Here is a 72089-nt window from a genome sequence, read left to right as displayed (position 1 = left end):
TGGCGTTGAGGAGGTTATCAACTGTAAAGTAGAACAAAGCATACAAGATATTATGACGATGCGTCACTCGAACGGATAGCTCAGTTTGAAGAGTACTCGCACGGAGCGCGAGAGGTAGTGGGTTCGAGCCCCGCATCGTTCATAAAATATTCTTATTCAAATTTTATTTGTGTATTTAAATAGAATATATTAAATACATAGTTAGTATAAATTTAGGCTCGTTTGGTCGTGTAAGTGTGGATGGGTAAAAGTGGATTGACAAGATTTTATCAACAGCAATTTTAATTTTACAACGCTTTAAAATCCAATATTATCAAGCAATTCGTCTGACATTTAGCAAGAACGTATATAAAATACAATAAATATTATAAATTATTATGATGTCTTTCCAATATTTTACATTATTAATTATTTGTTTATTTGCTTGTTCGGAAAACAATCGTGCTAGCTCTCATGCAATGAAATAGAGCAATCAGCGAGCTCTAAGACGTTTTCACTTCAAAAAGCCCCTCAAGATTGATGAGAGGTCTCACAGTGTTTGATAACTAGGTATCTGACCGAGTGGAATGCAAACTTGGTCGAATTCAGTAGTAGAATTATCTGAAAACTGCTCGATTCCTTAACGTTGCGAAGAAACAATGCGGCTCCTACTGCATTTATCAGGAGGCGATATCAGCTGTTTGACCTGATCTCTGTTGCCAAAATAGCATTTCATTATTCAAGTAAAAATATCGTCCACAAGCAACTTTTTGCACGTATAATTAACCGTGGAATGAGCTTCCAAGCGCGGTATTCCCAGATCGATATAATACAACATGAAGCAAGAGATCGCAACTCTCTCTTGCAAGAGAATATGGGTAGCGGTGATCACTTAGCATAAGGTGACCAGTAAGCTAGTTTGTCCCCTCTCAACAGCAATTAGGCTTAATGCGTCCCCAGCATAACACTACACGCTACGACTACAATCTGAAAACCTTTCAAATGGTAACGCTTGAATCTGATGTGTACATTTACAATCAATTTTCCTCCAAACTTTCATAGGAAATTCTTCATGAGTGTTCCCTTCATCTGGGAAGGAAAAAAGTTGAACAATCGCGATAAATATCACAGACATCATAAAATATCGTCAAAAGTGTGTGTAAAACACATAGAGAGAGAAACATCGATATAAGAGTGAAAACATAAAAATAACTTAAAAAATAATAAAAATACTATATTATTTCTAAATTAAGAAACAAATACACATTAATTATGTAGCCAAGTAGCGAGTCGACAGTCGTACAAATGTTTCAAATCAAAAAGAACGTACCCCACCTAAACAGCCAGCTGCACTTTATTGCTGCAGAAGAGTTTGGCTGGCCATGGTCATTGTACCATCGAGTCCATCAAAAATCTATAAAATTGATATAGCCTAATTTTAAGCTATTCATAGCACGTTTATATAACCGCCTTTTATTCACACTTCCACACTCCTACTGTTGGAGACCACCACCTTCCACCTTCCTATCTTAGTGACAGAAAGTTTCAAGTCAAGCTCCGTGACGCAAGATCTTCCCTTTTTAGCTGCAGGGCCAGAGTACCTCAAGGCTCCGTAATTGGTCCAGTCCTTTACAACATCTTTACTGGTGACCTACCCCATTCACCAGAAACAGCTGTAGCAACCTTTGCCGATGATCGGCTTTCCTCAGTTGTAATAGTGATCCCAATGAAGCTTGATGCCTTACTTCTCTGGAACTTATAATTCTCTAAAAGTTTTTGGCTCACAGGTACCGTTTATCCGGTCGCTTCCTTTTTTCTTTTGCTCGGATTTCTCGTGGCTGTTATTAATAACAAGTTCATATAATCGCCTTTTTTCACACTTGTGTTTGAATTTGTTGAGCTCGCAGGTTCCGCTTATCCCACAGTTCCATTTTTCCTTAGCTGGGATATGTGGTGGCTATTATGAATAACACGTTCATAATATAATCGCCTGTTTTCCACATTAATCAAGAAATTGTTTGCCTCGCAGGATCCACTTATCCGACAGCTTCTATTTTGTATGTACTCATGAGTTCAGTAGGTTAGTTGTCAAGCTTGTTCGAGATTCTATTTTATTTTTACCAAGGTAGGGAAACTAATAAAGTAGATTTAATGTCACACTGTTATCACATTTTATGTTCTCTTTGTGTCACTAATAAAAAAAATAACCAAACCAATAAATATTAAATCAGCTTCATCCTTAGCTATAGACAAATAATTTAATAGCAATAAAATGGAAACAATAATATCGCCATCGAACTAATGCCATGTCAACGTTAAAGGTCGCTAGAATAAATTTGTTAATGAGCATACAATTTGGCTGATTTATTGGATTTTTTTGAAGAACACACGATCCTGTGAAGGCTAACTGGCTAACAAAGTTCAAAACACATCAAAACCAAGCATTATAAACATAGATCTATATAAGACTATTATGAATATTTATTGTGCCATTGATTATATTTTAATAAAATTTATATCGATAAACTCTGTTCCACTTTTTTTAGCATTCAAATGTGCGTTATTTATCTATTGCTTTGCTTTGAGCGTATTATAAATTGCATTTATTATAAACTTATCATCTTTGGTTTTGTGGCAATCTGTATTGATCTATACAAAAACATTTATAATGTGGTTTTGAGGACTTCGTATCCGTATATTGGGTTTCATTTAAGAAAAAGAAATATTGATTTTTAACTATTTATTTAAATCTGTACATATCACTTAAATGCAGAACGGATTTTAACTAGATGATAACTTTTAACAATTTAACCAGATTAAATAACAACTAGTTCAGTTTGTAGTCTATGGCGTGGGTGGTGAGATTCTTAAGGCGTTTATGAATTAGTTCTGGGCGATGGCGCTGGCAGCTGCGATGGGAGCAGCCTGGATGTACTTAGCAGTGTAGGCCAAAGCACGGGCGATTTGAGCTGGGATTTCTGGTGGCTGGGGGATAGCGTTGCCCTGAAAACATAAAACCAATTTAGTGCACAAATAATAGAATTGCCAGATGCATTTTATGATATATATACAACACTAGAGGAACCATAGAATATTTGTGTGCTTAAATTTAATTCAGGTCAAAACTATCAAGGTGTTGCGTACATCAGCTCTTAAATATATAAATTTATGTATTTTTTTGCAAGATGGACTGACGATCTGGTCAAGATCGCCGGAATATGTTGGATGAGGGCAGCGCAGGCCCGATCGTCATGAAAATCTTTGGGGGAGGCCTTTGTCAAGCAGTGGACGTCTTGCAGATGCTGATGATGATGTAGTTTTTAATAATTGCTACTTACTGATGGCTGGTAACCGTTCTCGTCAGCGACGTAGTTCATGGTGATGACTTCTCCTTCGGGAGAGGTCCATGAGAAGGAACCTTGGATGACATCAGGGGAGACTGGTGGGTTTCCACCGAAGGTACGTGGGACACCTTGAGCTTGAGCGGCGATACCGTTGTTGGTTTCGTAGCTGTAAACATTCGATGGATTTTAAATCAGATATTAATATCTGGAATATTAAGGAACGGATGAAATTATTTGAGGGCAATTTATACTTACAAGTAGTTGAAGGTACCATCAGCTTCAATTTGGTTTCCGGATCTGATAGTCTCGGCGGAGCGGGCGTCGGCGGACACTCTTGCGACTGGCACAACTGGGACCTGGACTGGGACTGGGGTGGGCTTAGGGGTAACAACTGGGACGATTGAGGCCAGTGGGGCGACTGTGGTCACCTTAACTTGTGGGACTTCAGTGACGGTCACGGATGGGCGGGGAGCGTAGGTGGTTGATGACCAAGGCTTGTAGGTAGGGTAGGCTGGGGTAGGGTTGTATCTGTTGTAGGGGTTGTATTGTTGGTTGTACTGTTGGTTGTACCGGTTGTACTGGTTGTATGGCCTGTATTGGTTGTATTGGTTGTACTTGTACTGTTCCCCTTGAGGGTTGTACTGCCCGTTGTTGAACTGGGCGTTGGCAACAGCCAGTACGCAAGCTAATACGACCACCTGTTCAATAAACAAATAATTAATAATTTGTTAACACTTTTAGTATTATCACAAATATATACGATATATTTACTTACAGCGAATCTCATTTTTATTTTTATTGATTGCCTAGCTTGGATGAACTAGTTCGAATGCTATTGAAAAATCCGCGCGCTCTTTTATATGGCTCACAGAACCACCCACTTTAGGCGGCGAATTGCAATAATATTCAAATTAATAGTTGCCAGTTTGAGGAATCGTTTTTTTAACACAAAGGTAACACTGGTTTTTAGTCGTTTGAATCACAAATTTGAAGGTTTTGGTATGGGGTTGCTTCTTAATAATTAATATTATAATATTTCCGTAAGTTAATTTTAGATTTTTCCGTAATAATTTAGTTTTTCAATTCATAAGTAGATTAATTAATGAATGATTAAAGTTTAAAACGTATCTAGAGTAACAAAAACATATTGGAATAATTATGGATATCGTTTATGAGTACCTAGTAAAGATAACATTTTTAACTATTGTAATATGACTTATTAACTAACAGCATAACATTCCCGATATTCTAACTTTGTAAATAAGTCTTTTATGAATATTTCACTGTACATTATTAATGAATTAAATTATTTATTTTGAGTTGGTATTTCTCAAAAATATATTTATATTGTTTGTGAGTTAAAAAGGATATTTGTAAGTGTTTGAACCGATAGGAAAATAATTAATTCTTACATTAGATATTGATATTATTTTAATCTAATTGAACACCTTACGATGAAGGGTATAATTAAATTAAATATAAAAATGAATTAAATAGACATAAAGGCTTAAAGACATTTATTTTCTCAAAATTGATTTCTTTAGAATTCATTTTTATGTCATTTCTAATACTACTACCGCCTCGAAAACAAATGGCGCTCTTAGAGAGAAGAAGTTAGTGACAATTTTTGTGCACGTATATTAAATTTTCATAAATTTACTGACACTGAACAGTCATAATATTTATTTCTTTAAATTTTTCTTTGAGTGACTGTCTATACCCAAGCTAATATATAGCATGCACAACTCTCTTTTGCAGAGCAAACACTATATCAATGTCAGCAGCATATGGTATTAAGGTGTGGGGTCCCACATCCTAATACCATATAATTTAATTTAAGGGTATAAGAATGAAGGGCTATATTAAAATTTTTCATACATTAATTCTGCTTTTGTTAATAAAAATCAGCACCGTTGATATATAAGATTGATGAATTTTCATAACTCAAATACTTTTACCAGAGGCTCCTTTGCACAGGATGCTGGCTAGATTATGGGTACCACAACGGCGCCTATTTCTGCCGTGAAGCAGTAATGAGTAAGCATTACTCTGTTTCGGTCTGAAGGGTGCCGTAGCTAGAAAAATTACTGGGCAAATGAGACTTAACATCTTATGTCTCAAGGTGACGAGCGCAGTTGTAGTGCCGCTCAGTATTTTTGGGGTTTTTCAAGAATGCTGAGCGGCACTGCATTGTAATGGTTTCAATTAAAATCAGCTGACGTCCTGCTCGTCTCGTCCCTTATTTTCATCTTTTAAAGTAAGTTTTACAAGATTTTTTTTTCATCAAAAAAAATCTTGTAAAACTTTTCAATGTGTATTCATTTCATATTATATTTATTGAAATTATATTATATTTTCTTTAAATATATGTTTAACCTGTTTGTGTATTTATTTTAGAAGAAGAAGTCGTAATTTCAGAAATAAATACTCAATGAGTAAGTACTCAAGTTTGTACTTTTGATCTGACCCTGATTTAAAGTTAATGTTTAATTTTCTTGAAACATTATGAAAAATTTCAAGATATATTAGATGTTTTGTCTCTCAAAGCATCAAATAAGCATCAAACAATCTCTTTATTCTTATATTTAATCGCTATCTATGGACTCCAAAGTGATTCAGGCTTGCTACATTGCTGTTTACGTAATGACAATAGTAACTGTTATTGTAACGAATCGGCACTGTAAAAGTTACTAATTACTAATATAATAGTTACTAAAAAACCATAGATAATACGAAAAAGCATTTTAACTCGGCTGTTACAGACACGTTCAATGGGCTCATGCATTTTGACAGCTTGTCGTTGTTTGAAGTTTATTGAGGTTAATTTTACTTTATTGAATCTGTAAAAAAGCTAAACGTAATAAAACACCATACTTCAATATTATCATTTGTATGCCTGGCAGTAAGGTTTCCAGGACAATACGACATAACTACTTTCTTAAAAACCGCGTACTCTTTTTTCGAATAGCGGCAACGCTCCTGTGAGTCCTCTTGGGAGAATGTGGACTGCTGTGATCACTTAACATCAGGTAAACCGTACACTGGTTTGTCCTCAAAAAAAACCTTCAAACATGCATTATCAAAACAAAGCATTGGAAAATTTGCTCTACAATATTAGCCAAACAATCTTACTAACTAAGTCTCGAAATGTCTGGGTATGAAAAAGGTAAGGTTTAAATTCGAAATTTGTGTTTTTAAAAACAAACCCAAATTTTGCGGGTCTGCGGTTAAAAGTGCAATTAAAACTAACTTCTCGTTATTTTTATTAGAATTTTTTATTTTGTCGCATACCTAGTCCTGCCTTATTTTGACATAGACAGATATATTTGTGTCGATTACAAAAGAGACAGAATTTTTTTATAGCTAGTGAAGTTATAGCGATGCTGGAAGAGGGGCGTAGGCAATGTTATATCTCACAGCGGTTAAACGTGATTTGTCAACTATCCAAAGAACTTGAACTCGATACCAAGAGACAGATTTCTTTCAGAGAAGTCAAGGTTCTGGGAGGAAACAATGCACACAACCACGAGACGACCGTTTAATAGTGACCCAGGCTCAGAGGAACTACAGGTACAGTAATATAGACCTCAAAAGAAGAAGAAGAGGTAAAAGAAGCATTAGTTAGTCTATGGACTGTGGAAAGGAGGCTTTTAGCAACTGATATTCACAGTCGACGACAGTGCGGGTCGCCTAGTTACTCCGTGAGCACCAGATTGCTCTAATGAGGTTTGGAATTGCCTGTCTGGGACACTAGGTAACTCGAGTAGCATACTCTGCTCCGATGTGGTTTGAATTTGTCTGAATATTGAGGATCGACATCAGCAAGTGTAACGATGACCAGGGTATCGCTATGCCGACATGAGTTTTGAAGAAATTACCTCTTACGTTGGAGTATCCTTTATGATTTGGGCGAGCGTAACTTCCAGCTATCACACCGAGATAGTTTTCATTGAAAATGACTCACTAAATATGCTAAGGTCAACAGAAATCCTAATTAAACATGTACAATCTGAAATCACTGTAATTTGTGAATATGCCATTTACATGGATGATGATACTCGGGTCCACCGCTCTGGCGACGTAGATGCCTTAATTCGTCGTTTGGCTTTGCCAGCATGAAGCCAAACCTTATTGAGTACGGGTGGGACAAAGCGGTTTTTACAGGCAAGTACGATCTGTTCAACTACTACCACAAAATATTAGGGAGCTAAAACGTGTGACCTCGGCTGAGTGGGAACAAATTCAACAAGACACCATGAAAAGCATTTTGGAAAGCATGACAAATTAATTAAATGCCTAATCCCTGCAAGTGGAGGTCATACTGGTTAGTATTTTTTTAATGTCTTTTTTATTAGAACAGTATAAAATACCCATAGTCTTAATTTTCTTATACCCAATAAAATGAAAATTTTAACAAGACTCTCTCTTAACATTGACTAAAACACTGTTTCCAGGGTTTAAGTGTTAAAACTATAAAGTATCAAGTAAACTATAAATATCTAATTGATAATAAGAAATTTCTAGTCATTTATATTACTGCAATACTAAAATTATTAATACAATCCATAGAAAAAGCCAATGACTGTAAACTGCACTTTTTTTTGCAAAGGAGTGTATATTTAGAATAAACAAATTAATATATTTTACACTTTTTAAACAATTTATAATATCATTAACATCATTATATTCAATACTTACACAAAATGATGTAAATAGGGTAATGGTTACTAAAATAATATTAACTAACAACAATTTTGATGGAAAGTTAAATCCTGTGAGACCTTAAAGAAATTTATGACATTGCGGTCATTCGCAATGCAAAGGAATGCCCATTTGCCACCTAGGTTTTTCTCATGCGTCAAAATGAAATTGATTTACGGCCGTTCCCAATATACTATCTACAGATAGAGATAAATTACTACCTTCTACTATCAGTAATTAGCTGTCAATAATCTGAAGCTGTCCCAATATACCCGATAAGTCATTCTTATCGCCTTATATTGGGACGCGTGAATTGCAAATTCCATACAAACATCCATCGCTGGTAAGCTATACGTCCTCCCATTGACAGATAGTGTGGACAGAAAAATCAACGATAGTTACGATTTTTATCTCAAGTAGGCCACAACCGGAGATAGACGGAATATTGGGAACGGCCGTTAGTAATTAACATGCAAATTTTTTTCATGTTGTTCGTTTTATGTATTAATATAAATATATAATAATACGGACCCGACAGACGTTGTCCTGTCTTAAATTTGAAAATATTAAACTATTTTGAATAAGTCCTCTATTGAGTTCTCTGTTGTCCTCTTTCTTTTGCCCAATTTCACCCGCAGAGGTCTCAAGTTTTACACTAAAAGAAACCTCATTTATCAAATCATCGCTCTTCAATATCATCTTACTTAAAGCCTCGCCTAGTATTAGAATACTTGGTCTCGTCATCTCGAGCGATTGCCAATTCTGCGATCATCTGGAGAGTAAAGCCAAATTGGTTTCGAAGAAGCTGGACGTCATAAATAAAGCCTACTTCAAGTCGGCCCACATTCTAGAGCTCTATAAAACGCAGGTCCTGCCACATATGAAGTATTGCTGTCATCTCTGGTCTGGCGCAGCCTAGTATCAGCTCCAACCATTTGACCGCGTGCAACGCAGAGCTGCTCGAATTATCGGGGACCCACTGCTATGTGAACGGCTCGATCACTTGGCGTTGCGTAGAGACTTCGCTTCATTGTGTGTCTTCTATCGCATTTATCACGGAGAGTGTTCCGAAGAGCTGTTTCACCTGATTCCTGCCGACGAATTGCACCTTCGCGGATTGGCGGTCCTCCACAGTGCAGTTTTCAAGGAACATTCTTCCACATACCACAAAGCTGTTGATTGAGCTTCCTTTTGCGATGTTTCTGGGTTCAAGGCCGGCAATGCTCCTATGATTTCTCTGGTGCTGCAAGAGAATGTGGGGGTGGTATTTACTTAACACCAGGTTGGATTAAGTGATGGGAATGATCAGTACGGTATTTAATTCCGAGCATTTTCATATTTATTCACCTTTTAAGCCTTCTCTGGACTTCCACTAGTAATCCAAGACCAAAATTAGCCAAACGGTCCAGCCGTTCTCGAGTTTTAGCGAGACTAACGAACAGCAATTCATTTTTACTTGAAGTGAATACTTCTTTAGCGGCCTTGAGCACTATTCTTGGGATGGGTATAAAATGTTAAAGCCACGTCAGGACACGTGAACGTTGAAGTTATGGATGTAAGTTGATTTTTCTGAGATATAAACATTTAAATGTAAAATAATTGTAATAGTTCTGAAGTGTTTTTATGATTATAATGTTATTATGATATTTTTTTTATGAAATATAAATTGTAATTTTTGTGTACGATATTGCAATGAATGAATATTGTAGTTTACCATATAAATGCTAGTACTTTTATACTGATGAATACAGCAGTTCGTGCGAACCATTGCAAAATATCCAAAAATGCCCAATGTTATTAAGTTTTCACCTTTGCCGGCCTGCCAATTTTTTTTAATCAGAAGGCTGTATGTACCAGCAGTATTAAAATATATAAATCTAGTCTTATTTGTGCTAAATTAAAGTGAATACAGTTTATTAATTATAATATCAATTTATAGTGTACAATCTGTTTCCTATTTTATTCAGTATTTTTTTCCTTCTCAAATATGATCAACTGATGGTTAGAAAAAATTGTGTTTGAATGCGTTTATAAATGAAAAATTTATTTTAATCCCAGAGTTCATGATAATTTACATTATTTACTGCTTACGGAAATCATATAATATTGATCGAGTTATCATCTGATGGACCATTAATTCAAACAAAACACCTTTAACAGGACACAGTCTTGACACACCATTATTCTCGAATTTTAAATATTAAACATTAAACATATGACCTTTGTATTTAAATGTGCCATTACTAGGCGTGAGCTGAAAATATTTGCTTTTTTTTAAGCGGCTAAGAAGTGTTGATACTGATATTATGCATTTTAACAATGTAATTTGTTGTAAATTAACTTGTTAGTAAGGTTACAAATATGTTTGTAACTTATAAGCATCTTCGAAACCAGTGAGAGGCTCCTTTGCATAGAATACCGGCTAGATTATGGGTTACCAAAACGACGCCTATTTCTGCCGTGAAGAAGTAATGTGTAAGCATTACTGTGTTTCAGTCTGAAGGGTGCCGTAGCTAATGAAATTACTGGGAAAATGAGACTTAACATCCTGTCTCAAGGTGACGAGCGCAGTTGTAGTGACGCTCACAGTTTTTGGGTTTTTCAAGAATCTGTGCGTATCTTTCGGCGCTGCGTTGTAATGCGCAGGGCGTACCAATTACTATCAGCTGAACGTCCTGCTTGTCTTGCCCTTATTGTCATAAAAAAAGCATGCTAATAATATTTTTTTAATAAAGTTATAATATCGATTCGTATGTATGCACTCGTTAGTTCATTATATGTTGACATTACTTTTAGACTTCTTAAATTAAATATATTACTAATTGTTAGGTTTTTGTTTTGTAAACTATAAGTATTGAATAATAGGTATATATTGTAGTAGACCGCGAGTTTTCAAAAATCAGGATTTAGTTTTTTCTTACTTTTTATTAATATACCATGGATTATTCTTCATAGTTCGTTGCAAATTGTTTGCTAGTATGAGATCATATACACATTGGAATTGTTGAAATATACAATTGATAGCTATTCCATTAGTTTCTTCTATAAGCTCATGAGGCGGTCGTGGTGGTGAAAAAGTTTTGTTGGTAAAATGCTCCTTACAATTTTTCTCCATCTCACTTTGTAAGACAGCACTATGATCTGGTCGGTAAATCGCATGGGTGAAGTTGTGTGCGCTTTAGTGCCTTCTACCACAGTACAAGTAATAGAGCAGAAGCGTAACTCAGCGGTCTCCTTCAAATTTAAACATACGTCTGGGCGAAGCGCTAGGGTTGGTACATACAAAAAGATTGACGACGTGGACGACACAGCGCAGTGGGAGGCTCCTTTGCACAGAATGCCGGCTAGATTATGGGTACCACACGGCGCCTATTTCTGCCGTGAAGCAGTAATGTGTCAGCATTACTGTGTTTCGGTCTGAAGGGCGTCGTAGCTAGTGAAATTACTGGGCAAATGAGACTTAACACCATATGTACAATAAAGTCGCCATTTTAAAGTGCGTTGGTTCGGGCGCTCCAGTATGTCGTTATACTTTTCCATTGCTGTATTGTGCTTTACCCTGGATGACAAGGCGTACGGATTGGCTAACTCACTACTATACGAGTCGAAAAAAGTTGGGTATCCATACCTGCACTATATCAGATAAACGCTGTTTAGTATATAGTTCCTGGTGTATCGAAAAGTTTACCAGTGGGAGGCTCCTTTACACGGGATGCCGGCTAGATTATGGGTACCACAACGGCGCCTATTTCTGCCGTGAAGCAGTAATGTGTAAGCATTACTGTGTTTCGGTCTGAAGGGTGCCGTAGTTATTAAAATTACTGGGAAAACGAGACTTAACATCTTATGTCTCAAGGAGACGAGCGCGATTATAAAGCGTCTCAGAATTTTCTGATATTTCAAGAATCCTGAGTGGCACTGCATTCTAATGGGCACGGAGTATCAATTACCATCAGCTGAACGTCCTGCTCGTTTTGTCCCTTATTGTCATAAACAAAAAAGTATAAACAGAAATTGTTCTTTTGTTCTTTTCAACAATTATCTTTACTTGCTCTTTAATAACATATCACGTGAATAATCACAAAATAGCGACATATGGACTCAAATACTGTCCTTAAGGCTGTTATCCGCGTTATCGCGGTCGATACACTCTTGACAGAGTGGTCATAATTGCCAAGAAGTTTCAATATTGGCAGATGAAATGCGCCCCACAATTTCTCGCAATCTTTCTGTTAGGGGTCATTCGAGTGCACTCTTGCACGGGGCCGCCCACAACAGACTTTATCTGATCAGTCCATCGCATAGGTGATCTTCCTCTCGGTCTCCGTCGAATACCTTCTGTTTTACCACGACGACGACAAGGCGTTCTATGGACTGACTGCTACGTCTCGATACAAAGAAGGTGAGTATGCGGGATTGCACTTTGGAAGAAAAACGCTTTTAATTTTAAGTTCCTGGAGCATCGAATCGTTCGTACGAAGCACAAAGCACTTTCAGAACTGGCTGGATTCCAAATGGGGCTGATTCAATGATACAAAAACAGCCTCTATATCCATCCGTATCATAGCCCAAATGAGTTTCATATAGAAAGAGCAAATGGGCTTAAACCTCACGTGATATTTAGTGGTGAGACAAACACCCATAGACATTCGCAGCACCATGAGATGCGTTTGCCTTACTTCCGTACTTACTTCGTACCACTTCGAGAAAACTGTAGCCTGAAAACTGAGAAAATCACTATTATGAGCAAAAAGGTGATATTTTTTTTAAGAAAATAAGGGACGAGACGAGCAGGACGTTCAGCTGATGGTAATTGGTACGTCTTGCCCAGTACAATGCACTGCCGCTCAGGATTCTAGACAAACCCCAAAAATTCTGAGAGGCACTAAAACTGCAGTAAACTCTCATTTGCCAGTAATTTTACTAGCTTCAGACCGAAACACAGTAATGCTTACACATTACTGCTTCACGGCAGAAATAGGCAAGGTTGTGGTACCCATTACCTAGCCGGGATCCTGTGCAAAGGGGCCTCCCACTGGTATGTTAAATATATATATATATGTTTGTGAACGTATATTAAATTTTCATAAATGTACTGACAATGAACAGTCAATTATTATTATTTCTTTAAATTTTTCTTTGAATGACTGTCAGCAAATTGTTACAGCAAAACCAAGTATTAATTAAACGTATAGTAAAAATACAAATGTAAAAACTAAATATAAATTCACAATCTCTATTCCTGAATTTTGGACAAAATCTCATAATTTGCTACCAATTTTGCTGGTTGGCCGACTGGTGATCACTTTTAAGCGAATAATCATGAAAATAAATATTGGTGTTCAATTTTAATCGAATGATCATAAAAAATTAAAAAATTACTTTAATTTTATTCCTAAATATTCTTTATATGAGTTGTTTTAGTTCCATCTAAATGGCAAGTATCTAAAGAAAAAAGTATAAAACATAGTTTTTATCTCCAACAGTGCCTTGTAAAATAATAATCTTCACATTACATTTTTTCATATAATAATAAATCTTAATGATAGTAAATAACTACCACCCATTCGAAAAAGATGCCTCAGACCTGAGAAGAACGGTCGCAAGAAACTCAGCGGACTTCTTTTTTTATATAGTATGGTTACAATGTTAAATGTTTTAAACATTTTCTGGGATCTTTTTGTAAAAGCATACACATACGCCCCACAAAAGACCTAGTTTGAGATCTATAAAGCTATATATATTGCTTAGTTTTACTTGAGTAAGAATTAGCTGAGTGTGATAAAACGCGAACTTGAATTTTGCATTGGGCTGTCTTAGATTAAGCTTTCTATAATTTCAGCTGTAAAATGACTATAAAAACGATATAAATCCTTCAACATAAGTAAAGTCTGAGCAAAGTCTAAGTACACTCTAAATCTCAGTCTTACTAACGCGAATTTACCGAATGGTACATAAACATAAACTTATAATGAAGTTTATGTTCCTGGTGTTAACATTATGGTTACGACAGTTTCTAGCAAATTCACTTATGTAACTATACATACATAACATTATCAAGGATATATTGAGAGGCAACAGTTAAGATATTTTTTTCTTTAAATTTTCCTCTCAATGATTCTTTAGGACCTATGTTATAAATGTCGCGAATAGTCCTCTTCTGCAGCACAAGGTTTTGATATTGACAACATTGCCCCGAATAAATTTCCGTCAGTAGATGTTTTCAGCTGAAAATCTTATATTGACTCCAACAACGTAAATCGGACTTTGATACCACCTAAAGTTTTTGTGAACACATGTGATAAATTGCATTTCTGCGCCAGTCTTAACCATGATCTTTAAAAAGACGCAGTCATTTCATCAAACACACGTTAGTCTCGAGATCTGTGTGCAAATTTAATTAAATTGCTAATGACTGATTAATAGCAGATTAGGTAACTAATCAATTTATTTCAGTTTATTTCAACTTGATTTAAGATTAACCCAATTGATGTTATTATTACTAGCTACATGATTTTTTTCTGATAGTATCTATCAAAATGTAAAGAAATCTTCATTCATTTAAACCATCGAACTACATTGATTTATTCAAGCATGTATCACTCAGGAAATATTTTTTAATTTATCATTAAGACAAACGTTATGTCTTGTTCTTGTAATGTTATCAGATATATAATATAATTACTACATAATATTGTAAGACCTCCGCCGCGGTTGTCTGTCTGTCTCTTTGCGATAAACTCAAAAACTACTGTACCAATTTTCTTGCTGTTTTCACCAATGCACAGCCTGGTTCCAGAGAAAGGTTTTAGTTATTTGTTAAGTGTTTGTGTATATTTTTGTATACATTAATGATATTTGTTGGAGTTGTCGGAAAAAATAAGCTATCTGGTCTTGGTCGCTTTGTAAATTAGCACTAATTGGCGTAAGACATTTATATATGCCTGGCAATGGCTGAGTTTGAAGTAAAAACTTCTTTTGACACGTTGGTCACTTATTTACGTATAGATTTTAGCTGGAAGGCAAAGCCAAATTGGCATCGAGGAAGCTGAGCATCATAAATAGAAAAGTGCTTGAGTCTTGCGCAAGATTTTAGCGAGTCAACATATCCTGAGGATGCCTCGTGTAGAGGCGTAACACGTGTCGAGTTGTTTAAGGACAAATAATGGTGGAATTAACACTAAAGAAAACTCAAAACATTTAGATAATTATGGATTTCCGCAAAGTAACGCATACTTCAATAAATTTTCATAAATAGAGCACGCAATACTTCAAGCCGTCCCACATTCTAGCGCTGTACAAAGCGCAGGTCCGGCCTCATATGGAGTATTGCTGTCATCTCTGGTCTGCTGCACTATAGTATCAGCTCGATCCATTTGACCACGTGCAGAGCTATTCAAATCGTTGGGGATCCAGTGCTCTGTCAACGGCAAGCTTACATGGCTTTGTGTAGAGACGTCGCTCTATTGTGTGCCTTCTACCGCAACTATCACGGGTTCCGAAGAGCTGTTTAACCTAATTCCAACTTCGTATGATACGCCACAAATTATAATATCACCATCACCATCTTAATATGTGGCGTTCCTCCACGGTGTTGTTTTTAAGTATCTTTCTTACACGTACAACGAACCTATGTGGAATGCGCTTCCTTATACTGTGTTTCCGGGACGGTACGACATGGTAACCTTTAATAAAGACTTGTACATTTTTCTTAAGTTTGGGGAGCCAATTGCCTTAAGGAATCAAGTGAAGCTAGGTTGGTCGCACAAGATCGCCATAGTTTTACTTCAGAATTAGAAGCATTTTTAAATTATTATAAACATAATACAATTTTCTTAAGAAAACTAACTTAACTATGTCATGTTAAATAGTATTGGTGTACAATTAATGGATTTTCCTAGTTTTTATCTAGATTGAATGATAACCATGGCTCCAACTGTATAAGTTAAGGGTATTTTGGTGACTGTCTATAAAAAATAGGAATGTAAAGAAAAAAATAATATTCTTCTAATCTTATATATAAAATTCTCGTCTCATGGTGTTAAACTTTGAACTCCTCCGAAACGGCTTGACGGATTCTCATGAAATTTTGAGTCCATATTGGGTAGGTCTGAGAATCGGACAACATCTATTTTTTATCCCCCTAAACGTTAAGGGTGGTCCCCACGAAATTGTTTTTTTAAATATGTTTGATTAGGAGTCAGCATTAAAAAATACATACAACTTAAAATTTTCACCCATCTACGATCAACAGTTACTTTTGTATCACGATTTTAATCTCGGCAATACAACGTTTGCTGGGTCAGCTAGTATTCTATAAACATATAATTATTTTTTGTAAAATTAAAAGCTTTATGTAAACCGTCAAGAAATGATTTCAATTATGCGCAATTTTGACGATTTCTCGGGATAGCGGCCTTAAATGACAGCAACGCGCCTGTTATTTCTCTTGTGTTGCAGGAATGTATGAGTGGCGGTGATAACTCGACATCATGTAACCCATGCATTAGTTTTTCCTCCTCTTATATAAAAAAACATCACGCCCAAGGACTTACAATATACTAACAAATAAACCCTGCGAGTGACAAAGTCGATGTCAAATAAACTTTATTCAGTTAAGCTTAAAAGCTTTTTAATTATAAATATTTCATTTAAATTAATTAATCTACCATAACATTTACCAGTGGGAGGCTCTTTTGCACTGGATGCCGGTTAGATTATGGGTACCACAACGGCGCCTATTTCTGCTTTGAAGCAGTTATGAGTAAGCAATACTGTGTTTCGGTCTGAAGGGCGCCGTAGCTAGTGAAATTACTGGCCAAATGAGACTTAACATTTTATGTCTCAAGGTGACGAGCGCAATTGTAGTGCCGCTGAGAATTTTTGGGCTTTTCAAGAATCCTGAGCGGCACTGCATTGTAATGGGCAGGGCGTACCAATTACCGTCCCTTATTGTCATAAAAAAAGCATGTTAATTTTTTTTTTAATATAACTCGTGACTTAACTACACCGAAACTAAAACAATGGTTATAATTTCGATTCGTGTCTTTTTCTCAGTGTTTTGAATATTAAACTATCAAATCATATCAAAATCAAATTATTCATGTAGTTCACTGAAATGACACTTATGAATGTCAAAAAAAGTATTTTTTTCTTATTGTATCTACTTCCTAAAGGGTTGAGCTAATGAGAAGAAGTAGCAAGAACCTCATTGCCACTCTTTTAAATAATGATTTACATTTCCATCGTTTTACAAATAATTTCAATTACAATATAATATGTAAAGTGATTCAACAAACATACTTAAATGTCAAACAGTCAGTGTCTTACACGAGTAAGTCAAAAAAGTAAATGAAAATTAATACAAAACAAAAGATATTGCGTATAGTATCTGTATCATCCACATACACCGTAAGCAAATAAAGGTATTTTGCGAGCATTTAATTAGCGATTATATAAAAAAAATATAATAACTTTTAAGAATCTGAAGCAGAGCTTGCCGTTACAGGATCAGCCTGCTACAAGTTCGTTCACGTTCATGACGCATGGGCCAGCTATCGCCTCCCTCGACCATATTTTAGGGAAGGGGATGAACCGTCCCATGTGGCCACCCATCGGATACTTCCAAGGGAACGCTGCTTGCACCTCTCTCCCCTTAAGAGTGGTCACCTCCGATGAAGACAAAGCGGGCGCATGCAAAAAGACACGTAGACTCTTGTGAGTCCCGTATAATCAACGCAGCCGGCTGCGTGGGTATGCCTGAGCATCCAACGCCCACCATTTTTTTCCTGGAGGGGAGGCCTTTCGCCTTTGGCTAGGTGGAAAAAAAAACAACTGGCACACTGTGATAAATCTACATTGGTCACACTCTTACAGGTCTTCATCTATGTCTACCAGTGGCTCTTTTGCACAGGAGGCCGGCTAGATTATGGGTACCACAACACAGTGCAGCAGTAATGTGTAGACATTACTGTGTTTCGGTCTGAAGGGCGCCGTAGCTAGTGAAATTACTGGGCAAATGAGACGTAGCATCTTATGTCTCAAGGTGACGAGCGCAGTTGTAGTGCCGATCAAAATTTTTGGGGTTTTTCAAGAAATGAATTGTAATGGGCAGGGCGCATTAATTACCATCAGCTGTACGTCCTGCTCGTCTCATCCCTTATTTTCATAAAAAAAATCTATAATATATTCTAACTCTATTAAAACTCATCTCATTGTAATGAAATGAAATTATTTATTTGTATGAATCGTGGTAACATAGTTCTTAACTATTGATAGGTGTACAGCACAATTAGCCAATATATCGGCATACAAATATTTGATTGTCAATATTGGAATTTTGATATTTTTACGTCATTAATATACATTACATAGATATATTTCAATAATATAATATATATAATTCAATAATATAATAGATATAATTCAATATATATATCATGCAATCTCGCTTTATCGTAAATTTCGTGGATGTCGTTCTGCAGGCATATCTCATAGTATTACTAAAAAACATGTAAATTTCAGTTTGTTCAAAAGAAAGAACAAATAAAGTTGACTATAAAACCATAAACACTCTTAAACAAAACAAATTGTTTTCCTTGACAACCCTCGTTTATTCCAAAATATAACTGTTTTTCAACTTTTGTCGAAAGAAAGGTCTGTGTAAAATAAAATCAAAAATCAAATCATTTGCACTTATTCTAATAGATTGTTTCACTAGCTTTCAGATAAATTTACTGAAATCACCGTAACTATAAGAATTCTTTTGCTACACGTAAAACAATATGCATAGATACGTACTCGCTCGCGCGTTTATACCGCGCGCTAAATAAGCGACTTTTAACAATTAGAGAGCCCGTAACACAAAAGGTTAAAAATAAGTTACTTTTATCAATTATCATGACACCCTAAAACTTCAAGGAATTAATTTATTGGTATGGTTTTGATCAATTTAAAAACACCAATTGAAAATGTAAATTAGGCATTTAAGTTTTCACCTGTTTAACAAAAACATACTCCTCATGAGTCCGTATTTAAAATATTTCAATTTATATTCATGTTTAGATGTAGATGTCCATATAAGTAGAGCGCCCAGTGTCAAGTTTAAGTCATCTAATTTATTTTTAAATGTCTTCAGTCGAGGTCATAAACTTTAAACCACATTTTTGTGATCCACGATTTATGTCGTCGGAAGCAATAATATAAATTAATACCTATTTTTAATCTATAAAACACAAATAAACACACTTATACTTTGTATTAATTTCGTATGCGTTTGAATTATAAAACTTAACTAAATTAAAGAACTTGACAGTATGAGGCTCCTTTGCACAGGATGCCGGCCAGATTATGGGTACCATAACGGCGCCTTTTTCTGCCGTGAAGCAGTAATGAGTAAGCATTACTGTGTTTCGGTCTGAAGGGCGCCGTAGCTAGTGAAATTACTGGGCAAATGAGACTTAACATCTTATGTCTCAAGGTGACGAGTACAGTTGTAGTGCCCCTTAGAATTTTTGGGGTTCTGTTGTTTCACAGCAGAACTGTCAAACCATGCGTCAATAAATTCTGTCATATAAAATATGGGTCCCAAATCGAAATAAAAATTATCCTATCTCTCAAGTTGCACTAAACTGTACTCCATGAAGTAATCCCAATTAAAATTCGTTCATTAGTTAAGGAGTTCACTGGAAACAAACATCAGGACACTGGATTTATATATATTAAGATTTTACTTTGCTAGTATTAAGACTAACGACATAAATATAAAAACGTACATTTCAAAGAACTTTATCAAATCACTAATCTGAAAGTTGAAGAGACTTTAACATGACCCAACCTTAAAATACGGCGTAATAGTAATAAATTTTGCTATAATTTAAAACAAAATGTATCATAAAGATAAGGTAGAGCACACAAAAAAATTTGAAGAAAATATCAACTAGTTTTGGTAGTGAGTCATCAAATACCGACTGTAATATTACACTTAATACATATCGCCGTATAGCATCCGTTTCGCTTAGTGGCTTTATTGGATTTTATAGAGATTTATGAATTCGCCACAGACGATATAATAATATCGATTTAAATTATAATTAGATGATATACCGTCGTGTCTCTTTTTTTGGGAGTTTTGATGGAATCACCGCGCTTGCAGGCGGGTTTGCGATTGCAGTGGTGATATCTCGGGAGGATGCTACTGCCCATCCTCCGTTCTATGTATCCCTTAATCGCCTCTTATGACGCCTACGAGGGGAGATGGGGTGGTGCTATTCTGGTGCGACGCCAGACGCACACGGCCTGATGAGAAAGCTCATGGTCACTCAGAGGGCAATGGAGAGGGCTATACTCTGAGTTTCCGAGAAACAGAAATGAGGACACCCGTTGGAGAAACATAGCCCAAATGATTGCGAAAGTGAAGTGGCAGTGGGCAGGGCACATAGTTCGACGGACAGATGACCGTTGAGGTAGAAAAGTCCTCGAATGCCGACCACGTACCGGTACCGTAAAATATAAATTGTGTCGTTTTGAGTTCTTCGAGCTCAAAGAGTTAGCTGTTCTAGCTCTTCGAGCTCAAAAGTCTGGTAACAGTTTAATAAAAACTATTTTTTAAATTTTCAAACGGCTATAACTTTTGAATTAATGAACCGATTTTCACATGGTTGACGGCATTCGATGCAGTTTTTTTGAGTCCTATACAGAATTGTCAGAATTGAGTGTCAGCCATGGTAGGATTGTAACTACATACAAGCTATAGGTGAGATGTGCTTGAGTCGTACGCGCGATGTCAGAAGGCGAGAGCGGGGCCGCGGCGGGAGACACCGATTCCAAAAATAACAATAATCATATATTATATTGTTTTGGAATAATGTTTTTGAAGTAGGTTGTTTTTATGTTCATTTTTTATTATGTGAAACTGACAACAATGCTGTGCCATTCAGGATTACATAAAAAAGGTTTTTTTTTATGGAAGTGAGGGCAAACGAGCGAACGGCTCACCTGATGTTACGTGATCACCAGAGGAATCACAGGAGCGTTGCCGGTATTATTATATACATAGTATACTTATAGCTCCTGAGGGACATTCGTTGACGATGACGCAAGTTCCATCATTTTAGTTCACCCAAAAAGTGACTTTTCGCTTGAAACATATTTTTCTCGCTTCCTTCAAATTTAAATATTTTTATTTAAAATAGGATTTAAAATCACTTATTAAAAGTCAAAAACCCATTCAAAAATTTATGCCTCAGACATGAGAAGAACGGGCGCATAAAACTCAGCGGGCTTCTTTTTTTATAAAAATATTGTTACAATGTAAATCGTACAAAGTGGCATCATTAAGAAAGTCATTTATGTTATAGTAACCTTTACCACACAAACGTTTTTCGACAATTCTTCTGAATTTAAACATTGTCTGGAATCTTGTTGTAAAATCATATACATCGCCCGACTAAAGGCTTACTAACTCGACTTAACCGAGTATAAAAAATATAAACTTATAATGCCTACTGCATTAAAAGTTTATGTGTGCTCCTGGTGTTCATAAACTCTTTTTCTCTTGAAGGAGGAAAGTAGTCCGAATTACGACCTCATATTTTTATATTAGATACATATTCCATTGATGTAACAGTTGGAAATGATCACCAATTAAAAAGTTCACCGGATGATGACCTCATAGTCATGCTGTGACCTTTTTGTACAATTATTTCCTAACTGCGGCAGTGTATCTGCTTATAAATTAATATGATATTAATTTTTCCATTTCAACATAGTCAATTAATTACTCAGACATTTAATAAAGATATTGTATTTTATTATTATATACTGTTGATAGTAAAATTAATAGTTCTGCAGAATCTATGTTATTTTACTTAAGTTTAACTTAAATTCTATTTAAGATATCGTAGCTTTTGCTTAGGTTTTGAGGATAAAACAAATAACATAACATAATTTAATTTAATTACACAATCAAATAAAACACTTTTTAAAGGATTAAAATGAGTGTAATTGTAACTGTTTTTACATTAGATTTTTGTGCATAAAAGTTAAATTATTATTTTAGGTAACCCGACGTTTTAAGATATTTTCAGATCTCGTATTTAGGGGGACTGCAGATGAAATGAGTCAAAGATAGTATTTCCGATAAACAGATGGTTTTCGGCAAAATTTACTGACAGTGTCCTCTTCTTTTTTGGTATGTGTAGTTGTGGGTTAATTTAGAGATTATTGGATCGTACGTGTTAGATAATTTTATACCGTCTTCTCTATTGAAATTTAGGTGTTTTTTTAATTTCAATGGCTTCACCTACCAGTCTTGGAAGAAATCTATTCTTTACAAAAATAAAAATATAACTTTTACGCAAAAATGTAATGTTAAAACACAATTACAATTACACGTGTTTTAATCCTTTAAAAGTGTTTTATTTAAAATAACTCTTGTTAAACGGTTTACACATATTCATCATACTATTAAAAAATTAATAATTTTAGGTATTTCGTTGTTAATAATTAATTAGAAAAAATAAGTCAGGCGTTGCACAAAATGCTTAATATACCCCTTACGGACTTTCAATTTTATTTTTTATGGAAAACGAGAATTAACGAGCATACGGTTTACCTGGTGCTTAGTACTCACCGCTGCCCCGATTCTCTTGCAACATTAGAGGAATCACAGGAGCATTGCCGGCCTTTAAGGAAAGGGTACGTGCTTTTTTGAATGTTATTCCACAGCTTTGTAGTCTGTGGAAGAAACTTCCTTGAAAACGCAAAGTGGAAGACCGCACATATCCAGATGGTGGGGATGATATCCTAATTTGTGGTGTGTCGTGCTAAGGTCAAATTCGGCGGCAGGAATCAGGTTGAACAGCTCTTCGGAACACTCCCCGTGATAAATGCGGTAGAAGACACACAATGAAGCGACGTCTCTACGCAACGCCAAGTGATCCAGCCGTTCACAGAGTACTGGGTCCCCGACAATTCGAGCTGCTCTGCGTTGCACGCGGTCAAATGGATCGAGCTGATACTGGGGTGCGCCAGACCAGAGATGACAGCAATACTCCATGTGAGGCCGGACCTGCGCTTTGTAGAGCGCTAGAATGTGGGCCGGCTTGAAGTATTGCCGTGCTCTATTTATGACGCCCAGTTTCTTTGAAGCCAGTTTGGCTTTGCCCTCCAGATGGCCACGGAATTGGCAATTGCTCGAGATTTCGAGACCCAGTATTCCGATACTAGGCGAGGCTTTAAGGGAAGTGTTCTCGAAGAGCGGTGATACGGCAAATGGGGTTTTTTTAGTGGTAAACGCGCAAACTTGAGTCTTCTGGGGGTTAAATTGGACAAGGTTCAACTTACCCCATTCCGCGACCTTCTCGAGAGAGGACTCGATAGAAGACACAAGTTTCTCCCGGCACTGGTCGACGTTTTCCCGAGAGAGACTTGCAAGGCCCGTGTATACGGCATCACCAGTGCTGTCGTCTGCATAGCAATGCATGTTGGCGGTGTCCAACATATCATTGATATGCAGAAGAAACAACGTGGGAGATAGCACACAGCCTTGGGGCACTCCAGCGTTCACGGGCTTGGGATTCGAGCAAAAACCGTCCATAACGACCTGTATGCTGCGCCCAGTGAGGAAGCTGGAGGTCTACTTGCATAAGCTCTCGGGAAGCCCAAATGATGGAAGTTTTGCGAGGAGCGCCTTGTGCCATACACGATCAAAGGCCTTCGCTATATCCAGACCAACTGCCAGGCCTTCCCCCTTGCTTTCTATAGCCGCCGCCCATCTATGTGTTAGGTATACCAGAAGATCGCCAGTCGACCGACCATGGCGATAGCCGTACTGCCAGTCGTTGATCAACTGGTGACCCTCAAGGTATACCAAGAGCTGGCGGTTAATTATGCTCTCCATGATTTTGGAGAGTAGGGAGGTAATAGCAATAGGCCTGTAGTTTGCCGGATCCGAACTGTCTCCTTTTTTTGGGATCGGATGGACAAGGGCTGACTTCCATGAATCAGGGACTACGCCTTTTGAATAAGAGTGCCAGAATAAACGCGTTAGCACCGGCGTCAACTCAGGGGCACACATTCTAAGCACGACTGGAGAAATGCCATCCGGCCCGCTCGACTTCCTGACGTCCAACGAAAACAGAGCTCGCCTAACAGTTTTCTGTCGGAACTGTACTTCAGGCATGGAGCTCTGACACCACGGGATGGTCGGCGGTGTTTTTCCGTTGTCGTCAAGAGTCGAGTTGGAGGCAAAAATAGTGCACAGGAGATCGGCTTTCTCTTTTGCCGTATGGGCCAGGGTGTCATTTCTCCTGTGCAACGGCGGCATGGACGGCTGGTTGAAGTTACCAAGAGCAGCTTTCGACAACGACCAGAACTTGCGTGTTCCGGTCGGGTAACTGGAAAGCTGCTCGCCAATTTTGATGACGTGCTTCGATTTCGCACGGGCGATTTGTCGCTTAAAAAATCTGGAGGCACGGTTATATTTCCACTTCTGAACTTTGCAGTTCGGATCCTTTGAGCCCAGCGCCACAACCCAAGTTCGATACGCCTGTTTTTTGCAGTCAGATGCTGCTTTAACTGACGCATCGAATCAGGGCTGTGATCTGCCACCGATCGGTACTACAGAGCTTGGTATAAAAATATCCATGCCCTGCAGTATCACATCGGCTACTGCAACGGCGCAGGCACTAGGATCATCCGAAGGGAAACAAACCCTGCCCCAAGGGTAGGATGCAAAAAAGGAACGCATCCTATCCCAATCTGCTGACTTGTAGTGCCAAACGCGGCGGGTCGCTGGTGGTCTGCGACGTTGGCGTCGGATAGGCACTACACTCCTGACCAGGCAATGGTCGGACGTTCCCAGAGGGGCGTCGACAGAGACCTGGTAACCATCGGGATGTGTAGTCAGCAGAAGATCTAATAAGGACGGCATGTGGCTATCCACATCCGGGAGCCGCGTCGGCGACTCAACCAATTGGGACAGACCATACGCCAATGCAAAACTATGCACAGATCGCCCTGCGAGTCTGTGGTACGTGATCCAAGCCATTCGGCATTGTGCCCGTTGAAATCACCCAACACTACGATTTCAGCGGAGGGGATCTGAGCAAGCACGTCATCAAATGCCGCTTGAACGCAGCCCATGAGGTGATCCGTTTCTGCGTTACCACTATGGGACCTGTAGACACACGCATAGATGCGGACGCGGTCCTCTAAATCTACGCGGAGCCAGAGAGTAGACAGGCCCCTACCCTCAAAATTGCCGAGACGGCGACAGCAGATATCCTCCCTAACGTACACACATACCCGGCATGAGGCATGAAATTATACTCAATTTTGTACCCGGGGTACGTTAAATATGACGTATCGCTAGGTCGAGATATCTGCGTCTCCGTGAGGAAACACAAGGCCGGCTGCGCCGTCTCAAGGTGGTGGTGGACGGCGTTTAAGTTGGAGTGAATTCCCCGGATGTTACAAAAGTCCACATTAAGTGTGGAGCGGGGTGCCGTGGTGTTGCTGCCCTGTTTGTCCTGTGACATACGCGGTACTGTGCCCTCCCCAGAATACGAGCGCGAATGCTCGGGGAGGGATTCTCCGGCTCTACAAGAGCCGGTACCCTCCTGGGGTTAATTTCTTTTTTAGGACCGCTCTCATATTTTGTTGGGGGGGGGGGGGGAAGGACGGGGGGAATAGCCTCCGGTCCTCGACACTAACCTATGCGAAACATAGCGGCACTAGGCCGCTACTTCACGCCGGTATTCTGTGCGAGTGTGGTAAGTAACCCGGACGAGTCTGGCCCGATTGTGCTGACGTCATAAGACAGCAGCGTGACTCTCCCACTTTCAAAAAGCCCGTAGTCGCCTCTTACGACACCCTTGCACCTGGGACTACCCTATTCTTTTTACGCCCCGGGGCAGCACAGCGCAGAAAAAGCACAGGGCAGCTCAAGAAAGACACCATTGGAAACGGTTGGAGACTACAAAAAATAAACAAGATGCAACTAGGTACATGAATAGTTATTTTTTTTTTAATTTATGTTTCTTTTATAGTTATCTTATGACATGACTCGTCATGCTCACTGAATGGCATTGCTTGCAGCGGCGTCCTGTAACGGGTCGTGTCCTTCCCTTAAATATATTCGTAGGGAACGATGGCTAGTCCATGCGTCTACTCGTGAACGGGTGCTGCTTGTTGTGCCAGTTCGACCTGTTATAGTTAATAAATCTTTGCATTTGTTGGATGCAATTACTAATTGTGTCAGTAATCACGAGTATCATGTTCACAAAGAATCCTTATGTTTGTGTAAACAATGAATTCAAGATCTATATATTGATACATCCAATATACAATAATTTCTATTTATACAGTTAATTCTTTATTACTTTTCATGAATTAATTCCTATTATTTAAATACGACACATAAATTGGTTGCAGCACCTTACTAACTAATTTGTTATGTATGTTACAGCCATTGTAAAATACTCTATTTGATTAAAAAGAGCGGCAGTTGAGTTTCTTGTATGTTCTTCGCATCAGCTCAACTTTTTACGAACATAATATGGTGAATTCAGTAATATAAAAGAAATATTTGTAGTGACGATTCAAAAGCGCTTAGTTTAAGCCTAATTTAATAAAGTTTATTTGACTTTGACTATGGAAGTAGAATTGTTATTAACCTAAGTTGTTCTGAATGAAGATGGTACTGAAGGTAAATAACTATTTGCATAATATAGTAAAAAGATTGACGGGTCACCAGATGGTAATAAGATCATCGCAGCTCATACTATCTTGTGACACGAGATCGTTGTCGAATTTATAAAGCGTCTAATAGACGATCGTTCCCTGACATCTTGATGCGTGGAGGACGAGAATCGAACCGCGAGGTTCGTGGTGAGAGTCAACGTTTCAACCTATTGCGAATATGACGGTTTGTTGCTTTGATCTTACCGACTGACTTTTTTTAGTACAATAAGGGACGAGACGAGTAGGAGGTTCAGCGGATGGTAGTTGTAACACCCTGCCCATTACAATACATGCTCAGGATTCTTGAAAAAATTAAAAAATTCTGTCTGGCCCTACAACTGCGCTCGTCACCTTGAGACATAAGACGTTAAGTCTTGTTTGCCCAGTAATTTCACTAGCTGCGGCGCGGTTCTGACCAAAATATAGTAATGGTTGCAAATTTTTTGCTTCACGGCAGAAATAGGCACCGTTGTGGTACCCATAATCTAGCCGGCATCCTGTGCAAAGGAGCCTCCCACTAGTAAAGAAGTTTACACTTTCGTGAGACATTATCAACCATGTATTTTTCCTTCAGCTCAAATCATTTTGATCGGGTGGAACGCAGAGATTCAATGATTCAGTAGGTACTCTATGAACGGCTAGATAAATTAGATTTGCGTTAAGACGTCGCTTAGTTGTGTGTCTTCAACCGCATTTATCACGGTGAGTGTTTGCAGTTTCACAGTTTCCAAAGCGAAAGTATACCATACAGATACCACTACAGGTTCCTTACTGAAGATGGCTTCAGAGGAGACACAAGCATCAGCTGCCAATGGTGAAATAAGAGTACAAGGCTTCTTCGAATACGTCGGTGATGATGAACGTAAAACGACTTCCACACGTCAGGGGCTCCTTTACTTTAAATACAGTGTACATAAAAATAATCCTTATTTAAATTGATATTTTTACTATCTGACTAAGCAATTGTTTCGTAATATTAACAATTGATGCAATCAGTCAACTTATCTGATTCAGTGGTAAGATCTCATGATCTTATATTTAGTAGAGTTCAAAATTTGAGCATAATATAATGGACATCGATCTAAGAGATGTACTACCATTCGTTGAGGTGGACTTTCAAGTTACCTAATCAACTGCAGTGGCGAGAAGTAATTTTAACAGCTGTCATGAATTGATAGTTTCGAGATAGGACTCTATCTCGAAACTATCAATTTAATCCAATATTAGAAGGATATCAACATCCTTAGTCAAAGTCAAAGTCAAAAAAATCTTTATTCACTGTAAAACTTTATAAGTTATTTAGTGCAAGTCAGGATGAAGTACAAAAGTTACAATAGCATTCAAATGAGTATAACAATATTCATTAACAAAATTTAGAACATTAATTCCAACTATCTTTATCATTCAAATAATCTTTCACATTATAATAGGCCATAGATGTTAATTTATTTTTTACGACAAATTTAAATTTTTAATAGCTAATATTTTAATTTCATTTGGAAGTTAATCATAAAATATAACTTATATCTGCAACTCTATCTTAACATCTTCAGCGAGTCCTTGCAATTTCTCTTTGAATTTAGATCTAAACAGCGTGAATGAAAATGAACACATCGGTAGAGCTAATTAACCATAATCATAAAAAAGTAAATAAAAAGCTTAATTAAAAAAAATTATAATTTTTCAAACAAATATATAATACACCTACTGTTTCCCGCGAATTCGTCCGTATCTACCAGTGTAAGTCCGTATTTACCAGTAGGTGTTCCAAATATGCTGCCACATGCATTTATACAAAACAATCTGTAACTCTCATCATTGGTAAGAAACTCTTTCGTTCGATCGTTATTTCTCTGACACACACAGGGCCAGGTGGAGGGGAAAAGAGTGAGACGACGCTCACCCACGCGATTGATTGATAGGTCTTATCAAAGCAGTGACACAGACAACTTTAGTGCAATGCAGCAAACTGCCAAAGGTGGTGGTAGAGGTGGTTCGCGAGGGAGGCAGTTCGACCCAAAACTAAAGAGACGAACGGCGACTAATGTTGCATTATTTTAGCGACCACGACCGCTTTGACAAGAGTGACCGATTGAGGAGTTCCGAAATTATGTTATTATGTTTAATTTGGCCATTGACGCGCCTCGCTGTATACCAGAAGATTGTATAGGTTTTTACACTATCTTTAAGACTTTGCAAGCATAGACAAAATACACTTAATTACGGACGGATAGGTTGTAGGACCCTCTAAAATTTATAGAATACGGGCCTCAGTTTTGTGACAGCAAAAAAAAAAATAAACTGCTTAACATGCGGTTACAAAAAGTGTACACCGATAACTACAAAACAAATATAAATGCAATTTATAATAATTAGCAAAAAAGATTAAATACTTTTATAAACGACTTCAAAAAAGGAGGAGGTTCCCAATTGGACGGTATTATTTCAAATCACTATTACCTCAGAACTCTCAACTGAGTGAACCGTGAAAAGCTGGTGCTTCCTTAAAAAGCGGTGTTAGTAGAAGTTAAAAGTCGGTGTCAGCCAAGGTAGGTTTGTAACTACATACATAGTTGTAGGTGAGAAGTGCTTGTGTCGCACGCGCGACGTGAGGAGGCGAATGGCGAGCGATGCCGCGGCTTGAGGACACCGATTCCAAAAATAACAATAATCGTAACTGGAATTAGATTAATTTATTAGATTTATTAAGATTGAATAATTGCATATTTTTAATGCATTTTATCTCTTTTGTTTTGGAATAGTATCTTAGAATTCGGTTGTTTTTTTTTTGTTTAATTTTTCTATTATTTTATGGTTAACATTTTCAACGGTTAATTAATAAAAATGACACATCATAAACACCTTGGTCCACAACAGTAGAAATAAATCGATTGTCTCATTCACACCCAATATTCACTATGAAATGTCGTGGTTATGTAAATTTTTATTATGCTCGTCCCACTATACTTATCACGTTGACATTTAACGTTTTGTTTTGTGGGCTTAGAGGCCATTGTCATAAAGATAAAATGTTGCTACCTTAAAAACGAATAATTATTTAAAAGACGATTTTCACTCATGGGAGGCTCATTAGAACAGGATGCCGGCTAGATTATGGGTTTCACAACGGCGCCTATTTCTGCCGTGAACAGTAATGTGTAAGCATTATTGTGTTTCGGTCCGAAGGGCGCCGATGTTAGTGAAATTACTGGAAAAATGAGACTTATCTAGACTATCTTATGTCTCATGGTGATAAGTGAAGTTGTAGTGCCACTCAGAATTATTGGATTTTTATAGGAATCCAGAGCGGCACTGCATTGTAATGATCAGGGCTTATCTAGCCGTAGCTAGTGAAACTACTGGGCAAATGAGACTTAACATCTTATGTCTCAAGGTGAAGAGTTCAGTTGTAGTGCCCTTCGGAATTATTGAGTTTTTCACATCATTGTAACGGGTAAGGCGTATCAATTACCATCTGCTGAACGTCCAGTCGTCTCGTCCTTCAATGTCATAAATAAAAGATTGACTTCAAACGAATTTTTTCGTTGTATGATTTATTCAGTCGTCATTAAGGACAATTTTCGATTCGTATAACAAAACATCAATAAATAATTGTTTCAAGGTAAATGAGCTCCTGACGGATGGAAGCCGTTTTCATCAGCTGTGTAGTCGACCCTGTATGTACGTCCATCATCACCGACGTACTCGTAGAAGCCTTGTACTCTTGTTCCACCATTGGTAGCTGATGCAACACTGCCTGTCTCCTCTGCAGCAATGCCATTTTCAGTTAGGAACCTGTAGTGGTATCCATTTTCGCTTGAGTCGCTATCTTGGGTGACAATTCTTGCGTAGTTTTCGTTTTGGTTTTTAGCGTATTGCAGTGGGACGTATTTAACCGAAGATGCAACTACTGGAACTGGTGTCGTGATAATGGGTCTGGCAGTAACCACCACTTGCGGTACTTCGCTGAAAATAAAATGATTGCATTACTTACTCATATTTCATTCTTAAATCAAATCTAAATCACTCTTTTCATGTGGCTACCGCTACTTCGTGAAGAGTTGAGCTAATGAGAAGAAGTGGCAAGAAACTCATTGCCACTCTTTTAAAACAAGATTTACATTTTCATCGTTGTACAAATCATTTCAATTACAATATAATATGTAAAGTGATACAACAGAACACACTCACGTCAAATAGTCAATGCCTTGCATGAGTAAATCAAAAATAATTTATACGTATAATTAGAGCCTCTTGCTGTTAGAGAACGCATTATCACAGTCCAGGTTTATTACTTTAGAGTGCATGACATCTATATCTTACACTCGCTATACGTCAGTCTCTCACTCACTAGGACTACTTTCGTAGAGAATTAATATAAAATTACTAAACTATTAAACGTATTAAACACAATTCAGTTATTCCATGTAAGAGAAATTAAATTCAGATACCTACTCTCATAAAACACTTTATCAATTATGGTAAATTATAACGCCTGATAAAAAAAAATATGCAATTATGCTTATCATAGTTATACGCATGCGTTACGCATAAGGCAATAAAATAATAAAATGAATAAAGTTACAGTTCTATGAGGTTATGAGTAAAATTCATTAATCTAGTTTTTTAATGTTATTACTAATACTTACTTAGACTTTGCTCAGACTTTACTTGCGTAAAACTTAGCTGGCATAGTCTTTGATTTCGTTTTAATAGTCATTTGACAATTGAAATTATGTTGTGCTTAAGCTAAGACAATGCAAAAGTCAAGTTTGCGTTTTATAACACTCAGCTAAGATTTACGTAAGTAAAGTTTGAGCAAAGTCTAAGTACGCGCTATAAATCTCAGACTAAGACGGCAAATCAAATCAAATCAAAATCACTTTATTCATGTAGTTCAAGGAAATGATACTTATGAATGTCAAAAAAAAATATTTTTTCTTATTAAATCGACCACTACTTCGTAAAGGGTGGAGCTAATGAGAAGAAGTAGCAAGAAACTCATTGCCACTCTTTCAAATGAAGATTTACATTTTCATCGTTTTACAAATCATTTCAATTACAATATAATATATAAAGTGATGCAACAAACATACTCAAACGTCAAATAGTCAATACCTTACACGAGTAAGTTAAAAAAGTAAATGTAAATTTATAATATATTAAAACAAAAGTTATTGAGTACAGTAGCTACATCATCCACACGCACCGTATACAAATAAAGGCATTTTGGGAGAATTTTATAAGAGATTATATAAAAAAATATAATAACTTTTAAGAATCTGAAGCAGAGCTTCCCGTAACAGGATCATCCTGCCACCACAAGTCGCGTTCGTTCACGAGCATGACCCATGGGCGAGCCATCGCCTCCCTCGACCATACTTTAGGGAAGGGGCCGTCCCATGTCGCCGCCACAAGCAGTGACATTTAAGCGAGCATGACGAAGCCTGTTACTAGAACTCAAGCAAACAACAAAAAAAATAATCTTAATCTACATATCATACAATACTCACCAAATACCTCTACTTACATACTCTACTTACATACTCTACTTACAAGCTGTTATAGTTACCTTGCTTTTGCGATTGGCGCGACCAAATGTTGGAATGGCTTGGCTAATGAATTGTAGTAAATGGGATAGTAGGCTGGATCGTAAATGTTCTTTCCATAGTAGTTGTATTTATCTGGATAGTAATAGAAGCGGTTATCACTCTTGTGTTTATATTGTCCATTATCCCCATATATCTCCGGGTGATATTTCCCATCGTCTAGTGCCAATGCATCATTTAAGGCAAGAGCCAACACTAATACCTGCAAAAAGAACATTCATAGAAATCAATATTTTAATACTTTTTTTTAATGAAAATAAGGGACGAGACGAGCAGGACGTTCAGTTGATGGTAATTGATACGCCCTGCTCATAACAATGCTGTACCGCTCAACTTTATTGAAAAACCCAAAAATTCTGAGCACTACAACTGCGCTCGTCACCTTGAGACATAAGATGTCAAGTCTCATTTGACCAGTAATTTTACTATCTACGGCGCCTTTCAGACCGAAACACAGTAATGCTTACACATAACTGCTCCACGGCGGAAATAGGCGCCGTTGTGGTACCCATAATCTAGCCGGCATCCGGTCCAAAGGAGCATGCCATTGGTGGAGCCTTAAATGTTCGATAATTTGTATTAAAAATTGTAAAAAACATAGGAATTATATTTGTTGTTTTTTAAACACCTTCATAGTTATGCCTACCACTCGGTAAAGTCGAGTTAGTAAGTCTTTGTTTTTAATTTTATGTCCGGGCAAAACGAAAAATCTTCAGAAAAGATTTAATAAAAAAACGTGTGTGTATAAAGAAGACGTCTGGGTAACGTATTATATGCTTTTTATGGAAGAGGAGGACAAACAATAATACGGGTCGCCAGAGGAGTCACAGGAGCGTTGCCGGCCCTAAATGTGTTCGCGCTTTTTATGAAGGTACCCATGTCGTATCGTCCCGGAAAAACCGCACAAGGAAGTTCATTCCACAGCTTTGTAGTACATGAATGAAAGTTCCTTGCAGACCACCCTGAGGAGGGAGAAAGGCTGCTGTTTGCGGTGGATGATCCAAGCAGATGACATCGAGGGCAGCTACACTTTCACTATATATTATAAACAAAGTCCTCCGCCGTGACTAGACAGACAGACAAAGATAAACTCAAAAACTACTGCACCTATCTTCACACTGTTACCAACGGATAGAGTGGTTCTCGAGGGAGGTTTTAGTACATAATTTGTTTAGTTTAGTTTATTGTATACATTTTTGTATATATTTACGAAATTTGTTGGAGATGTCAGGAAAAATTATCCGTCTGGGAGCTTTGGACGAATACGCTGTTTAAACCCTTTGAGATATAACAAAATAATGTACGGTAGAATTGTGTATCTTATATATGTCTAAAGAAAAGTCCCCAATGGCATATGTCTATCTCCTAAAGATAATATACTATATCCATTTTAATATTTTCAAAAACAGCGTCAGTCGGGTCAGCTAGTAATATAATATACTTACACGTGTCTGAAGTTTGGCAATTTATAAATTAGATACTAACCCTCTTATTCATAATGGTCCGCTAACTTTAAACAGCCGCTTAGGAGTGTTTTTTCTCATTCTGACTTAGGTCAATAGAAGAGGACAGAGTGAGAATTAGCAATGCTTTAAGTTAGCAGACTATTATGAATAAGGGGGTAAGCCGCTTATATAATAAATTCTCACTAATTTTATTTTCTTGATAAGTTACTGCTGGAGTGCCTACTGCTGTTATTACGACAAAAGGTAAACATTAGCTAAGAAAATTAATTAGACGTCTAGATAGAGTCTTTTGCAGATAGACAACCGATAAAATAGGCCAGATTTAATACTTTAGTGTGCGTGACAAGCTACGTCTTACACACGCAATTTGTGTGACACATTGTGCTAGTGTGCGTGAATTGCTCAAAATAGAGGTTTGTTTTTATGACAATAAGGGACGAGTCGAGCAGGACGTCTAGCTGATGGTAATTGAAACGTCATGCAAATTACAATGCTGTGCCTATCGGCACCACAATTGCGCTTGTCACCTTGAGACATAAGATGTTAAGTCTCATTTGCCCATTAATTTCACTAGCTACGGCGCCCTTCAGACCGAAACACAGTAATGTTTCCACATTACTGTTTCACGGCAGAAATAGGCGCCGTTGTGATACCCATAATCTAGCCAGCATGTGCAAAGTGCAGTGTGCAAAGGAGCCTCCAACTGATTAACTCTAAGCTCAACTTTTTTTCACATTTTCACAGCTGTCATAGTCTATCTAGACGTAAAAGTAAAGTATATTAGTATTGTATATTAAATATAATCTTAACTCACCACTAAAGTCTTCATATCGTTAATACTTTTCAGGCTAAAGGCAGAGGAACAATGATAAACCAATAATCGTATCAATTCGTTTTATACAGTCGTTGAGTTCAAAAATGGAGTATTTACAAGATCAAGAGCTCCAAATATGTAGAAAAAGCAATTTAAATCTTCTGTATGTCAAGATAGGTTTGGCTGGGGCGTAGGTATCTATTTGGTTCGATCTGTTTAATAGAATTACGTCAGTTACCGCGCCCATCTATACCAATCAACAGAAGCGATTCTGTTTATAGATTTACTGAACACCTGTTGCATAAAACCTAAAAAAAATGAATAAAACTACAAAAAATTAGAAAAAAATGCAACGCTTGGAATGGTATAGAAATTATATATAAAATAGTTAACTCATATTAGGACTATTTTTATTAATTTTTATGTTTTATATAATTATTTTCTTTTTTAATTTTTATTGTGACGCATATTTAATCTTATTATATAATTAATCTCATATATTAAATTCTCGTGTCCCGGTGTTTGTTACCAAACTCCTCCGAAACGGTTAAACAAATTTGTTTGAAAATTTGTGATTGACAATCGAGTAGGTAGGTCTGAGAAACGACCGCCGTATATTTTTCATACCCCTAAATATTCTTTTTATTTTTTTTGACATTTTTTTATTTTTATTTTATTATGATTCAGCATAAAAAAATATATACAAGTTCAAATTTTCACTCGTCTACGGTCAACGCCTATTTTTATATCGCCATTTTAATATTATTCTATTCCAACCACGGACACGCAATAGAATTGCAAGATGGCAATCGAATATAATGATTATTGTAGTACGATAAATTTATGTACGATATAATATTTAGTAGGTCTGATAATCGGTGGTCATCTATTTTTTATACCCCAAAAATTATAATCATTGAATATTTTTTATTACTTTATATGGCAATAAAATGTTTGCTGGGTCAGCTAGTATATATTATTACATGTAAATCCAGTGTCCAGATGATTCCCAGGGAACTCCTAAACGAATGAACGGATTTTAATCGGGATCATGGAGTGCAGTTAGTCCAACTTCGGAGATAAGATAGTTTTTATTTAGATTTGGGGCCCATAATAATTTTTATCACCAATATTTGTTTTGTTTGGCCATATTTTCTATGAGAGAATTTATTGTGGCACGGTTTGACAATTCTACTGTGAAACAATTTTATTATAACAACAGGGAGTATAGTTTACGAAACATTGTTTACTTGATGTTATGAAATATTATTGACAAATTCTATTTATGAATATTTTATTTATTATGTACAGAAAAACGTCTGTCGGCCTGTATGTATAATACATTTCCCGCCGTGTGCCTTGTGATATTTGTTTGTTTATTTTTTTTAAGTTAATTGTGCACTGGAAACGTACTTGCAACGAAAAACATCTGTAGTAAACACATGTGGATATAGCTCAGTAGGTGGCTTCTGCCTGCGTGAGGGACGTTTTGGCATAATATCAGAGACTCATATTGTCACCATAGAAGATCGTAGATGATGCTGTTTAATACGACGGAAGTGAACGGGTGTTACATAGCCGATCATAACGGCTCAGTTTTATTTAACTATCACAAAACAGATGCTGAGCGTGCTTAAAGAAATTTTTACTTCATAAATCTATACGTACCATATAACATTATCAAAAAAGGGACCTATTCTCAAACTTGCGTGAATTGTCATACACTGTGATATTTTTTTTAATTATTTTTAGATGGTTCTTCAACAGATAGGGTGAGATAATAAATGGGATAATAGACGTTTCTAAGCTTGAAATATGTTTTAGCTACAAACCCTACTAAAATGAAGCTAGAATCCATAAACTAACAAAAAATAAAAGCGTGTACGGTCGGGCGACAGAAATATAATCTCGCACGCAATTTCTTGATCTCTGAATGTAATTTTGATTTCGATATTTATATATTATTATTACTAGTCGACCCGAAAAATTGTTTTGCCATATACATTAATGAAAAAACTATCAACACAAAAACTTTTTAGGCCTGTATCTTACTTTTATCACTTAGCAAATATATCGTTAATAATTATTATATTCGATTGCCATCTTGCAACCCTATTGCGGACCGGTGGATGGCACAGAATAATTATATAAAAATTGCGGTAACAAAATAGGTGTTGTTTGAAGATGGGTGTAAATTTTAAGTTGTATGTATTTATTAATGTTGAGTCATAATAAAATTAAAATAAAAAAACTTGTCAAAAAATAAATATTTAGGGGTGGGTCACCCTTATCATTTAGGGGTATGAAAAATACAACTACACATAATATTATGCTACAGTTTTGAACGACGAATGGTAAAGATCTTAAAAAACATCAAAGTTTACTTACAATTTGAAAATAATCAAATTCAAAATAACGTGAGTAATTTTCAAACTTACAGTATTGCAATTGCATTGTGCTTGTCTTTTGATACGTATCTCGTTTTTGTCATTTAAATACTATTTTTATTTATCTAGATCTACTAGACCTACAAGAGAACTACTTTTCCCATCCAGGGACCCCACAAAACTACAAGTACCTTGCTGTAGAACTACATTATTTCAGGGAAATAAAAGTGCATTAAATGTATAATCACATCCCAAAGATAATTAGAGAGGTATCGTAAAATAGGAAATTCTCATCTAGATTGTAAATATACCTTAGTCAAAACTGCTTATATTCATTAGACGTCATTTTTTTAATTATATAATATAATAATAAATAATACTGCTATAATTATTTTGTTAAATTGATATTATTGTAACTAATGATTTAAAAATGTATTTTGTTAAATTTCCACGTCATAAATGTGGCAAACATGTACTTTACAATATTTATGTAACATCAATCTAACATGTTTATGTAAATAAAACCTTTGACTTTGATAAAAAATACCTTGTGCTTCCGTGGGCATCAATAGAAAAGTGGAGTTCCAGGACCAAGGGTTTCTGGGGATACGACTTTATGACTTTCGATGGGAGAGGGTCACGCTGCCCTCCTATGACGACAGCACGAACGGGTCAGACTCGAAGGGATAAGTATAACACTCACACAGAAAAAAGCGAGAAATGGTAGGACCGCCGAACAAGTTTTTCTACCAACTCTACTCGACTTAACGATAACGACCAGTGGGAAGCTCCTTTGCACAGAATGCCGGCTAGATTATGGGAACCACAACGGCGCCTTATTCTGCCATGAAGCAGTAATGTGTAAACATTATTGTGTTTCAGTCTGAAGGGCACCGAAGCTAGTGAAATTACTGAGGCTTAACATCTTATGTCTCAAGGAGACGAGCGCATTTGTAGTGCAGCTCAGAATTTTTGGGTTTTTCAGAAATCATGAACGGTACTGCATTGTAATGGGCAGCGCGTATCAATTACCATTAGCTGAACGTCCTGCTCGTCTCGTCCCTTATTTTAATTTAAAAAAATGGAGGCCCGTATTCTAGAAATTTTAGAGGATACATAATCCGTGATCTTGTCTTATGTCTTAAGGTGAAGAGCGCAGTTATAGTGCCGTTCAGAATTATTGAGTTGTTCACTGCATTGTAACGGGCAAGGCGTATCAATTACCACCAGCTGAAGGTCCTGTTCGTCCCTTAATGTCAAAAAAATGAAAAGGCACTGCTGACGATTATTCAGATAAAAAGTGTTCGGCGAGCTCTCTTTTTCTTGGACGTTAAGAATAGCCGGATGTCATTTCGTCCACTGTGCTCAAAAAACGTGCAGGTTGCGTTGAAGTCGGTGCTAATTTGAACTACATACCTTTTGACATAACCTTCCTTATCTCCGAAATCATGGTATTTTTAGAGGTTTACCTGTTGATCAACGACCGACCTTCTGGTATATCTAACACATATATTAGGGCGGCGGCTATCGAAAGGAAGGGAGAAAGTTTGGTACTCAGTGTGGATATAGCGATTGCCTTCAATCGTGTATGGAACTTCTTTTGAAACTTTCATCAGTTGGGCTTCCCGAAAGTTTAAGCATTTGAACTACAAGCTTCATCCCTGGGCGCAGCATACAGGTCCGTAAACGTTAGAATTCCCCAAGACTGTGTTCTACGCCCTACACTGTTCCTTCTGAATATCAATGGTATGTTGGATTTCTCCAACATATAATATTCTGCGAATGAAGTACTGGAGATGCCGTAAGCACGGGCCATGCAATCCTTCCAGATAAATCATCAACTAGTGAAACCTGTATCTTCTATCGAGTCTTCTCTTGACGATCGCGAAATGAGGTGAAATATTTCAATTTAACACCTAGAACCCTCAAGTGTGCGCGTAGTCGTATCGCCGTTCTTCACAAAATCTCCAGCAATTGCCGATTCTGCGGTTATCTAGAATAAAAGCCAGATTGGCTTACTGGAATTACTTCAAGCCAGCTTACTTTCTAGTGCTCTCTGGTCCTGCTGCACTTCAATATCACCATTTTACCGCATATTGCATGCGGGCGTGCGCAAAGTTGCATGAATTATTGGGATTCATGCTATGTGAACGGGTAGATAAGTTAGCTATTCGTTGAGACATCGATTCATTTGATCTCTTCTACCGCATTCATCGTGGGTAGTGTTTGACATGCTACTTGCCACCAAATTCCAATTTTCGCATGACACGCCATAAACTTGGATATAATACGTAGGTCACACTAAAAGTTTTGCGTAACTTAAAAAAGCAACATGTTATAACCAAAATATTATGTTTATTGCTTTTCAAAATACTTTCCTTTACATTTTAAAGATTTTTTCATGTGATCGAACCATTTTTAAACAGGAGTACCACAGATCTGAAGGCATGTTTTCTACGTGCTGATTGAACGCTATCACTGCCTCTTCGGAATTGGTAAAAGTGAAACCTCTCATCAAATCTTGACTGATTTTGAAGAAAATACAGAAATCACAGGGTGCTAGGTCGGGGCAATGACTTAGTTTTGTTGGCCGTGTGTGAAGAAGCGTTGTCATGATGTAACGGAGAATGCGGCTTTTTGGTCGTCTTTCGCGAACTTTTTTTAAAACCCCGGGTAAACAAATGGTAGAATACCACTCGGCATCAACACTATTTTAATCTTCCAGAGGAATTAAGCAGATGGGACACGTAGCTCAGAAAAAAATGCGATCATTTTTTATTTTTTCTGGTCCAAAACAATAAATCCTCGTTTCGTCTCCTGTGACAATGTCATAAACAGCATTAGAATGTCCGTGGTCGTACTTCATTAGCATCTGTGAGCACCATTCCACGCGAGCCAGCTTCTGCTCCGCTGTCAGTTCATGAGGGATCCAATGGCACCAAAATTTCCGAACTTTCAATTCTTCGTGTAAAATTTTCTGACTTTGGCTCCTACTAATCCCCAATAGTCCTCAAATTGTCAAATAGGTAATCGGCACAGTTTTGCAGAGAAAGGGAAGTTTCAAAATCATAAAAAATCATCGCTCTAAAACCTTTTCGACTTAATTCCATTTTCGTTGCGTACGTAGAACTTTGATGCGTAGTTAAAATACAATAGCCAAATGATTTCCCAACAATTGATTTTTTTATTACTAAGAAGGTTGCAGCGTTTCAAAAAAATATAGATAAAATTCGAAATTCAAATAGTTCCGATTAGCTAGAAGACCAAAACTTTTACGGCGCTACAAATAAACTTGGTAAAAAGTTATACCTGAGAACAAACCAAGAATATGCAAAATGTTGATCATATCGCTGACAACACTGTCAATACCATGATAATTGTAAAGTTTTCCAAATGTCAATCAGCCTTGCAAATAAACGCGGGAAACGTCATACGTCCAAATAAATCAATCATAGGCAAATGTCTATTTGTAAACATTTTTTATATTCTTGGGTTATGCTCAGGTATAACTTTATGCCAATTTTATTTGTAAGGCCGTTAGTTCCCCATGTACTCACTACGACAAGTTGAAAGGGTTTTGTGGCATTCCTCTACGGTGCCATTTTCAAGGAACTTATTTTTGAGAGTCACATAATATTACATGTCTCTATCAAACATGACCTTTTACTTAGGCTTTATTTTGAAACAGATGCTCTTTTGTAAACGATTAGCAACACATTTTGTAAAAATATTCTATGTTGCTGTAAGACGATATATTTTATATGGCACAATGACGAAACAAAAATTTTTTTTTAAATCATATTAATAATTTACCTTGTTGGAGTTTTGAAATTCAGTATAATTTGAGTTTTAAAAGTGCAATTAATGAGTTTCATTCCAGTGTATTTTCAATACAAAGCCGTTTTATTTTAATTATAAATTTTATTATTATGTAGTTATTTAAATGGTTCAATGACATTTGAAACGGACACCTTTGCTAATAATATTTTGTAGGCGTTAAGAGTGTATTTAGTTCACACTACTACCCAGTCTTCCCAGACTTTCTCTGCTTCTCTCGAAACTTCGAAAGCTTGACACTTTGGAAGGCAAAATGGTTCACTAGGTACTGGCCAGTACGAGATTTGCAAGGCGCTTCATGCCGAATTACCAGCAGTACCTATTCTGAGCATAACACCCATACTTGTTTACAGTGACTGAGGATTGATTTTTGTATTTAATACCTTGTCCATAACAATATTACTTTTTCTACAAACGTTAAAAGCACATGGAATAGAAAATTAAAAAAAAAAAAACAATGCGTGCGTACAAAGTTTACATGTCAGAAGTGAAACCTGCATGGTGCATGAACCTCTAAACTGCATATGAATTCCTGGTACGTGTAAATAGGATGACATATGATTTCAACCGCTATGAAAGACATTCCTACCACCACTAATATGTATAATAATATGTTCTCCTGGTGTCTATGTAGTAAAATGTCGTGCCTTGGAGTCAGAATATATTAAGGTATACTTGCGCAATACTTAAGACAATCTCTTGTTTAATTATGATCGCCTGGTACCAAAACATTGTATTATGCTTCCTATCTCATTATCTCCCATGTTAAATATTATGGATTGATGTGATTGCTCTTTTTACTGTTGCTTTTTCGTTTCATCGACTTTCAAATCACAACGATGATAAAAAAGTTTTCACTTCAATAGTATGCATATTTCTGTCTCATTCTTTGCCGGCTTCATCCTACACATTTTGTATTTGTGTCTCTTACCTGTCGTTTTTTCTGGTGTATCCGGTTTGAAATCACAACGATTCTAAAGAAGTTTCACTTCAAAATTGTTCTGTTACGGAAAAGAAGTAGTACATAGAACATAATTAAGTCCAAAACGTTTGAGTAATTTTGGTGCATCACTTTAAATACACTTTATATAAAGTAAGTTGCTGAAACTCTAAATGTAGATATAAAAGAGTGACAAAGTGTTTTTGCTCTCATTAAACTCTGACTCGACCCTGCCAGTGTTGCCTTTGGGGCGGCGCTGCTCAGATGGTATTATAGTATCACACAAGTGAAGTCAAAATGACTTAATAAAACATGATATATATAAATTAAATAAATAAATAATTGACGTACGGATTACACGTTATTCGCGGGCTACGGAGAAAGGAAGCGGAGAGCCGGACACACGGATCAGTCGGCGCGGTGCGGTGATGTACCTACACTTCATTTATTTATTTCGAAAGTTGTTAAAATTTTAAGTACTTACCTAATTCTACTGCATAAATAGAACGAGAATCAGTACCTTTGAAAATACATACCATTACAACTTTTATATTCCTCTATACAATTCTGTAATAAGTAACCTGCTTCGGTATGTTGGTGATGATTTTATATATGATCTTAGTTGCTTCCAAAGCTTCGCGATTAGATAAAATGAACAAATACTAGTATAGTACGACTAATGGAATATATCAAAATTACGTGGTGACCACGTACCGGAAGACGCAGTATTGGTAGGCCACCCACAAGATGGACCGACGATCTGGTCAAGATCGCTGGAATAGGTTGGATGAGGACAACACAGGACCGATCGTCATAGAGTTTTTTGGCTGAAATGGATGGAGTACCAAACAATGGAAATGTAGTCTATTATACATTTGAGCCCGCATTTTTTATATCAGAAGATAGACCATTGTACACCTTAGCACCTTTATAGGTCATTTTTTCAGTCCACTATTAGCCCTGGGCTTTGCGATTGTGATCTGGTTATAGGTTGTGTATTTGTTCATTTGTACTATTTTCATAAAATTAGTTTCCTTGTAAATTTTCTCTATAGGTATGAGTAACGGATAATGAAAAAGTGTTTAAATTAATTTATTTTGCGTTGCCCCAAACCTTCACTAAATATAAAAATACGGGTTGCACTACGGGAGTGCCCGTAGAAGAGAAAAATTGAAGAATTGTGCATTTTTGGATATTTTGTAATGGTTTAGAAGTAATTTCCCTCGAAATGCTTTATTTATCTGTACAAAAGTACTAGCATTTGTGTAGTTAAATACATATTCATTTATAACGCTATTGTACACAAAAATGACAATTTAATTACATAACGAATTAAATTCTTTTTTACTTTCACTTTAACACTCTAACACAGATCTATTAAAACTTTATATGAAAAAGTTTATCTCTCAGAAAAATTAACTTTCATGCATAATTTCAATGACTGTCTTACGAATTTTCGATCAGGTCACGTGTCCTGACGCGAGTTTAACATTTTATTGCCAAGAAAAGTGCTCAACGCCGCTAAAGATGTTTTCACTTCAATAAATATGATTTAACTAAAGTTGTATGTCGTTAAACAGACCTGCTGTAGAAGACATTGAACAACTCTACGAAGTGAACCAGTAAGTTATGACAGTTTAAAATTGACGTGATCGATGTGACATTCTCAAGCCAAGGTATTTTCAAGAGGTAAGCAAGTTAATTTGCTTACTTCGTGACGAATTATTAAATAAATAAGAAAAACAAATCGCCCAATAGAAGAAAAGCGCTCGTTATTAGTGGGAGGCCCCTTTGCACAGGATGCCGGTTAGATTATGGGTACCACAACGGCGCCTATTTCTGCCGTGAAACAATAATGTGTAAACATTATTGTGTCTCGGTAGGAAGTTCGCCGTAGCTAGTGAAATTACTGGGCACCTTTAATTAACACCTGACGTCTCAAGGTGACGAGCGCAATTGTAGTGCTGCTCAGAAATTTTGGGTTTTTCAAGAATCCTGAGCGACATTGCATAATGGGCAGGGCGTATCAATTACAATCAGCTGAATGTCCTACTCGTCTCGTCTCTTATTATTATAAAATAAAATTAAACGTATAAATAGACGCATAGAAAATAATATTCTAAGTTTTTAATTATACTTTGAATTATTTTTTTAAGTTTTTGTATTTACGTGTACTATATACGTTACAAATAAACATTATTCTATAATTCTTTCTTTCTTATAAGAAATGCCAAAGTACAACTTCACAACTAAATAAAAATATATATGTTTTTTCTAGTGGTATTGTAAGGATATTGTATAGAACTTCATATAGTAGCGGACATAACAGATATTTAAACAACTTAGAACATTTTTACGTCTAGATAGACAGCTGTGAAAACGTCGAAAAAATAGAGGTTGACAGTTAGCCTCTATTTTGAGCAATGGACGCACACTAACGCAAATCATGACATACAATTCGCGAGTGTAAGACGAAGCTTGTCACGCATGCCTAAGTATCCTAAGTCCTATTAATATTATAAATGTGAAATTTTGTATGTTTGGATGCATACATCCAAACATATGGATGCATACATCTTAGTAGCATACTACTGATTGGATTTTGATGAAACTTTACAATAATATAGCTTACACACCAGAATAACACATAGGCTATTTATTATTTATAAAACTATCACGTGAATTATATTTTATATGGCAAAACAACGTTTGACGGGTCAGCTAGTAAGTAATAAAAATATGTCATATTTAATACCACTGGTCTTCTCTATATCTTCGTGGTTATAATTTTTAGTTCAACCCGTTATATGTGATTGAGATATTCTATAAAGTTTTTATTATTCTACAATATATTATTTTGAATAAATTTTTGAAAGAACAGGCCAGGATTATTACTTTGGCATGCGTGACAAGCTTCGTCTTACACTCGCGATTTGTATGTCATGATTTGTGTTAGTATGCGTCCATTGCTCAAAATAGAGGCTTACTGTCAGCTTCTAAATATATGACGACCAAATATATCATATATAAAATTTATCGTACTACAATAATTATTATATGCATTTGCCATGTTGAATAGGTGTTGAACGTAGACGGGTTTTCACCCATTTGATGTTGTATGTATTTTTCAATGCTTAATAATAACCTATAAATAATCTTAGTTGGAAAGTGGATTTTACTTCCATTACGGTACGTTTTCTTTTGTATTTCTTATGTCATCGTATAAATGAAATGATAAAATAACACAAAAAAAAATTAAAATATTTTACTATAACTTAACTTCTTACAACACAAACAAAAAATTGGCACTCAGTAACTAGACATTAAAGCTTTTTATTTTCTTCGTTTTCTTCTACAACTCTTACAAACACTTCGTATTCCAACTTCAACTTCTTCTGCGATTTCTTTTCTGTGCTCATTACCTTCGTGCCCTTGAAACTGTAAAGTATACCTGGCTTCTCACCTTCTTCTACTTTGGCTTTTGGAGGGTATCTGTAAAAAACGAGAGGCGCCATTAAATTTTATTCACACATGTCAATTACGTTCTATACATATAAACATATCACGTTGCATAAAAATAAAGCCGAAATATGGAACCTGCCACAAATTACACAAATACAACTCACTCACTCACTCACTGACTGACTAATCACGAAATCTCAGAAACTATAAAGCCTAGCTTACTTTAAACTTACTTTAAACTACAAACTTGAAATTTGGAAAGTATACTCTTTTTAGGACGTAGATGTCAGCAAAGAAACAGATTTCAGAAAATCCTCCCCTAAGGGGGTAAAAGGGGGGGTCGAACGTTTGTATGAAAGTTCTATGTTTTTGAAGATAGAAACGTGAAAATCAACATTTAAGTTAAGCTTTAGTAATAAAATCTGTATAAGTCATTTTGGAAAATCCCCTTTTAAGGGGGGGGGGGGGTAAAATTTATTTAAAGCCCGTGGGCCCCAGAGGCGCGGAGAATGTACAAAGTACTATCTTTTCGCCTCAATAAGGATTTAATGTAATCATAGTATTGTAAATATAGTTATAAGATTTGAGCAAATAATATTAAATCAATGAAATTTATCCGAAATTACATTCCAAAGCTAATTAGAGAGATTAATCAAACCCTGCCCAGGACTTGGTTGTTTTTTGCCCAGGAGTTGATTGATGTTGCGTTGAAGATAAACCAGAACACAAGTTTAAAAGGTCACGACTATTTATGCAAATGCGAGGAATTCCCCACTGCTCATATTGAGAATATAGATAGGCGACCGGCGCGACATTGATGTTATAACGATTAATATCATATTTTATTACAACATAATATTATATAGAGAAAATATGCATTTACATGTCGCTTTCCAACCTTTTTATTACAACGTATTTATAATAAACTGGTCCAGCTATGTAAATTTAAAGAACACTCCATCTTCAAGGCTACAGAGCTTCTATCAAAATATTTAATACAACTATCCTATATGGAAACTGAAAATCTTCTTAAGGTACAATCCTAAAAAATACATACATACACATATACACAATACACACTCTTTCACCTACATATACACACAATTAATACTTGTATAGTTATTACTTTTAGTTTATTTCTTTAAATGATTAGTTAAATTTTCCCCCACCACCAAACCCCCACAACGACAGGCAACGCTAGGCGTTGTGGGGGTCAGTATAAAATGTTAATTTGTACATGAAAAGTGCGAAATAAATGATTTTGTATTAGTATATAGAGAAAATATTTCCATAACTCAGCTAAAGAAATGGGCTTTCTTCCACGTACTACGATGCTGTGGAATGAGCTTCCTTGTGCGGTGCTTTCGGGACGATACGACATGAAAAAAATCGCGTACACATTTCTTCAAGGCCTGCGACGCGGCGGAGAACTTTGTTTTATAATATGTACTGATATGCGTAACAAGCTGCTGCCATTGATGTCATCTGCTTGGATCCTCCAGAGCAAGCAGCAGCCTTCGTTCCTCCACAGTGTGGTTTCAAGGAACATTCATCCAAGTACTACAAAGCTGTGGAATGAGATTCCTTGTGCAGTGTTTCCGGGACGATACGACATGGGTACCTACATAAAAAGCGCATCCACCTTAAGGGTCGGCAATGCTCCTGTGATTCCTTTGGTGTTGCAAAAGAATGTGGGCGGCGGTGATCACTTAACACCAGGTGACCCGTACACTCATTTGTTCTCCTTATCCATAAAAATACACAAAAACTATTGAGCCGATTTTGATAATTCATTCACTAGTAGGAAGCTCTTTAAACAGCAAATTCTAAACCTAAGTTAATACTTAGGGCATTTGCCAATTTAAATCATGAAGCATGCGATGTAAGAACTATTGGTGATAGAAGAAAATATGAAGTACTAGCTGACCCGACAGACGTTGTTCTGTATATAATAAATAAAATCATGCTTTTTTATAAATTTGTCAATAATATATCATAAAACCAAGAATTGCTTCGTAAAAATCCACCCTGTTGTTGTAATAAAATTGTTTCACAGCATAACCTTCCCTGTACTTCCACAAATAATTCAAGACCAAAATTAGCCAAATCGGTCCAGCCGTTCTCGAGTTTTAGCGAGACTAACGAACAGCAATTCATTTTTATATGTATAATAATAATATTGACATACTTTTTAGACAAATTATCTTGCCCCAAGTTAAGCATATATAGCCTGTGTTATGGGTTACAAGACAATGATATATTTAATACAATATACTTACTTAAACATACATAAATTCATATAAACATACATAAATACATTTAAACATTAATGACTCGGAAACAAACATCCATATTCGTCATATAAATGCTTGCACCTACCGGGATTCGAACTCGGGACCTCTAGCTTAGTAGGTAGGATCGCTAGCCACTCGGCTATACAGGTCGTCCTATATGTATAGATAAATTAAGGTTTTTTAATAGTACTAGACTATAGGTAACAGAAGTACTGCTAACTTTCTTAATGATACCATCGATTCGGGCTATCTAATAATAAATTTTACTATACAATATTACTAGCTGACCCAGCAAACGTTGTATTGTCAAAAAAGTAATAAAAAAAAAATCAATAAAAAAAATTTTGGGGTATAAAAAATAGATGACGACCAAATAAATCGTACATAAAATTTATCGTACTACAATAATTATAATAATCAATTGTCATGTTGCAACCCTATCGGATTTGTGGATGGAACAGAATAATATTTCAAGTATTCTTGATTTGTTTAATACGTTTATCTTGACTTATTTAGTAGATTTTGTTAATTTCTTAATTTCATTACATTATAGAATGGTTGTTTTATAACTTATATTTATTTTATGTAACTATTTCACACAATATAATTTAGCATGCGGTATTCACCTTAAAAGGTAATGCATTTAGTAATAAGACCTTTGTAAATTAGCATAATAATAATAATTATAAATGTATTATTGTAATTACCACTGGTCTAAATCTAAATAAATAAATAAATAAATAAATAAAAAAAGTAGTCGGATTTTCATCTGATTTGATATTGTATGTATTTTCCATTGCTCAAATAAAAATAAAAATAAAAGTCCAAAAAAATAAAAAAATATTAAGGGGTGGGTCACCCGTATCATTAGGGGTATGCAAAATAGATGTTGGCCGATTCTCTGACCTGCCCGATATGCAGAAAAAATTTCATACAAATCGGTTGAGCCGTTTCGGAGGAGTTTGGTAGCAAACACCGCATCACGATCAAATCATCAATTTTATATATTAATAGCTGACCCAGCAAACGTTGTATTGCCGATATTAAAATCGCGATACAAAAGTAACTGTTGATCGTAGATGGGTGAAAATTTGAAGTTGTATGTATTTTTAATGCTGACTCATAATCAAACAAATTTAAAAAAATATGTCAAAAATATTAAAAAAAAATTTGGCGTGGACCACCCTTTACATTTAGAGAGATGAAAAATAAATGTTGTCCGATTCTCAGACCTACCCAATATGCACTCAAAATTTCATGAGAATCGGTCAAGCCGTTTCAAAGGAGTTTAACGAGAGAGGAGGTGTTTGTAACACCGCGACATGAGAATTTAATATATTAGATTAGTCACTATATTTGGTCACTATATAGTGACCAAATTTGGTTAAAAAATTAAGCCTGCTGAGTTTCTTGCGCCCGTCATTCTCATGTCTGAGCTATATATTTTTGAACGGGTTTTGACATAAGTGACTTTCAATCGCAATTCTAATGAAACTTTTGAATTTGAGTTACATACTTGTTGTACCCGTTATTTCTACCTTAAGATATATTAAACACAATATACCGCTAAGGATTGTTAAAATTCCCAATATTAAAATTTCGTTAGCCCAATAATAACACTCGCACCCTTCAAACCAAAACTTTCTTTTTTGACATAGAATAAGTAGTAGTTAAAATATTTTAATTTATTTATTAGAATTTCAATTTTTCACTAACATTACATATAAATATATAAACTGAATAATATATGAACTGAAAAACTAGCTTTTTGTAGAAAACCGAACTAAAATATTGAAAATTTATTTTGAAATTTAAAATAAACATCAAATCCGGCATTGCAGACGATAGATGAAAATTATATCAATTTAAAAAATGGAATAATTTTATCAAATTAATGTATTGTCATCGGTCTTCGATAAATCTACGAAGTTTGAACGATATCTGGCCGTTTAGTGTCAAAATGAGTCGGTTACAAAGAAACATACATACAGGTGAAGCTAATAAAAAGCGTATAAAAATAGTATCTTTCCAGCGGCTAGTGCAATTACTGGGCAAATGAGAATCATCATCGTATGTCTCAAGGAGACGAGCGCAATTGTATTGCCGCTCAGAATTTTTGTGTTTTTCAATAATCTTGAGCGACAATACATTGCAATTTTCAGGGCGTATCAATTACTATCAGCTGAAAGTCCGGCTCGTATCGTCCTTTACTTTCATAAACAATAAAACAAGAACCAGTAATTGGGCTTACGTTACTTTGGCTTAAGATATGTTATGATTGTAAAACTGTTGGTTTTCCAAACATTAACCCTTCTAATATTATAAATTTGAATGTAAAGTTTGTTTGTTATGCTTTCACGCCCAAACGACCCAACCGATTTTGATGAAATTTAGTACAAATATGGAATAGAGCTTAGAAAAAGACATAGGCTACCTTTTATTGCGAATAAATAAATGTAGGGGTTGAAATATAGGATCTAAGTTTGTACGGAAGTTCGTCACTATCGAAGATGGCACCATAAAAATTTGGTCTATAAAATTTCGACCTGTGTAGGGATCTAATAGGGAATGAAAAGTCGTATGAATGTGCAAACAACGGCCCGCTTTCACACCTGACTCCGAATTCAATTTTGATTATATTTGGTACAAAAATAGACTAGACCTTGGTTAAAGGACATAAGCCACTATTTTTTTCTAAAAAAGGGCATAAACAGGTTGAAATATGGGTTAAAGCTTGCATGGAATATCGTCATTTTCAGAGATAAAACCATGAAACTTTGTATTTAGGACACATGAAAAGAAGTAATTTATAAACATTTGTTAAAGCATTTTTAAAATTCGGTCCACTTGGGGTTAAAATAGGTGATCAAAGTTCGCAGGGAAATACTATTAAAGAGACTGTCGACAATGACAGCATCCGACATCCTAACAAATAATAAATGCTACCCATAGTAACTATTCCACGTGGACGCTGTCGCAGATAAAAGCTAGTAAATAAATAAAATAACGGCTCTTGCATAATTTTTTTATGAAAATAAGGGACGAGATGAGCAGGACGTTCAGCTGATGATACGCCCTCCCCATTTACTATGCAATGCTCAGGATTCTAATTCTGAGCGAAACTACAACTGCACTCATCTCCTTGAGTCATAAGATATCAAGTCTCATGCCCAGTAATTTCACCAGCTACGGCGCCCTTCAGACGGAAACACAGTAATGCTTACACATAACTGCTTCACGAAATAGGCGCCGTTGTGATAATACGCCCATAATCTAGCCGGCATCCGATACTAAGGAGCCTCCCACTGGTAAGTAATATGAGAATGTACCTTCATAATTAATTCATTAATCTCTTTATCTACACCCATGCTTTATGTCCTCTATTAAAGATTCTAAAACAGTTAGCTTATTGCCGACATTAAAACAGCCAATGTCCTAATAACCAGTACATCATCCAAACGAGTGTTGTAATGAAATTCAGTATAACATTACATCACCCGTTTTCATAAAAACACTCCTTTGGAAGATATTATGGTTACTAGGACTGGCTTTTTTAATGTTAGCAGTAAAGTAACTGTTTCAGAATATTTAATAGAGGATTCATACTATGGGTGTAGAGAAAGTCTTGTATGCAACTGTCGATAATAAGTTATTAAAACACTCATGTGATACTAATATCAAGATAACACAACATTCGTGTTTTAATACCCCTTATTATAAAACAGTTGCAAAAATAACTATTACGTTACTTTGGCTTAAGATTTATTATGATTGTAAATGCTTCACGGCAGAAATAGGCGCCGTGGTACCCATAATCTAGCCGGCATACTTAATACATTAAATGTTTTTACAACGCGGAAAATAGGAAATAATATTCCAATTAAGTCTAACACTGTAAAGTGGCTCATCTCTGTTATTAAATCAATGTTATTCTTATCTACCGGAAGCACTAATAACACGATGAAGATCAATAACATTAATCTAAATGTATCAAAGAAGTGATCTTTAAATTTAATGTATTATGTAAATAATGTTATATTTAAAATAAATAATGTTAAACTTTAACATTTTCCATTTCCAGTTTAGGTATTCATATGAATATTTCACAGCCCACACACTCATTTCTAACCTTATAAATAACTTTGTAATGTTATTAATTACATTAATTAGTATTATTATGTACTTATTTTATATATTATTGTATTAATTTTTAATATTATTATAAAGAGGTAACATTTGTGGTTTTTGCATGTATGTTTGTTATGTTTTAACACAACAACTAATGGACCGATAAAAAAAATAGGGTTCCTATATATAAATGCAATGATATAACCCAAGATCAATTATTTATTAATTTATAATTAATTTAATTTATTAACACGGCTTTAATTAATGTAAGTATATATTTAATGGTATAAATTAAATCTTCTTGTCATTCGACTTTTTAAGAATATTTGTTATATACTGGTTTTCCTAGAATAGGTGAGACAAACAAGGGCAAACGATAATAACATATTTTGTCTATGAGATAAGAAAACTGTTATTTTTTCCTAAAGTTAATTAAAATTAAGCTTTACATCAATCGCTGCGTAATGATTACACGCACACACTTTATTACATTTTAAAAGATGATAAAAGTGCGGACAATAATCAAACAAAAATTCATATCTCTGTATCAATACTTATCCTATTAAATGATATTATATTGAAGATCGTTTTAATACCTGTATATAACTTTTTAAATTATTAAAATCGGACATTCCATCGAAAAGTTATAACGAATTTTATAATGTCAATCTAAAGAAAATAATGCAATAATAAAATAATAACTAAGTGAAATTAAACTTTTATGTTAACAAAAATAAATCTATTGTCCGATCCGGAATGTACGCAAGTGAAACCGCGGGACATTGCTAGTAAATATATATTAAGTGATTTAAAAATTAAAATGAAGTTGCATTCGCCGATTTAACCGCGGATATTACGCCTTAATTCAATGATATTATTCATTCACTACAGAATTTAAAGTCTTAAAGAAAATTGCTTCTTAAAAAGGATAATTTGTAAAGTAAAAGTAATATATTATTATTGTACAATGTACATCAGTATGAGTATCACTATCAGTTGTTTGTGCACATATAAAATATAATTTTATAAATTTAATTAAACATATCATTTCAAATTCAAATCTTGGTTCGTGATTTAAAATCACTTATTGAACGTCAAAAACTACCACCCATTAGAAATAGTGGGCCTGAGAAGAACGAGCGGCTTTTTTTTAAATATTTCGTTATATTTTATTATGTAATATCGTCCAATAAACATTTATAATTAAATAGCTTGAGAGCGGTCACTCCATTCCCAGTCTTTGTTATCATTAGGAAAGTCTTTTATGTTATATTTACATTTACCACACAATCGTTTTTTAGCAATTCTTTTTAATTTCGTAACACCTTTGTTTTGTTCATTTTCTCGGATCATGTTGTAAAAGCATATTATATATCGCCCAATAAAAGACTTACTAACTTACTAACTCAACTTAACCGAGTAATAGTCATAACAAGTTTATGTTTGTTCCTCATGTTAACATTATGACTGTCGCAGTTTCTAGCAAATTCCTAAATGTGCTAAAACGAAGTCAATATTTTATTTAATTAATTTTATTCTTTATTTTTTTATTTATTGTGTAAACAATCCCTACATCTGTTGGGCTTTGCAGATTTATTAAAGTAAAACTTTTATTACATCGTTTCAAACTTTTTCGTCTGTGTTTTGCATGTCGCGTGACGGTCGGGCGGCGCCTATATTATTTCACAGCAGCTGACCGTGTAGTGTATAGACTATTACTCGTTTGTGCCAGTGCTCCACGCTATTTTGTTTATTTTTGTCAGTATTTAATGTAATTTATGTAATTTATTAAAGTGAAACTCTTATTCAATATTTTTAACCAGGGCTAAGACACAGAGATCAATAAAAATATTAGTTGGAGACTTAGTCTACTTTTATTATTTCCCAGTATCATTCTAATTTTCCAAGTATAAAATTAAGATAGATAAAGCGATTTTTATACCCTTAATGGAATAAATCCAAAAATTTTTGTTAAATGTCTTTAATGTGAAAAAACAGTTTATCTTTTAAAGTGGTTTCATAAAACCACACAATCCTTTTTAATTTTACTACTAAATTTTAATCATTTCATATTTTTTCCATACGCGTGAGATCCATCCTTAAACAAGTTTTACTCTTGTTTGTGTCAATCATAAAAGATGTATCAATGGCATCTTAAGGCGCCCTTGACGTGTAACAAATCACTCCACTTTGGAATTTGAATAAATTATTTATTTATTCTGCTTGTGGTCGTTTATAGCTCTCATACTTACATAGCTTACAATAAACTAACGTATAAACAAACAGAGCGAGAAAGGGAGAAGAACATCTCTTACGGAGATACAGCAAGATAGAAAAATAAGCGAACCTGTTGTGACACACACTCATGTGATAATATTATAAACCCACGTTCGTGTTTTAATACTCCTTTTTACACAACAGTCGCATAAAAGACTATTTTTGATTCATTAAATCAAAAATAATATATACAACTAAAAAGTCTACAAACATTCAAATGCATCATAATCACAAAACAAATCTACCTGAACCTTGACGGACTAATAGATACTTATGTTTTTTACAACTCTCGATTTGTTATTGATACAGTATAAATTTATCTAATTTAAAAGATCAAGACTAATACAAGCAAATGCTATAAATTCTTATCCCATGGTCACTTAAGTTCAAAATCAACGTTCTAATTTAGAAACGTTATGAAATCACCAAGACTTAATGAAAAATATAATTTAACTAGCCGACCCAGCAAACTTAGTATTTCCATATAAAGTAATAAAAAAATCAATAAATATAATTTTACGGGTAGGTATGATAACAACCGATTCTATGATCTACCAAATATTTATATCGTACATAAAATTTATCGTACTACAGTAATTATTATATTCGATTGCCATCTAACGGATCTTTGGATGAAACAGAATAATATAAAAATAGCGATACAAAAATAGGTGTTGATCGTAGACCGGTGAAAATTCGAAGTTGTGTGAATTTTTTAATGCTGAAATATAAAAATAATAAAATATATTTTGGGGAGGGTGACCCTTTTAGCGGTATGAAAAATAGACGTTGGCCGATTTTCAGAAATACCGATATACACATTGGTTTAGCATAAATTACAAACAAATTGGTTTAGGCGTTTCGGAGGAGTTTGGTAACAAACACCGGGACACGAGCATTTTATATATAGGTAAGATACAATCTCATTGCCAAGCTGATGAATGGTTCATTACAACACTGTTGCAAAAATATACGCATCACTTATTAATCAGATTGAATAAATACTTTTCGTTTGCGTTCTTTTTTAAGACAATAAGGGATGAGACGAGCAGGACGTTCATCTTATGATGATAACACTGCAGTGCCGCTCAGGATTCATTAAAAACTCAAAAATACTGACCGGCACTACAACTGCGCTCGTCACCTTGAGACATAAGATGTCAAGTCATATTTGCCCAGTAATTTCACTAAAAACGGCGCCCTTCAGACCGAAACACAATAAGGGTGAAGAAGGAGGGTGAAGGTGCCAGAAATAGGCGCCGTTGTGGTTTCCATAATCGAGCCGCCTTCTAGGTACTCTTGGATTTTCATTCTTTGTTTTTTTACTTTATTTGGAAGACAAATAGTACCTTACTATATATAAAACTATTATATAAAAAAAGAAATCCATTTACATGTCTTCGCATATGTTATATTATTGTGTCTGCTTACTATATGTAAACACATGTTTTAGATTAATTCTCTTCAATACTTTATTTAAAACACAGGTACAAACGCATTTTTTTATACCATTTAAGTGTAACATACATACATACATACACTCACGCCTTGTTCCCGTCGCGTCGGGGTAGGCAGAGACAATAGAATGCCATTTGCTTCTATCCTTACAAACCTCACGCGCTTCCTCTACATTCATTACGTTGCGGGTGCTTCGGACCTCTCCTTTTCTCAAAACGTCACCAATTTGGTCGACGAATGTTCTACGAGGTCTCCCGCGACCGACTTGCCCACACACACTTGCCTTTTATATTTGATGCGTCATTCTTTCTTCACTCATTCGCTCCACGTGTCCAAACCATTTCAGCATTCCTTTTTCAGTCCTTGTCACAACAACGTCTTTCAAACCACAGCGCGCTCGTATTACCATTTCATTTGGAATTCTATCAGTCAGTCTTACCCCACACATACTACGCAGTGATCACATCTCAACTGCGTTAATTCTGCTTTTATGCTTCTTAAGTGTTACAGTAAGTAAAAATGACAAAAGAGGTAGTCTTAAGGTGCATTTATACAGCCCTGTGATAACTTGCCCATGAAGTCCCATGCCCAAGGGTGTCGTAAGAGGCCACTTAGGGCATTTACCAGTGGTAAGCTACTTTGTACAGGATGCCGGCTAGATTATGGGTACCACAACGGTGCCTATGTCTGCCGTGAAGCAGTAATGTGTAAGCATTTTTGTTTCGGTCTGAAGGGCGCCTTAGCTAGTGAAATTACTGGGCAAATGAGACTTAACATCTCATGTCTCAAGGTGACGAGCGCAACTGTAGTATCGCTCAGGATTACTGCTTTTTCAAGAATCGTGAGTGGCACTGCATTGTGATGGGCATGGATTAGCATCAGATGAACGTCGTCTCCTCCCTTTTTGTTATAAAAAAATGGAGTTAAGTTATGACAAAGATCTGCGTTCATTCCATGATCTATTTTCGACGACCTGTATAGCCGAGTGGTTAGCGATCCTACCTACTAAGCTAGAGGTCCAGGCTTCGAATCCCGGTAGATGCAAGCAAGAGTCATGGATGTTTAAAAGTATTAATGTATGTTTATATGTATGTTTAAGTAAGTATATTGTATTAAATATATAGTTGTCTTGCAACCCATAACACAGGCTATGCCTAATTTGGGGCAAGATAATTTGTGTAAAAAGTGTGTCAATATTATTATTATTATTATTTTGGGCATTTTGATAATTTTGAGTATCATTGATAATTTTAAGATAAACACGCCCGAACTACATTCGCCTACATTGTTATAATTGGTTTGTACAAAAAAAATATTCTGAAAAAATAATGATCATACATACATATAAAATACATGAAAAAAATTCAGTGAAACTACTTAAAAGTGATAATAAGTATTTTATGAAAAAAAAAATACGCGGATGAATCTACGCGGCACAGCTTTTATTTAAATATCGCTAACTCTACATGTGTCAAACATGTAATGAATCTTCGTGAATTATTAATTCAAGCCATAAATAACTGCACTATTTAATATTAAGTGTCGATAAAACCTTGAGCAGTGACCTCAAGCCGGAACATGGAAAGGTCAGACGGGGACCAGGTGACGTATTGGCGACGGCTATCAAACAGAATGTGACAATTTTTGTAAATCAGTTTTATCACGTAAAGGCCGATTTACACTAGACGAGCGAATGCTCATTCTATCCCTAATCTATTTAATCATTTTAGTGTAAACAGATAGAGCACTATTTTGTGGGTCTGTTTACGTTCACAAAGTTTCAAATTCATTATTATATTAATAGTCGAGTGGTTAGCGATCCTACCTACTAAGTGAGAGGTCCTAGGTTCGAATCCCGGTAGGTGCAAGCATTTATATGATGTTTGTTTTCGAGTCATGGATGTTTGAATGTATTTATATATGTTTATATGTAGTTATGTATGTTAAAGTAAGTATATTGTATTAAATATATATTTTGTCTTGCAACCCATAACACAGGTTATATTGTGTGCTAAATTTGGGGCAGGATAATTTGTGTAAAAAGTGTGTCAATATAATTATATTATAATATAAAATGACTTATTGAAATTTAAAAACTTCAACCCATTCCCAATGTTATGCCTCAGACCTAAGAAGAACGGGTGCGACAAACTCAGCAAGCTTCTTTTTTTTAGTAAAAATATGGTTACAATGTAAAAAAAATCGTTTTAAAAAATCATCGTACAATAAAATTAAATATATAATGGTCGCTATTTTCCCAATCAGTAGTATTCATTTATGTTAAAGTAACCTTTAAAACACAAAAGTTTTTTAAAAATTCTTTTGAATTTCGTAATACTTTCTATAGAATATTTTAAGAAGGCTCGCTCGCTGATGTAAACGGGAACGGCACTAGAGCGTGCGAACAGTTGCCTAGAGCGTTCTTGCGTGTTCGTGCGACTTTTAATTCTAGTTCTTGGTTTTAATCGTAGATATTTTGGTGAAAACGCTGTAGACGAGCTTTCGTTTACACTACAAGATCAAGAAATAGCACTCTTGTTCTAGTTCTCGCTCTTTGTTCGCTTAATTTAAATGCACCTTAATAGAAGCATCTTAAAGTCTAATTAATTCGAATATAATCCACCATGCTAATTTATTTTCAAACGCCTTGAAAAAAAAAAAGAGTTTGATTTAAATGTTTTATTTATTATATATCTGAAGTATTAATTTCGCTTTGGTATATTTAAAGATTTTTATCTACACCTATGCTTTAAATCCTCTTTTAAAGATTCTGAAACAGTTAGCTTATTGCCAACATTAAAACACCCAATGTTCTAATAACCATTACATCATCCAAACGAGTGTTGTAATGTTGTACTGAATTTCATAACAACACTCCTATTTTTTTTTCATTCCCTTCATGCTCAAAGAGTTTCGACAGACAGCCACATTCTTATTGCTCGATGCGTGGCATCTGTATATATTTCAAAAAAAGAACATTTTTTTACGCGCGTTCCACACCACCAGAACATCGCGCGCCGTAAAAAAAGAAGGTTATTCGAATCCCCGCCATTTTTCTTCGATATTGTTATTGTGTTGTTTTCTTAACAAAAAATGAGCGATTAATTTCCAATAGAACATAATATTCAAGTGAATTTTAATTATTGCACTATACAAAATGTAAATTACTACTAAAATAAATAATTATTTTATTAATACTTAGTTTATTTGTATATAATCAGTAATAGATGATATGAGGTTACTACTAGGACTGGCTGTTTTAATGTTAGCAGTAAGCTAACTGTTTCAGAATCTTTTAGAGGATTCATATTTTGGGTGTAGATAAAGCCTTGTATGTAACTGTTGATAATTAGGAATTAAAACACTCATGTGATACTATTATCATACTCGGATTCGCCTCGTGAGATAAATCCACATTCGTGTTTTAAAAACCCTTATTACACAACAGTTGCATAAATAACTATTAATTTTACATGCCAAATGCAACACCCGCTGAAGGGATAAGTAACGCTACCTCACATAATCATCAAATTCAAATTCAAATAATTTGTGATTCAAATAATCACTTGTTGAAAGTCAAAAACTACCACGCATTCCAAAACAAATGCCTTAGACCTGCGTAGAATGGGCGCAACAAACTCAGCTATCTTTTTTTTTCACCAAAAAATATGCTTGCAAGGTAATATCGTACAATTAAACTTATTATTTAATAGCCTGAAGGCGGTCGCTCCGTTCCCAATCTGTTGTATCATTAAGAAAGTCATTAATGTTATAGTAACCTTTACCACGAAGACGTTTTTTAACAAATATGTTGATTTACGTAATAATAATTTTAATTATAATTTTTAATCGAGAGATTCACGAATTAAGGTTCGTACAGGCGTACGTTTTTTGAACTGTGGTTCATTATTCCGTTCTAATGTTTAAATTAAAAATTACAAGTACCCGCATTAAAATCGAATAAGGTTCACTAGACGAGGATAAATATTCATACCTTAGATCATTTATACGTCTAGATAGACTATGACAGCTGTTAAAACGTCGGAAAAAATTGAGGTTAACAGTTGACCTCTATTTTGAGCAATGTACGCACAATAACACAAAAACAAACCGCGAGTGTGAGGCGTAGCTTGTCACACTAAATTAATAAATCTTGCCTGTTTTCATCGGTTGTCTAGCAGTAAGAGACTTCTATCTAGACGTATAAATTATCTAAGAGTGAAACCATAAACCCATTGATACTACTTGATTGGTACATCCAGTACTTGTGCTAACTAAGGGTCATGTTTTTGTTAATGACATTATTGTTTTATGATGCATTCCATGTATGCATTTCTGGACCCCTAGTACTTTATTCTGTCTTATCTCTAATAACTAGGCTTCTTCGAGTTGGATAGCGATAGTGGAGCCAAAGTAAGTAAAGTGATTACATCCGTAAGTGATCCTACGGAATGAAGAAATTTTAATTTAGAGTTAAATTTAAAAAAAAATCGTATTGCGATGTCTTTTCGCTTTAGTTGCCTTGCATGTTCAATAATCAAGTACATTGAGTATTCTTTATTGATCACGAAATACGAACCCTGATAAATCATTTTAATATTCTTTAAATTTTGTTAAAACTGTATTAGGTACGTCAATTTCGTGATGATATATTATTTGTATCATTTAAATGGCAACCCAAAAGATATTACATACATAATCATTGATTGTATTGAGAAAAGAAGTAAAAAATGGTAAGTTCACAGTTCTACAGCCTTATGACAGTATAACTATAAAGAAACACGAAAAAAAAGCATAGAAAAAGTTTAAAGACTGAAACATAAACATAGTTCTTCAAATTAAGATGAATACAAAGAACTTTGGCAGATCAGGTTAAACGTCACCTGAAGTGATCAGTGTAAGTCAAAGGTTTAAAAAAACATTAAAAAACCGAGACCAAATTGTTACATCGTTTCCATACTGCATGAAGGTTTAAATATCACTAAAGAGGCAACGAACGACAAGTCCACAGGACTCGGGTTAAACTTGGATCATTTTGTGGTTATGATAGTCATGGAAGATGAGTTTGGCTTTGAAATTGAGATGCAGAGAGGCTTCTTAAACCAAAAGATATAGTACAATACATAAGTGAGAACAAGATATTGTAAGAATAAACCACATTTATATTAATATCTTTCTCTAAAGATTTTTTTCTGTGTACGGACATAAACACACTCACGCAAAAACACACACACACACACATACACTTGCAAGGGTAATCAGAACACTTTTTTCTCTAATATTACATTTTATAAAAAAAAATAGCTTAAGTAGGTAATCGGGGAGCCACAATACATCCACTCCCGCTCAACACCTTAGGGAGGAGGGGATGGCTGAAAAACAGCGCTGCATGGAAACATAAATCCATGATTCCATGTCAGGTGAAGCTGAGCCTTTTCCTTTTGCCTTTTGTTTCATCGCGTATTCTAATTGTTCATTTTATATTTGTAATGATTTGTAGGCGATAAAGAATTTATTATTATTATTATCTATTATTATTTATGATTAAAAGCCAATTGTCTTGTTATTATTGTATTTGGTTGTTATCTAATTCAGAATGTTAGATACTACACATACAAGTTTAGAAGTGCTTATAGCACTATCTTATAGGTCATCATGGGATGTTTAAATTGTTAATTGTATAAATTTCATTATATTATTCTGTTAAATTAGTGATTAGATTAAAGTTCAATAAATAAATAAATCTTGCATCAAGCATGCCCATTATCTGCCGTTGGTGACATTGGAAAACAAAAAGTTACGTGATGGAATCTTCTACAGTATATAAGTTCTTATTCTATAGTATCCCAAGATATAAAAAGAACACGGTGTTTCGCGTAGCACATTGAAACTAGCCTAGCGTAACTGTCTAAGACAAAAGCTATTCACTCGATTGTACGAAACGTGCAGTCTGCTTATCGATTATATCAATTGATAGATTGACTTAAGCAGCTATAATCTTGTAAGAAAACAGAGATGATTGAATTCCACTACTTTTTAAGCAACTGTTCGCTTTCAAACTTGACCGGATTATACAAAGTCACCAGTCGCCATACTATTTAAAATACTAAGATAGAATTCAAACGTGGGTGACATTATATGATTTGTCAATCTAAATCGGTTACAATAACAACAGATTCGCTTTCTTTTTCTAACGATGTACTTCTCTCTTAGCACGGATAGAAAAAAGAAGCTAATGTTTTTGTAAACGTCAAAGTGACGTTATGTCAAAATGCATCCTACGTAAGACGCTTTAGATTAACGCGATATGCAGCGTGTTATAAGCATAATCTTAGATCATTTATTTATTTCGATTGGGACAGCTGTGTAGTCTCAAAAAAAAATGTTTGACAGTAACGCCTATTTTGAGCAATGCACGCATACTAACACAAAGTGGCATGCGAATCGCGAGTGTAAGACAAAGCTTGTCACGCACACTAAAGCAATAAACCTGACCTGTTTTCATCGGTTGTCCAGCAGCAAGAGACCGTATCTAGTCGTATAAATTATGGACATAATATCTCCTGCATTTTTAAGTTATTTTTTAAAAGAGTGGGCAAGAAAAACGGGCAAGTGGTTCACTTGATAAAGTATCTGTCTTAAATCGAAAATATCAGAAATGCGTTGTCTACCCTTGCAGTGAGATATACTATATGATTAAAGGTAAACCTAATTTTAAGGTAATGCCATTTATGTAAATTATTAAGCTTTGAGCTCAATTTACAACAAATATTTCACAATTACACTTACTTACATCTATCTGAACTACACACACGAGTTACACTTAAACGACACTCAAGTAAGTAAATGCTTGTGATACACATATACAAAGAAGTGATCACTTACTTAAAAAGGTGAAGCTTACTTTGACGACCCTTATAGCCGAATGGTTAGTGACCCTGACTACGTAGCTAGACATCCCGGGTTTGAATCCCGGTAGGTGCAATCATTTATAAGATGAACATGGATGTTTGTTTCCGAGTCATGTATGTTCATATGTAATATTATGTATGTTTTAAGTAAAGTATATTGTTTTAAATATATCGTTGTCTTGTACCCATAGTACAGGCTATGACTAGTTTGGGGCAAGATAATTTGTGTAAAAGTGTATCAATATTATTATTAATGTTACTTATTGGTTATTTTCTTCCAAAATTATTATATGAGTGCATTGGATAATCGCGTGACTCTTTAAATATAACTTTAAGTGATAATTATACTCAGAATACGTACTGTGTTATAACTTCTTCATCTGTGGTATTTCTCGTAGTCGCATCTATTAAGTTACACTTCATTGCCACTTCTTTGTTCCCTCCAAATCTATCGAAATAGTTCACATCCTGCGTCTCATCCACAACAAAGATGTCAGGTGACACATATTTGGTCACCAATGACTGGATCACTCGATGAATGAATGGATATCTGGGCGCGTAAATTTGAATCCCAATGTATTCGTTAGAATCACCTCTTCCCAAATGCTTATAAGTACCATCGTATGGGAATACACCCTGGGTATAAATGTATGTATATTTCCCTTCGTCTCCAGGAACGTATTTACCTTCATCTGGTGGCCTGTAATATTTGCCATCGTCATATTCATCATATGCCTTCGGTTTGTATTTACCGTCATCAAACGGTGAACAGTATGCAGTAGTCCATATTGACATTAACAGCACCTGAAATTGAAATAAAATATATTATTCTAATGTTGCTGTAAATGTGCTTTTACGCCGGAGCTATTGAATTGATTTTGATGAAATTTGGTACATCGATAGACTTGAGCTTGGGAAAGGTCATTTTATCCCGGAAAATCACGTCGATGAGCTATAACTATATCAATAGAAGGTTTAGTTTACCATAGCAATCTTCCTCGAAATAAGATTCATATAATATGTTGGGAACGGGAGCGAAAACGGAAATCGGAACTGGAATAGGACATGAGATAATCTTCAATTCCAAACTTGCATTGTTTTTAAAAACCCTTTATCTACGCGGACGAAGTCGTGGGTTTCAGTTAATAATTTGTAAGAATAAATAAGCATAAACAAGTTACAGAATAAGTTATAAACAATAAACAATGTAAAAAAAGTATAAATCATTACTTAGCATCCTCTTCAGTTCGTATGTTTAGTTTTAAATATAAAACATTGAATTAAAAATATTAATATCAGTAGTAACTTACAGATTTCCAGACTAGCTTCATTTTCATCATTATTTTAATTTTTATTATTATCTAATAAATTTTAATTACTAATAATAATAGTTTTTCACTCCTCAAACTGTACAAGTTGTTTACTCGGCAGTTTATGTTTTGAATCTGAAACTAGATCACATAATTTGTCATAAGTAAGCAGTAAATTAGCAACAGAACATCCAATATTCGTCAAAAAATATCTTATTCCTCATTGCCTTAATTAACATTTAGATGTATAATAAATTTTGATCGAGACATACCAAAAGTGGATCAGAATCCTTAATTCAGGTATGACAAGGTCGCTCAGAAATATTAGCATAGTTCACATCAAATAGTTACCGAATCGAAACGGTCAATGATTGTCTTGTCTCCTTATATTTGAATTTGTTTCTTACATTTATTATTACTTTATTTTCCAAACAACAACAGGACACAGCTGAACAAAATGTTCTGAGACAACTAGCGCAAAAGAGAATATTAATTCTCATAATATTATATCTCAGGTTGGTTATTATGTCGTACACTAATTAACATTAAATAAAAATGACCCATCGTAAAGTACAGTGATATTAATGCCATCTTCTATCAACCTTACATTACGCATCACCATATTAAATACATAATATTAACATTACTTTTAATGAGTCGAGATGTGACATAGAAAATCTTGTTCGCCATCACCGGCAGCATTTATGACTAATATCCATAGAAGGTATCCTTGCTTAATACACTTACGTGAAAATATCGTCTTGAATCCAAACATAACCTTATTTATTTCAACATTTACATAACATATGTGATATTTCCACAAAAAATACAAAAATAAAGGTCAGATCCTCGTTTCCACATTTTAATATTGTTGCTACACACTAAACTATTCTGGTGTTAAGATTGATACAACGATATATATCACCTAAATTGCTTTTTATATTAAGTCTATCCAAATAAGTGTGGCGGGAGTATCACAGTAATATAGGAATGATATTAATATCACGTTACAGACGACGCTTCGATAAAGCACAACGATTGGAAATGTAATAAAATATATTGCTTCTGTGCGGAGATGACATGGATTTCCATCATAATAATTTATGATCTATCTATAACATTTTAAATAAATTCTCAAATAAATCATCACAATAAAAATAATTTAGAGGAAATATTAACTCTTATGTTTTATTCATCTCATTAGTTCATTTAGCCGTAAAAATTTAAAACCTGCGATCGTCTTCAATGTCTTCAGCTCTTTTTAAATCTACTTGAGCTATATGCAATCAGGTATATAAACTAATAAAGTCATGGATGAATCTGCAAATGCGTAAACGGCAAGCGCTCTTCGGGTAAAACTGTAGGAATAGGTGTTCCGCAGGGTACTATTCTTGGTCCTTTCTTGTTTCTTATATATATTAATCTTTTGTAGGGTAGATGATAGCCTTGCGATGGTATTGTTTGTTGATAATACTTATTTTTAAAGTGAAGCGACGTTTAGATAATTATGACGAGGTAAACATAGCAGTCTCAAAGATAATGCGATGGTTTGAGACGGTCTTAATAATAATAATAATAATAATATTGACACACGTTTTACACAAATTATCTTGCCCCAAGTTAAGCATATATATTGTGTTATGGGTTTCAAGACAACGATATATTTAATACAATATACTTATTACTTAAACATACATATATTCATATAAACATACATAAATACATTTAAACATCCATGACTCGGGAACAAACATCCATATTCATCATATAAATGCTTGCACTAAGTAAGTAAGTCTTAAGTAGTAGAATTATATATATAACTTAGAGTAGTATTAAACAGTACAAAAACAAGGTGTACACGATTAATTACACCAAATACAGCGAAGGTACAAGCCAACGTACTTATAAATGACCAGAGATCGGAACTTATGAACACTACGGTGTTCTTGGGTATCACGTTAGATAAAAACTGAAATATTATGATCTTGAAATAATTAATAAATAATTTTTCTTTTCTTTAAATGAAAATGGCTTAGGTAATTCCTAATAATTTGAGCTAAAACAATATAAGAAATTTAATGATATATATATCATTTGTATTTAGCTACTACAATGTTAATTGCAAAAAGAATTCTGTTTTAGCAAGTTGCATTTCAGCTAAAATTTTTAAAACTTAATATTGAGGGTTTTTTTTTTAAATAACAAGGGATGAAATGAGCAAGACTTTCAGCTGATGGTATCATATCAATTATATGCCCTGTCCATTACAAAGCAGTGCCACTATTTAAATTCTTGAAAAACCCAAAAAATCTAAGCGGCACTACAGCTGCGCTCGTCACCTTGAGACAAGATGTCAAGTCTCATTTGCCCAGTAATTTCACTAGCTACGGTGCCCTCAGACCGAAACACAGTAATGCTTACACATAACTGCTGTGGTACCGTTGTGGTACTCATAATCTAGACGGCATCCTGTACAAAGGAGTCACACTGGTATATTTTTGTTATGTGAATGATAAAAAAAATTATCATCTTCAATTAATACATTGGAGTCATCTCTAAACAAGCGTAGAACACGAGGATAAGTTTTTCAGCAAAAAATGATTGTTGAATAGTGACCAGTTGTTTAATAATTCAACTGTTCTAACCAAAATGGCATGTATTCTTATTTAGAAAAATATTGAGTAAACAAGTCTTGCAATCTTAACATAGTGAGTGAAATTCAAACATTTGATTCCCAAGGTTTTACACTTTTATTAATATTATACTTACACCGGCTTTGGAAGTCTCTCTAGTCTCAGAAATCGCCGACCAGTGCCTATATAAAATCTTCAGTTGAATTTGTTATGTTTTTAAAGTGATTACCCTCCCTTCTAGGATTAATACACAAATAAAATTTGAAAAACAAAATTTTATGAACGATGCGGGACTCGAACCCACGACCTCCGGCGTTCCGTGCCGGTGCTCTAACCAACTGAGCTAACCGTTCGAGTGACGCATCGTTATAAAATCTTGTATACTTTGTTCAACTCTCAGGTTATGGCTTCATCTACAGGATCTACTTAACAGTTGATAACGGACAGGCTGACAGACACGCATGACGAATCTATAAGGGTTCTGTTTTTTGCCATTTGACTACGGAACTCTAATAAAACGATAACTGTTACGAGGAACCGCCTGTCATTTGTTTTAAATGATGTTTCTATAAAATGGCAGAAATATATCGACAACGCGGGTAGATATTTTGATTGAATAATATATTTCGATCTACAAAAACAAGATTTTAATTTTGGCACACGAAAACTATAGCATTCGAAATTTAAGACATGACATTTTTGATGTTTGACTTTTAATTAAATTTACATTCATCAAATAACAATAAGATAAACATAGCAATATTCAAAGTTATTTTGAAAAGGAATTCCACCGTGGGAATTAACGGCCGTTCCAAATATACCATCTACATATAGAGATGAATTACTACCTTGTACTGACAGTCAATAATCTGAAGCTGTCCCAATATACCCGATAAGTTATTCTTATCACCTTCTATTGGAACGCTTGAATTTCCATTCAAACTTCTATCGCTGGTTAGCTATACGTCTTCACATTGACAGACAGCGTGTACGGATAAGGTGAGAGTTTATTGGGATAGAAAATTCAACGATAGTTACGATTTTAATATCAAGTAGGCCACAACCGGAGATAGACTCAATATATAGACAGTCTCTCAAAGAAAAATTTAAAGAAATAAATATTATGACTGTTCATTGTCAGTACATTTATGAAAATTTAATATATGTTCACAAAAATCGTCACCTTTTTGCTCTTAATGTGATTTTCATTACTATAACACTAGAAATAAGGGATTGCTTGTAACTAACTCTAGTAGGCTTCATAAGATACATAATAGCTTTAATGGTAAATGAATACACTTCTATAATAAAGTCCCAGCCACTGTTCAGGCATTATCTATAAATAAATTTAAATGTTTTATAAAAAAATGGCTCTGTCGTATTACTCCACTGCTGAATATCTAAATGATCGGACAGCCTGGGACTAGATTGTGATTATTTTATAACGATAGAAATGACTGTACAATATTGTATACTTTTATTGAAAAGAGCGCAAAAAAAGAATGCTGGGAGAGTTTCTTGGGCCGCTTCTTATCTCTCAGAGCGCCATTTGTTTCCGAAGCGGTAGTAGTATCTAGTAGTATAAGAAATGACATCAAAAAGAATTCTAAAGGAATCAATTTTGAGAAAATAAATGCCTTTATGCCTATTGGGAACAGCCGTAACTCGACAAGAGTAATTGATAATGTTAATGGATGTTTGGAAATGATGACAGGAAACGAACGCATCATGCGTAATTTGCTATAAAATTATTATTATTATATTATTATTATTATAGACCACTTCTTTCTACTTGCTACGATCCTTACATACTTGTTTCGCTTCGACCACTTTCATTATTCCTTTCATTCATGCTCTCCGGTTTAGGGTACTCTTGACCTGGCCTTTTTTCAAGACGTCCGTGATTTGATCTTGAAACGTCCGCCTAGGTCTACCCCTTCCAACACTTTCATTCACACTGGCCTTATACACTTTCTTCGTCAATCGTTCTTCATTCATTCTCTCGACATGTCCAAACCATCTCAGCCTTTGTCAATTTTTGTCACAACATGTTCTTTCAGACCACAACGTTTCCTTATCTCACTATTTCTTATTCTGCCACTCAGATTAACTCCTATCATACTGTTAACGTTAAAAGAGTAACAAAATGGTTCAGAGGCGTAAAAATAGAAATAATCAGAAAATAAACAGTTTGAATAAATAAAAAATCAAAATATATACTATTTATTAAAATAAAAAAATCTTTTAGAACTCCCATTAGAATTAAATCTCTTTTTTGTTTCTTCTCTTTTTCTACTATTTTTAGACGTTCACTTTTAAGACCTCAGACAAAAGGAACCGTGTTGTCTACGGCTGCTGTCATCAGGTCTGACCTGTCAAGGTCACACGATTTCCACTCTTTTAACTGCATATTTTTTTTTTCTATTACTCTTACACATTATAAAGCTGAGACACTAATGAATAATCCTGATGCTTTTTTTAAGTTCTTGAATACGTACTAATATTAAAAAAAGTTAATTAAAAAAAATTAACGTGGACGTCCATTAGTCAGTGGTTTAAAAAAACGGCGTGGTACGGATATCTCGAGAACGACTTGACGAAACAACTTAATTTTTTTTCACAATTTTCAGAATTAAGCAGAGAAGGTTCCGACGAAATTCACTACTGTAGGCCTTCACGATTTTTTTTATAAAAAACGCAGGTGATTCGATTTTATTCGAAATTTAACTTTAATAAAAAATATTGCTTGAGCGTTCGAGGCGTGCACTTTTGGATTTTCCAATTTTTTATAATTATTATGTACACATCATTATTAATGTTAAAGTGTGAAATTTTCACAGAACAGGTAAAAGACATCAACAGTATCTCTTTCAACTATTATATGGAAATTTTAGTCAGCATTTGGTTGAATGTTCAACCCTCTGGGATACATATTATAAGTTCTATAAATTCGAGGTTTTCTTTTAGGAATTTTTCTTCTCTCTTTAAGTCATTTATAAGACTTAAAAAAAATCTTAGTTATTTCTTGAGATATTTGCCAATGAAACACAATATTTTTGCAATTTTTACGAGGAGAATTTTATTTTTAGGGTTCCGTAGCCAAATGGAAAAAAATGGAACCCTTATAGAATCGTCATGTCTGTCTGTATGTCACAACAATTTTTTTTCCCAAACTTTCACACAGAAAATAAAAAAAATAAATTTTAGGGGTTCCCCATACTTAGAACCGAAACTAAAAAAAAATTCCATTAAAACCATATGTGTCCATGGATAGGTTTACAAAAATGATATTGAGGTTTTAATATTATTATTTTCTAAACAGAATAGTTTGCGCGAGAGAAGTGGAAGTGCCAAAGTGATAAAATGTGTGTCCCCCTGTAACTTTTAAAATAAGAGAATGGTAAAACTAACGATCCCCTCATGGACGAGTTCGACTCGCACTTGGCCGCTTTTTTTCAGATATTATCGTCAACATGTTAGTTTGAATCGAATGACACTACGTTATTTCCGAGGCTGTTGTAAAAGTTGGCAAAAAAAACGCTCGTTGACTCGTGTTTAAAAAATTTAAGAGGACAAAAACGCGGGAAAAGCTAGGCGAGCGATTATAAATATCGTGATACACATCCGTTCTATTTAAATAAAATTTCAATCAGAAACTCATCAATGTCAGTGTTAATAATGCTCCAATAAGAATTTATTGGAAACAAGCGTCTTAAACAAGCTCTAGTTTTTTATTATCTTGACACTTACATACTAATATTTACATAAAACATTACAAATAAAGGTAAGGAATATATGGGAGGCTTCTTTTGCACAGGAAGCCGGATAGATTATGGGCACCACAACGGCACCTATTTCTGCTGTGAAGCAGTAATGTGTAAACATTACTGTGTTTCGGTCTGAAGGGCGCCGTAGCTAGTGAAATTACTGGGCAAACGAGTCAAGGTGACTAGCGCAATTGTAGTGCCGCTCGGATTTTTTGGGTTTTTCAAGAATCCTGAGCGGCACTGCATTGTAAAGGGTAGGGCGTATCATTTACCATCAGCTGAATGACCTGCTCGTCTCGTCGCTTATTTTCATAAAAAAATTACGCCTGATTGATTTACATTAGCAAGTTTCCTATTTTATGTATTTAAATGAATTTGTGTAAGAACGAAGAAGGCTAATATCAAATATAATTCTAACAGCGATAACACGTTGAATTTTGTGAATTGTCGTTGTTCCCTAAATCCTTTTTATAAGGTTACCCTATATACTTACTTACTGTACATGCATTGGTACATGGGTAACACTGAAAATGTTTTTAACTGGCAAGTTAGAAACATGGCTAATGAAAACTTTTTTAGAATTTAAATTTTAACTAATCAAATTTTTATTTTTTTAATTTTTTTAACTCTTTGGTAACTTATGTAGTATATTGCATTCATTTGTCATTTGTTTTTGTGAATTGGCGGCAAATCTAAAACCTAACTCGAGAAAATTTTCGGTCAATGATTTATTATGACTTTCGTTGTAGGCTTACTCAACAATTGAAGATAACATCAGTGCTGTGCGACGCATGATAGAGGAAGATAAAGAGGTGACCTATCAGCAGATACGGGCAAGCGTAGGCATTGATATGAGTCAAGTTCAAAAAATATTACACGAACATTTAGGCGTCAGGAAGCTTTGTACCAGATGGATACCCCATACTTTAACCGACGACCAGAAACACCTTCGCATGGACTGGTGTCGCCAAATGTTAGATAAGTTCAACGGCGGTGACTCAAATGCTGTATTTGAGATCGTCACAGGTGATGAAAGCTGGAAATATTGCTACGAACCCGAAACCAAAAGACAATCAGCTCAGTTAGTGTTTCCTTTCGAGGATCGGCCAACTAAGGTAAAGAAAGGAAGAAGTCAAGGAAAAAAGATGATTGCCTCATTCTTTTATGGGAAAGGTCATTTCGCGACAGTTTTGCTAGAAGATGGAAGGACAATAACTGCAGACTGGTATGTCAATCGCTGTTTGCCTATTGTCTTGGAAAAAATTCGACAGCAGTGCCCTCGAAGCAGGATCTTCCTTCACCACGACAATGCTTCAGCGCACTCCGCAAAACGGACTGTTGAATATTGGACTATGGCAGGTGTCGAGATAATGAGTCATCCGCCATATAGTCCTGACCTGGCACCCTGTGACTTTTATTTATTCCCAAGAACTAAAGATAAAATTCGAGGTATTTGCTTTACGAGCCAGGAATATGCGGTGAAAGCGTACGAAAATACTGTAGAAGAGACCTCTAAGGAAGAATGTTTTCTCAGTGGTTCCATCGAATGTGACGATGTGTGACATTCGATGGAAAATGACAAAGAGAGAAATGGAGATTACTTCAAAAAACAATAAAAGTATTGGCAGCTTTATTATTTGAAGCATAAAGCCGATTTTCATTTTCTAAACATTTTCAGTGTTACTTAGGTACCAACAAACCAACTTGAGATAGGATTTTTTTATGGAAAAGGAGGACAAACGAACGTACGGGTCACCTGGTGTTAAGTGGTCACCGCCGCCCACATTCTCTTGCAACACCAGAGGAATCACAGGAGCGTTGCCGGCCTTTAAGGAAGGTGTACGCTTATTTTTGAAGGTAGGCAAGGAAGCTCATTCCATAGCTTTGTAGTACGTAGAAGAAAGCTCCTTGAAAACCGCACTGTGGAGGACCGCCACACATCCAGATGGTGGGGATGATATCCTAACTTGTGCCGTGTCGTGCGAAGTTGAAATTCGGCGGCTGGAATCAGGTGAAACAACTCTTCGC

At 35.4% G+C, this 72089-nt stretch overlaps 3 protein-coding genes across 3 annotated transcripts; all 3 read right to left on the bottom strand.

Moving 5' to 3' along the window:
- Nucleotides 1–2704: 2704 nt before the first annotated feature.
- Nucleotides 2705–4261, bottom strand: LOC126964566 (larval cuticle protein LCP-22-like). The gene is made up of 4 exons (XM_050807761.1): nucleotides 4099–4261; nucleotides 3579–4021; nucleotides 3318–3489; nucleotides 2705–2982 (listed from the first exon to the last, which is right to left on the bottom strand). The coding sequence occupies exons 1-4, from the start codon at nucleotides 4108–4110 to the stop codon at nucleotides 2863–2865; spliced, it is 747 nt and encodes a 248-aa protein (XP_050663718.1). The 5' UTR covers nucleotides 4111–4261; the 3' UTR covers nucleotides 2705–2862.
- Nucleotides 4262–30295: 26034 nt separating this feature from the next.
- On the bottom strand, nucleotides 30296–34812 carry LOC126964577 (larval cuticle protein LCP-30-like). The gene is made up of 3 exons (XM_050807773.1): nucleotides 34658–34812; nucleotides 32341–32579; nucleotides 30296–30734 (listed from the first exon to the last, which is right to left on the bottom strand). The coding sequence occupies exons 1-3, from the start codon at nucleotides 34670–34672 to the stop codon at nucleotides 30386–30388; spliced, it is 603 nt and encodes a 200-aa protein (XP_050663730.1). The 5' UTR covers nucleotides 34673–34812; the 3' UTR covers nucleotides 30296–30385.
- Nucleotides 34813–45061: 10249 nt separating this feature from the next.
- Nucleotides 45062–64599, bottom strand: LOC126964575 (uncharacterized). The gene is made up of 4 exons (XM_050807771.1): nucleotides 64409–64599; nucleotides 63662–63802; nucleotides 62713–63155; nucleotides 45062–45313 (listed from the first exon to the last, which is right to left on the bottom strand). The coding sequence occupies exons 2-4, from the start codon at nucleotides 63689–63691 to the stop codon at nucleotides 45145–45147; spliced, it is 642 nt and encodes a 213-aa protein (XP_050663728.1). The 5' UTR covers nucleotides 63692–63802; nucleotides 64409–64599; the 3' UTR covers nucleotides 45062–45144.
- Between the last annotated feature and the right edge of the window lie 7490 nt (nucleotides 64600–72089).

This window comes from Leptidea sinapis, chromosome 5 (assembly GCF_905404315.1).
Source record: "Leptidea sinapis chromosome 5, ilLepSina1.1, whole genome shotgun sequence".
In the NCBI taxonomy this organism is placed as follows: domain Eukaryota; kingdom Metazoa; phylum Arthropoda; class Insecta; order Lepidoptera; family Pieridae; genus Leptidea; species Leptidea sinapis.
Note: the sequence above shows the minus strand (reverse complement) of the source record. Positions and strands in the feature narration are given on the sequence as shown.

Excerpts from the sequence above, each read along its gene's own strand:
- LOC126964566 (XM_050807761.1), bottom strand. Across the intron at positions 3,490-3,578 it reads GATGGTACCTTCAACTACTT|CTACGAAACCAACAACGGTA; the intron begins GTAAGTATAAAT and ends GAATGTTTACAG. Across the intron at positions 2,983-3,317 it reads AGAACGGTTACCAGCCATCA|GGCAACGCTATCCCCCAGCC; the intron begins GTAAGTAGCAAT and ends TTATGTTTTCAG.
- LOC126964577 (XM_050807773.1), bottom strand. Across the intron at positions 30,735-32,340 it reads GCGCCAATCGCAAAAGCAAG|CGAAGTACCGCAAGTGGTGG; the intron begins GTAACTATAACA and ends TTTTATTTTCAG.
- LOC126964575 (XM_050807771.1), bottom strand. The coding sequence starts at position 63,691 with ATGATGAAAATGAAGCTAGTCTGGAAATCT. Across the intron at positions 63,156-63,661 it reads TGAAGCTAGTCTGGAAATCT|GTGCTGTTAATGTCAATATG; the intron begins GTAAGTTACTAC and ends TTTCAATTTCAG. Across the intron at positions 45,314-62,712 it reads GATGAAGAAGTTATAACACA|ATACCCTCCAAAAGCCAAAG; the intron begins GTACGTATTCTG and ends CGTTTTTTACAG.